Below are 65,770 nucleotides of genomic sequence, written 5' to 3' on the forward strand. Positions count from 1 at the left end.
GAAGCCCAATCACCTCTCGCCCCCCTCCCAATCCCAGCACCTAGCCAACAGCCACCAGCCCCGTAGAAGTAACACCACAATCACCCTATGCCCCATCCTATATATCCCAGCACCTTTCCCTAATAAAGCGGAACTCTCCGGTAAATTGCTGTTGTGTGTCGCTCCTTTCCTTTCAGGTGGAAAGAGAACAAGGTCAGAAAAGCCCTCTAGAAAGGACTCAGTTAACCAGTTAAAACTAGAAAGCCAGAAAAGACTGAGTTAATGAGTTAATCTGTTAAAGCTCAAAAAGTTGCAATTTGGCCTTGAATGTTTGAATATTCCCCAGATAAGGAAAAGTATCTGAGCACAGCCCATGTCTTCATTGTCCCAATTAGATCATTGTAAGAGTTATTCTAGCCTGCTAAAAGGCCCACCTACAAACAGCATAATAAAGACAGGGAGATCCCACCTTAAAGCCAAAACTGCATTTTGAAAAAACCCAGGAAGTTAAGAAGAAAAATTCTTAACATACTCTTTAGCAAACAACAAACAAATAACTCTGCTGACCTTGGAGGAAGGGCAGATAGTCTTGATTGGTATGCTCCCAAACCTGGAAGCTGCTGTCCTGGGAGGGGACCAAAGCAGTAAATTTCTTGTGTTAAGCTAATTTTGCAGAATTACCTAGAGGATTGATAAGAAACTTAATGTCTCATCAAAGATACTTGAGACCACTTAACAAGCCCACGCCCCTAGCCCTTTGCCACAGTCCTGAAAAAATCCTTAGACGGGACACCCCCAATCTTTCAGTGCGCTCCTTTCTCTGGGGTCACCTGCACTTTCTGAGTGTGAAACTTTAACTTTTCCCAACCTTTCAGGGCACTCCTCTCTCTCTGAGGTCACCTGTACTTTCTAAGTAACTTTAAATAAAACTTCTACTCTGCTTCACTACTGTGTCTTTGCCCTTCAATTCTTTGTCACGGCAGGAACAAGAACTGAGGAAAATACATAATGCCTTCCCACCAACAGAACCCTGGATAAATGGAAGGCATGTGGGAAATGCCACAGCAGGGCAGGGATGGCCTGGCACACAACTCATAGGTCCGGAGGGACAGTTCAGTGCCCTGGCCTCAGCAGCTTCTTCCTGCAGAGCTGACCTTGTGCACAGCCACAGACCACCCTCCGCAGAAGAAATGTCAACTTCCTGCCTACCTGGATCCTACCTGGGTGCAGCATGAAGAAGCCACTTGCAAGGCCGGGAGCCCTGTTGGCGCAGGCAATGGCCCCCATGGGGAATCCCTTGCACCCCCAAGTCTTATGTGTGTTTCTGCTGAGAACAAAATGTGCTGTTAGACACGTGTGTTTCAGCCGGTGTGGGACCTTGGGGGCTTGCGGAAGGGGGTGAGAGCAGGGGTCAGCGGTGGTCACGCCTTTGGTAACTCGGGTTAGGGAAGGAGGGGTCCTCAGGCAATGGGAGCAGTGACAGAGGAAGGGCCCCTGTGGGTGCAGGACCCCTCACTGTCTGTATTCTCAAGAGTTTGCTGGTGTTAGGAAGAGACGTGCAGTTGGGGAAGGGGAAGATAAGGTTCAAGGAAAAACTGCCCAAATTCTACCCAGGTAGGGGGTCCCACGTGAAGATGAAAAAGGCTTTGCTGGGAGATAACTTCCTAGCCTATTGGGATCAGACCAAACTGGTCCCAACCAGGTACCAATGCAGGAACCATAGAACAAAACTAAGATTCACCCTAACCACACCTCATGGTAATTCATTAAAATAAAATTGCAGCTTTTCTCCACCCTCGTGGCTTTTCTGTGTGCATTTTGGGAGAAGACTTGCACACCAAGAGGAATGGGTGTATAATTAGATTTGTCAATCAAATGACCTCACCCTGCCAACCAAAGAGGCACTTAACTAAAGAGGGTAGGTCATAATAACTAGACCCCCCCCCACTAAAAGTTCAGTGCCTGTGTCTACCCTGACTCTGGCGGGTCCTCCCTTGGAAGTGTATGCAAACAAAACTTTCACTCTGCTTTGCTACTGTGTCCCAGCCTTTCAATTCTTTGTTGTGGAGGGGACAAGGACAGAGAACACCCTCCACCCATAACACTATGTGTAAAGATGCTCTTGGCCATCAGGGTGTGTGTGCAAGCTGTATACTGACTGGCGCCACAGAAGAGGATCTCCCAAGGAGACCCCAGGAGTCAGGTGGGAGTTCAGCTAAAGCTTCACATGGTCATGTGGTGCTGAATTTGCAGAAGAAGCTGGCCACAATCATTGAAGGTCACAGGCTCTTTCCACATGAGTGCCTGTGGTTAGTCATATCCCCTTCGCTGGCATCTGAGGGGCTGGGGACAGCTGGGACCAGCCCAGGGGCTCCAGTCAATTTGGAGTTAGTGGGATGTGTTTATAGGTTCACATTGACTTCCTAGGTGGCTAAGCTCCCAGTGGCTGTCTGGTGTGGGACTGGCTCCACAGACACTCCTTCCCATGGAGCTGACCAATGGCCACACTGGCATGAAGGGGGCAATGGGGATACTGTGTAGGAACAGAACATGTGCTATAATCATAAACATGTGCTGTTGAGACAGGGACCATGGGCTTAGACAGAGTAGGGTGAGGGCATAGAACAATGTAAGTACATGCAAGGAAATCCCCTACTAAATTTCTGTGTTAAACATTAAGCTCTAGAGTCATTCTTCAGTGAGGTCAGATCACATGTTTTTATTATGCTAATCATTTGTAATGGTAAGATTCAATTTAGCATGCTAAAAGGCCCAGGCCTATGTGCTGTCTTTCCTCCTTCAGACCTGAGGAGGTGATTTTGCAAACTGGGCAACTAATTTAGCATGCAGACCCAGCTGTAAACAACATAGTAAAAGGCAGGAAGGATTCTACCTTAAAGAAAAGATTGCATTTTAATACCCAGGAAATTAAGAAGTAAGATTCTTAACTTACTCTTTAGCAAACAATACCTCAGCCCACCTTGGGAGCTGGGTAGGCAGCCTTGTTTGATATACTCCCAGCCCAAGACACTGGTATCTCTGGGAGAAATCATCAGAGCAGGAAGTTGCTTGTGTTAAGTTAATTCTAAATATGCAGGGACCACTTAACAAGTCCACACCCCTAAGCTTTTTTTCACATTCCCAAAAAATCCTCTACTGCCTATAAAACTCCTAGACAATGCACCACTATGGGCTCTCTTGTCCCCTCCTGGTGTGAGCCAGCAGCTCTGTCCTCTCACTGTATCTCTCAATAAAAGCTTCTCTCTGGCTCTCCTACCTTGGGTGTTTGCTAAGTTCATTCTTCAACTCTGCCAACAAGAACCCTGGCATCACTCTGACCATGGACCTATGTGATCATCACGCATATGTGAGATGACATGTTTCATGAGCACACACATATGTGAACCTGAGAGAAGAAGCACACATGATGTGGTTGCAAACATGATGAGACCACAAACGTGAACATGACCATGTCCTGAGATGCTGGTCATCAGTAGATGGGGGAGGAGGAGAAGGAAGTTTTGAACTTTATGGTGCCAGAAGCTAGCTGGTAGAATTCTGATCATGAAAAATTGTGTGAGAGGGTTAGGGGGCGGGTTTTTTTCCCCTCAGTTCTTGTCCCCACCACAACAAAGAACTGAGGGGCAGAGACACAGTAGTGAAGAAGAGTAGAAATTTTATTTAAAGTTACACACTTAAAAAAAAAGTGCAGGCTTCCTCATAGATAACGTGTCCTGAAAGGTTGAGGAAAAAGTGTGGGCATCCTCAGAGAAAAGATGCACTGAAAGGTCAAGGGTTTCTCCTTTTAAAGATTTTTCAGGAATGTGACAAAGGGCTAGGGGGTGTAGACTTGTCCAGTGGTCTCAAGATGTTTATCTTTGATAAGAGACATTATATCTCTTCTCTTTTATTATCAGTCCTCCAGGTAATTCTGCAAAATTAACATAAGAAATTTACTGATCCAGTTCCTCCCTAGTATGGCAGCTTCCCTCTGGGAACATATCAGTCAAGACCACCTTCCCTGCCCCCAAGGTGGGCTGAGTTATTGTCTGTTTGCTAAAGAATATGTTAAGAATTGTACTTCTTAACTTCCTGGGTTTTAAGATGCAACCTTAGCTTTAAGATAGAATCTTTCCTGTTTTTACTATGGTGTTTATATCTGGGCTTGTTTGGAAAATTAGTAATGATGCTTGTCTCCTACCCAGGTTGCAGATTACTTGATGAGGGGAAGGAGAAGGACAAGACAGCATGTAGGTTTGATAAGGAAAATATTCAACATAGCTGTCAAGGGCAGCAAACCACTTTTCTCCTCCAGTTGGCAAAGCCCTCCCAGCTCCTTCCTCTGGGCTCCTCTGTTGCCCTGCACATGCCGAAATGCCACATATCAAAATAAAATGAATTGCTCCCCTTGCTTGTGCTCAGGGCTCAGACCTCAGGCGATCACTACCCTCTGAGCCCACCAGTGTGAAATAAACCTCAACTCTCCAAGACCTCCGAGTGCTGCTTGGTTCTTCCGTCAGTGATCCAGTCCAGGTTTTCCAGTATTTTCTGTAACATTTGGTTCCCTGACTGGGAAACCTAACCATGCTGGCCCTTTATTGCCACCGGTTTGGGGCAAAGGCAGGGCAGTGATGGAACAGGAGATCACAATGGAGAAGGCATGCCCTGCCTGATCCCTCGGCAGTCTCCCACCCGGTCACCCTGGGGTGGCCCCACTCCGCTGTTCCCGCTGGACTCAAGGAGGCTTGGCAGGTGAGGTCCTGGTTCCGATGTCGAATCTGGTAAGGCCCCAGGGCCCCTGACCCAACCAGTTCCCACCCATTGGGGTGGAAGGGGAGCCTAATCACCTCCTGGAGACTTTTTAGAAGTTGCACAGGTGGACATTGCCAGGGGGGAATGTTTAAACTCTGGTTTGAGAGTGTGAGGGAGTGTGCAGGGTGGCTGCCATTCAGTCTGCACTGAATCTGTGATTCCACGGCCTGCACTACAGAATCTGCATGGGCCTCATCCGCATTCGTGGTCGGCTGCCATGACATAACAGTGACTCAGCTTCGGCTGACCTGGTCTGGGACTTAGTCAAGGCTGACCAAAGTCTCCACGAGGAGTGCGAACTGACAGGTATATGACTGGTCTCCTCTCTAGAGGAGGCACCCCTCCCTTGTCTGTTGTTGCGGCACCGTCCATGGACACATCATGGGGTCAGGACACAGCAAACCTACAGTTCTCAAGACTATGATCAAAACTTTCAGGAATGAACTTTTAGAAAACTACAGAGTAAAATTAACTCCTGCAGGTTGAAAACCCTGAGTGAATCTGTGTAGGCCACCTTTAGTGCAGGGTGGCCTCCAGAAGGAACCTTAGATGCCCTAACAATCCAACAATCCGCTGAGCCTGGTGGGTCATCCCTAGAGATCCAGGTCATCCTAATCAGTCCCCATACTTTAACTTCTGGTTAGAAGTTGCCCAGACCCTTCCCCCCTGGGTGTGATTCACTTGCAATAGGCAGGGACAAAGTAGGGTCTTAGTTGCCTCAACAGAGCAGCCCACAAAGAATCAGCAGAAGCCTGAGCCTCCACAAATTGCTGGTGACCCAGAGAAAGAGCCAATATTGCCCCTACTTTATGCACCCCCAAGGCTGTCAGCACCCAGCCCCCCGGTCCCAGACACCCTGCCAACATCAGCCTCCCCGCCAACTCCAGAACCAGTGGACCCATTCTCCCCTAGACCAGCAGCCAGACTGTGCCTTTGGCCAGGAGCAGGCAGCCTTTAGATGCCAATGCAAGAGACGCGGGAGTCTGAAAGGTGTAATAAAAACAGGACCATCCAGCCCAGCCAGTCCATATTTTACTATCAACCCTTCTCCACAACTAACGTCCTCAATTAAAAACACAATACCCATCATAAAAGCCACAAGCCCTGGTTGAGCTCATGAAATCCCTTTTCCAAACCCATCAGCCAACCTGGAAAGACTGCCAACAGCTTCTCTGCACCCTGTCCACAATGGAAGAGAGGAGGCAGCTGGGGTCCTTGATTGGGATGTATGGGCTGAAATCGCTGTCCCCTAGGAGTGCCCACAGTGGGACTTCACCACCCCTGAGGGACAGCACCAGATCCACCGATATCAGGATGCCCTCTCCAGGGGATGAAAGCCAGGTCCAAAAAGCCTATGAACATGACCAAAGTATCTTCAGTCACTCAACAACCAGGAGAGTCTCCTGGGGACTATTATGAAAGACTGTGTGCAGCTTATCGCATCTACACCCACTTCAGTCCTGAGTCACCAGGGAGCCCACAAATGGTCACCAGCTCAGTCGTAGCCCAAGCCACCCAGACATCAGATGAAAGCTCCAAAAACTGGAAAGTTTTGCTGGGATAAATATCACTCGACTGATTAAAATTGCCAACAAAGTATATCTAAACGGAGAAGTTCAGCCTGACAGAGAGGCTGAAAGAAAAATGAAGAAAAAGGCCAGCCTCCTGGCAGCTGCCCTAAAAGAAAGAGAGATAAGCAAAAGGCAGAGGAAAGCTGGCAGCCAAGAGGGAGAAGCCTAGGACACCCCCAGCCAGGGACCAGGGTCCTTACTGTGAGGAGAAGGGGCATTGGAAGAATGAATGCCCCACCCAAGGCAGAGCCCTGAAGCCCTGTCACTACCGGGAGGAGCCCCACAGGGACAGGCTTGCTGGCCTGGCAGGAGCGGCCCAGACTGACAAGGACAGGCTCTTACTTTCGGCCCCCGTGAGCCCATGGTCAGAATGAAAGTGGAGGGACAACACACGACTTTTATCGTTGATGCAGGGGCAGAACGCTCTGTGGACACCCTCCCTGTAACTCCCTTCAGTAAAAAGACTGCAACTATTCTCAGAGCCACTAGGACATACGCAGTCTGGCAACACTTTTGCCAAGCCCGTCAACATGAACTTGGAAACCACAAGGCCCGACATAAGTTTCTCTACCTGCCTGAGTGCCCCGTTCCCCTCCTCAGCTGATATACACTCTCAAAGCTCGGAGCCCAAGTAACTTTTGAACCAACTGGATGTACCAGCCTCAAACTAAACTGAGGGCAAGAAGAGCCAGAGTCCCTTGTACTGGCAATAACCACACCTAGGGAAGAGGAGTGGAGGCTGTTCTGTGCCCAGGCCCTCTCAGGTAGCCCACCTGAATTCAGAGATGCTTCCCCTCAGTATGGGCTGAAGACGACCCACCTGGACGTGCTCATAACTGAGCCCCTGTCACTGTAGATTGACTCCAGGGACCCCGCCACAAAGACAGCAGCAGTGCCCCCTCACAAGAGGAGAGAGCAGGCATCCAGGAACACCTGATCAGATTCAGAGAGGCAGGAATTCTAACCAAGTGTCAGTCTCTCTGGAACATTCCATTTCTACCAGTCAAAAGGCCAGAAGGAGGGCACCGGCCTGTTCAGACCTGCGAGCCATTAACAGAGTGACTGTTTCTTTACACCCCGTGGTCCCAAAGCTGTACACCCTCCTCAGCTAGATTGCGGGGTCTGCCAAATGGTTCACTTTCCTAGACTTGAAGGATGCCTTCTTCTGCCTCCGGCTGGGCCCCCAGAGCCAGTTCGTATTTGGCTTTGAATGGGCTGAACCGGATGTGGAGCGGCAGATGCAGTTAACAGGGACGCGGCTTCTGCAAGGGTTCAATAACTCACCCACTCTCTTTGGAGAGGCATTGGCCGCAGACCTTGCCAGCTTTCCGAGGGAAGTCACGTGCTGCACCCTCCTGCAGTATGTAGATGACCTCCTCCTTGCCAGTGACACTCAGGGAAATTGTGCAAAAGGCACAAAGGCCCTCCTGCAACTCCTGTCAGACTCAGGATACCGAGCCTCATAAGAAAAGAGCACAAATCTGCAACAGCAAGTCCGTTACTTGAGCTTCTTCCTCACCCAGGGAGAAAGGCCACTAAGGCAGGAGAAGAAAAAGCTCATTAGCCCCTTGCCCCAGCACCAGATGAAGAAAGGCATCTGAGAGTTCCTGGGGGCCACCGGGTTCTGCAGAATCTGGATTCCTGGATTCTCGGCAATAGCAAAATCCCTCTACAACCTCCTGGGGGGCCAAGTCCGAGAGCCATTTTCCTGGAAATAAAGCTGCTTCAGAACAGGCACCAGCCCTAGGCCTGCCAGATACAAAAAAGCTCTGCAATCTCTTTGTACATGAAAAAAAAGTAACCCTCAAAGTTCTCACATAAACTGTTAGGCCCTGGCAGCAGTCGGTTGTATACCTGTCAAAAAAAAAAACTAAACCCAACTGAGGCTGGATGGCCACCCTACCTCAGGACACTGGCAGCCACAGTTATATTCATTAAAAAAGCACATACACTTATCCTGGAACAAAAAATAAATGTCAAGTTGCCTCATACTATTGTGTCCCTCTTAAACACACAGGGACACCGATTCCTCTCCAACTCTTGGCTGGCACAATACTAAAACTCCACAAGGCTGTCTGGCTCCCAAAAAAAGTAGCAGCAATTTTGCACTGCAAAGAACACCAAAAGGAAAACAACCCTATAACACAGGGGAACCAGCTAGCAGATGAAGCAGCTGAAACAGCAGCCAATATAAAATAGATAAAGCTCCTTCCCTCACCATGGCCCTAATGCCCCCAGTAGAGGCCCCTCCACCCAAGTACACTGAAAAAGAGAAGGACTGCGCCATGGCTGAAGGAGCCACCCTAACAACAACAACAAAAATGATGGATGTTGCCTGACAGATGCATCTTTGTCCCAACTGCAACTGGAAGGCATGTAATCAGCAAATACCATCAGCTCACCCAACCAAGAAAAACTGCACTAGAAGCCCTCCTCAAAAAGCAATACTACATCAGATGAATGGATAAAGAAGAGGTGGTACATATACACAATGGAGTATTATTCATCTATAAGAAGAAAACAAATCCTACTATTTGCAACAACATGGATGGAGCTAGAGGGTATTATGCTTGGTGAAATAAGCCAGGCGGAGAAAGACAAGTATCAAATGATTTCACTCATCTGTGGAGTATAACAACAAAGCAAAAACCGAAGGAACAAAACAGCAGCAGACTCACAGACCCAAGAATGGACTAACAGTTACCAAAGGGAGAGGGACTGGGGAAGATGGGAGGGATAAGGGGAAAAAGGCATTACAATTAGCACACATAGTGTAGGGGTGGGGGGAATGGGGAAGGCAGTATAGTGCAGAGAAAAGTAGTGATTCTATAGCATCTTACTATGCTGATGGACAGTGACTGTAATGGGGTATGGGAGGTGGGACTTGATAATGGGGGGTATCTAGTAACCACAATGTTGCTCATCTAAGTATATATTAATGATACCAAAAAAATAAAAATACAGTGTTTTTGAAACAAACAAAAAAGCAATACTACATCAGCCAGTTGCCAGTATTATTAAGCTGAACAATAAGTGAGCAGTGCATGACTTGTGCCAGAAATAATGCTCAATCTGCACTGCAACCCCCACCAGATGTCCAAAGAACAAGAGTTTCCCCTTTTAAAACCTTGAGATAAGACTTCACAGATGTCCAGCCAAGCAGAGGACTCAAATACCTTCTAGTAATAGTGTGTACATACTCTGGGTGGGTTGAAGCCTTCCCTACAAGGAAAGAACAAAGCCAGGAGATAGCCAAAGTCCTTCTGAAAGAAATTGTGTCCCGGTTTGGCCTACCGTCTACAATTCACAGTGACAATGAACCTGTCTTTGTAGCAGATGCAATACAGATTTTAACTAAATCTCTCAACATTACCTGGAAACTACACATTGCATACAGGCCACAAAGTTCAGGGAAAGTGGAGCTAATTAATTGCACTCTCAAAGGAACCCTAGCTAAATTTTGGCAAGAAACTGGCTTCCCGTGGCCAGACCTACTGCCCCTGGCTCTCCTGCATGCTCGCTGCACACCTGGGACTCAAGGCTTTTCCCCTTTTGAATTAGTGTATGGACGCCCTCCCCCATGCCTAGGAAGTCTCCCAGGGAACCTACACCAGATAGAAAATAAGAGAGTAAGAGAACAGCTCCAAGCCTTAAGAGTCACCTTAAATAAGTTGCAGCAATACACCATAGAGAGAGCCCTGATCTCCTTAGGGACCCCAGTACATTCCTTTCAGGCTGGGGACTCAGTCTGGATCAAAAATTGAAAAAGGGACCCCCTCCAACCTCAGTGGTCTGGCCCCCACGTTGTTTGTTTGTTTTTGTACTAATTGGTAAGTTTTATTTACATAAATTATACATCAATAAAGTTCACAAAAAGGCAAAAGAAAGACTTTTGAAACAAAGTAGTAATATTATTAGATATTTCACACACAAATAAGTATAGAGAATAATGTAGGAATGTCCTTATAGTTACCACTCAGATGACCAAATAAGATAACACAAACACAATCAAAAGCTTCCTGTGGGTCCCTTCCTCCCCCACAGAGTTAAACCACTATCTCTGTGTTTATTATACTTATGCTTGTTTTTACTATTTTATTTCATATGTATGTATCATCTTTTTTTTTTTTGGTAACCTTAATGTACAATTACAAGAGCAACATTAAGGTCACTAGACTCACCCCATTATCAAGTCCCCACCACATACCCCATTACAGTCACTGTCCATCAGTGTAGCAAGATGCTATGTCCCGTCCAGCGGGACTTAGTTATTTGTGGGGACGAGGGGGATCCGACCTGAAAGAAAATGGGGGCGAGAGAAGAGCGAAGGCAAGACAGTATTCTGATCAAGCCTTCAAATTTTATTGTAAGACGGGGGTAGATATACACCAGTGTTCAGGGGCAGAGTGGGCCATAGGATACTTGTAGGCAGGGGATTGGCTGCATAGCAGGGGTGGCGCAGCGAGTTACATTCTAATTGGTATATGATAATGGGGAAGGAGGGGGAGAAGAGTATCTCTTGGCGCGCGCGGGCTTTCTTGTTGGCGCGCGCGGGCTCGTAGCTGATCTCCAGGAAGTGAAGCAGGAACCTCATGAACTGTGGCCATCTTGTTGTCTTTGTGTGGCTCCCAACATCTCCTCTCTTTCTATTTATTTTAGAAAGGTGGGCCTTAATCGAGTGAGGGAATAGAGGCCTGGCTCCTCCAGCAGGGTAACATCCTGCAAATGCTCTCGGTATCTTTTAGGGAGGAGAGGCAGAGCTGAAAGCCAAATTGACCTTAATATATCAAGGCTTTATGTACATATGGATACCAACCTCTATGCAAGCCAGGCGTATTCTCAGGGAGGACCAGAGAGGTTCTAGGAAGAACCCTCCCTTGCGGTACTTTGTCTCGCACTCATCTCGATGCCCATACCCTCATAGTTAGGGGTATGTCTGGCTCTGGCTGACCAGCATATAGGCCACATTAAGTACGGTGCCAGAATCGATGGTACCATGGTTGAGGCGCCTGTAAAGTTGAAAACCGGAGACCGGGAGCATCGGTTGGCTCGGTGTAAGACTCTTCATCACAGGCTGTAAGTCTGTGATAATGAACAGCAACCGCTGGCTTGACGAGCTGGTCAACTTGCTCTCGAATAAAAACTGTCAGTTTTCTTAAGGCCCAAGGGCCAAGAGACACTAAAAGGAAGAATCCTGCCAAGGGTCCAAGGATGGTGGGGATCAGAGTAGTTAACCAAGGGGTGGCAGAGGTCCAGTTTTTATACCAGGCCTCATCCTTTTCTCTTTGTTTTTGCCTGGCTTCTAGGTTTTTCTTAACTTTATCAATGCTATCCTGCACTAACCCTGTTTTGTCTTTATAGAAGCAACATTCTTCTTTAAGAGCAGCGCAGAGACCTCCTTCTTTCAGGAAAAGGAGGTCTAACCCTCGGCGATTTTGGAGCACTACCTCAGAGAGAGAGACAACAGATTCTTTCAGGCTGTCTAAACCCTCTTGCAGATTTTGTATGTCTTTATCAATAGCCTGACTAAGAGCATAATATTGTTGTTTAGAAGTAATTATGGAGGCAATGCCTGTTCCAGCCCCAGCTGCTCCTAATCCTAATAATACAGATAAGGTAATGGCGGTTACTGGCTCACGCTTAGTGCGAGTAGAGCCTGAGTAATATGGAAGGAGGTCTTCGGTGGGATGTATGGAAATCTTGGGCATGAGCATGACTAAAACACAATATTCATTGTTAGATATTAATAAGCGCGGGTTAACGGAGGGCGTTATGCCAAAGGAGCAAGCAAAATAAGTACCGTTGGGCGCGACAAGGAATTCATAGGACAGCGGGGGTGAGAAGGAGCTGTTACAGATGGGTACTAGCTGAGGGGGTAGACGCAAGAGGGGGCTATGTATACAGAGGCCTATTCCCGAAAGCTGCGTCAATGTGAGACCCGGAGAGGTTTCTGAAAAACGGGAGGGGTCTGACCAGCGAGTCTTGCTGGAGTCATTGGTAAGTATGAGGTCTGCTGAGGTGTTTACTAAAACTGCTATCCCTTCGTAAAACGGGGGAACGGGGGAGAAACATAACCAGCACTCGCTATATCCAGTGGAGTTAAGGGATTTTGCAGTCACATTAGCCAGGCCTTTAAGGATTTCGCCTGTGGAGGGTAAAACCGGGGGGAGCAAGGCCTGGAAAACAGTACTAGTAGACAGGGGAGAAGGGTTAGAAGGTCTTGGGTCTCTTGCCTTAGGGGCAATAGGGCCAAGGACAACGTGCTTGTTGGCGTTTGGAATGGATCGAATTAATTTGATTTTAAAAGTGAGCCCAGGGTCCTTTCCTGAAACATAAAGCCTTAGCCCCCATTCATGTCCCCTGAGCCATCCATCAATAGGGGCCCTTTTTCCCTTGTCAGTAAAGGTAATGGAGAGCGGTGTACATCGCCCCCTTGTAGATTGGGTGCTTTGACATTCTGGGGTAACAGTTGAGTTAGGCTTGGGATTCCAAGCCTTACTTACAGTTATATAATCCCAGGTGGAGCTAGGCTTCCAACTAGCATCTCCCGTAGTCTCACACCCCCAGGAGTCACAGAAATAGGAGTCTCTATATCCACATTTATAGTTAAGGGCTCGATCTCTATGAGCTCCCGGGCAGACATAAAATTCTGTTTCCCTGAGGTAGGTTCTCCTAGGGGTGTTGTTACACCCAGGAGAGGTGGTAGATTGTCCCTCAGGGTAGGTCTCAGGGGAGGTGGAAAAAGGAAAGTAAATGTCTGGGGTCCCCCAGGCCGCAGAAGCTCCAGCGGCCAAGTCACAGAGATCAGGGGCAAGAACAGGCCATGGGGGGGTACTTGCTAAGGTGGAAGAACTGAAAACGACGTCTCCTGCTTCATTGGTGACTGTCCAGGTGAAATTGGAAATCTGATGGGTCCAAACGGGGCGAAAGGTCATGACGAGGGTCAATAGTGTACATATCTTCATTTTTGCCTCCTGAAAATAAACAGAAAGGGAAGGCTTCTCAGGGGTTAATATGCCCTGGACTGGAATTATTATTGTTTCTGCCTCTATTTGTGTCTAGGAGTTTAATGAGCCTATCTGGGAGCCATCGGGCATTTTGTGCCTTAGCATCATATATACAAGCATGTCCTTTCCCCCATATGAGCACAGGGTCAGGCCCGTGCCATGTATTGGTCATCGGATCTCTCCACATAGCTTGTGCATAATTATCTGCCGTGGAGGGATGCCAAAGGCGATCAGCAGCGGTTTTACCCGCGGAGTCATAAGTAAGGAAATTGAGAACAAACAGTGCATGATTTAGGAGTGTCTTTGCACTACCTGTTCTCGGATAGAGTACTTCTCCCCCCGACTGAAGTTTGAATAACATGTTTTTAAGGGTTAAGTGGGCTCTTTCAACAATGCCTTGGCCTTGGGGATTATAGGGAATTCCTGTTACGTGCTTAATATCTAACTGCGCACAGAACTGTTTAAAGCTAGAGCTGGCGTATCCAGGCCCATTGTCAGTTTTTAAGATTTTAGGTTGTGGTAGATATGCCAGGCATGAGAGAACATGGGTAATAACATTTTTAGTTGCCTCTCCCGTTTGCAAGGATGCACATAGGAAACCACTACATGTGTCAATAGACACATGGATATATTTTAATTTACCAAAGGGAGGGTAATGAGTGACATCCATTTGCCATATCTCTCCTGGAACTAACCCCCGGGGGTTGATTCCGTTATGAGGCTCTGGGAGGAGAGTTAGACATCCTTGACATTGTCGAACTATTTGGCGGGCCTGTTCTCGGGTGATTGAAAATTTGAGTCTAAGAGTGTGAGCATTGAGATGATGTAGTTCATGAGCCCGTTGGGCTGCAGCCAAGGGTGAGTCTGGCGTGACAGAGGCTACTAATTGAGTCGCCAGATCAACCCTGTCATTGCCTTTGGCAAGCGGCCCTGGAAGGCCAGTGTGAGCGCGTATGTGCCCGATGAAAAAAGGGGCATCGCGGCTTAAAATTAATTTTTGCAATTTTGCGAATAGGGGGGAAGCATTTGTAGAGGGACGTATGTAAGGCACTGTCTCTAATAGGGGAACAGAGGTTGCTACATAGGCACTATCAGTGTAAAGGTTAAAGGGGGCATCTATTAAAAGCTCAAAAACCTTGATTATTGCAGTTAGTTCAACAAGTTGTGCAGAAGAGAGGTCTGTCTGTATTCGAGTAACTTGCCCATTAATACTGAAAGCGGCTATACCGGAGGAGGACCCATCAGAGAACACCATTACAGCCCCAGCAATTGGCGTGGTTTTAGTCCTTTTGGGAAAGACAACCGGGGTCTTTTGAAGGAACTGGACTAATCTGTCTGCAGGGTAATGATTGTCTATTGTCCCCTGGAAGGAGGTGCAGCTAATTGCCCAATCATCATCATGTTGAATAAGCCATTGTAATTGAGATGTATTGTATGGGAGGGTTATAACTTCAGGGTCTCTCCCAAACAACTTGAGAGCTGCCTCTCGGCCTAAACGTAAGAGGGCAGCAACTAATTGAGGATAGGTAGCTAAGACTCTAGGGGGGGAGGCTGGCAAATGAACCCAAAATAGTGGATGGTTCTGCCAAAGGACTCCTGTAGGGGAGAAGGGGGTAGGGAAAATGAGCAGCCACAAACTTAGATGTGGAGAGAAGTAGCTAATGGTCTGTTCAGAAATAGCCCGCTCTACAATGGTTAATGCCCTTTGTGCTTCTGATGAAAGCGAGCGGGGGGAGGAAGGATCAGGGTCTCCACGTAGGACATCAAACAAAGGCTTTAACTCTCCGGTGGTCAGCTTTAAATAAGGCCTGAGCCAGTTGATGTCTCCTAGCAGACGCTGAAAATCATTAAGAGTGTTTAAGGAGCTTCTCTTTAACTGAATTTTTTGAGTGAGGATTTTATTAGAAAATAATTCAAAGCCTAAAAATAGTTGGGGGGGGTGGACCTGGACCTTTTCTGGGGAAATTTGTAGTCCTCGATCTCGGAGGGCAGTGACTAGCTGTTGACTGGCCGCATAGAGCTGTTGCTGGTCAGGACCGGCAAGAAGAATATCGTCCATATAATGGATAATATACAAAGTGGGGAAGAGCAACCTAAAGGGGTCTATAGTCTGGGCTACAAACTTTTGGCAGAGAGTGGGGCTGTTGGCCATTCCTTGTGGGAGAACTCTCCACTGAAACCGGGGAGAAGGCCCTACACAATTGGTAATGGGTATACTAAAGGCAAAACGTTTGCAATCATCAGGATGCAAAGGTATGGAGAAAAAGCAATCTTTTAGATCAATTACTAATTTGACATACCCTTTAGGAATGGCTATTGGAGAGGGAATTCCCGGTTGTAATGCGCCCATAGGGACCATGGTCTTATTAACCGCCCTGAGGTCTTGTAGGAGCCTCCACTTGCCTGATTTCTTTTGGATTACAAAGATTGGGGTGTTCCAAGGGGATGTAGAAGGTTCAATATGTCCAGCAGCCAGCTGTTCCTGCACTAACTCTATGGCTGCATTTAATTTTGTAGTGGTAAGGGGCCATTGATCGATCCAGACAGGAACATCACTTTTCCAAGTAATCTTGTCTGCCTGGAGTGCAGGAGGAGCAACGGCCCTTACGAAAAATGTTTTTCAAACCCTAAACCTGAGCGGTCTATCTTAGGCGTGGCCAGTATCGGGTTGGGATCTCCCTGTTTTAGTTTGCCCAACCCCTGACCAGGGAGGTAACCCTGTGAAAGCATCTGCTGTGTTACAACTTCATTAGGGCTACACATGATGACTTTCATTTGAGAAAGGATATCTCTTCCCCAAAGATTTACTGGCAACCCAGGAACTACGAAGGGTTGAATGAATCCGGTATTTCCTTCTTCGTCTTCCCAGTTTAGTAACTGTGAGCTCTGTAAGGTGTTTCTTGACTGTCCAATTCCTTGTAGATGGGTCAAGGAAGCGTGTAAGGGCCAGCTGGAGGGCCATGAAGCCTGAGATATGACCGTAGAGTCGGCCCCCGAATCTAAAATTCCTTCAAATACTTTTCCTTGGATCTTAAGCTTAAGAGTGGGGCGTTCTTTAGTAATGGCTTGGATCCAATATAAGTCTGAAGAACCTGGGGTAGAGGAGCCTCGCTTCTTATGAATAGCAGGGTGAGATGTACTTAAAGGGAGGGGGAGTGCCTGCGCAAGGCGCTGACCTTTCATAATGCTGACAGGGCACCGGGGAGCACTAGCAAGAATTTTTATTTCTCCAGTATAGTCATTGTCAACTAAGGAAGGGTGGACAATAAGGCCGTTTATTGTGGTGGAAGCTCGCCCTAAAATTAGAAAATAAGTATCTTTGGGAGGTGGGCCATAAATTCCTGTGGAAATAATTGTAACTCCCTCTTCAGGCGTTAATATTGTTGAGGAGGAGGCACAGAGGTCAAGTCCTGCACTCCCGGGTGTGGCCCGATAGAGGGCGGGAGTGCTACAGCTAGGCTGTTCCCCGAGGCCGGCTGAAATGGAATTGGCTGGGGGGCCCGGGGCTGGCCCCTCAGCCCGTTTCCCTGAAAAGGGGGGGTGAAAGGATTTGTGGTACTGTAAAAGGGATTTGTTGGATTGTTACGGCACTCTTTGGCCCAGTGCCGCCCCTTATGGCAGCGAGGGCAAATACCGGGGACTGACCCGACTCTAGGAGGAGGAGCTGTGGTAGAGCATTGGCGAGCGAAATGGCCTGGCTGTCCACATTTAAAGCAGTTACGCATAGGCGGTGCGCCCCTGGGGAAGGAAGGAGGATAAGAAGCCGGGGGAGTCTGAACAGCGGCACCCACAGCTAAAAGGGCTTGGACTTTGGATGTAAAAGGATCGACATCTCTACACATTCTCAGCATTTCATCAAGAGTTTTGTCTCGAGTCTTACCGCGGAGGACGGCTCGACATGCCGAATTGGCGTTTTCATAGGCTAGCTGTTTTACAATCTTATCATTGGCAGCCGCGGAACCAAGGGTCCTTTCGGCGGCCTCTAACAGTCTGCTAACAAATTCGCTATAGTCTTCTTGCGAGCTTTGAGTGATCTTAGTTAGAGGAGTGTTAGCAGTCCCGGAAGCAGGGAGTGATATCCAAGCGCCCAAAGCGGCATCTTTCACTTGAGATAAAAGACCAAGGGGAAGGCGCTGCTGCCTGGTTTCAGAGATATATCTGCCCTGTCCCGTAAGCTTATCAAACGTCCAGGACGCTGTTGGGGAATGAGGGTCTTTTACATTGGCAGCAGCGATGGTCTGACAGCGGTCAGCAAAATCTGCCTTCCAAGTTAGAAACTGACCACGGGTAAGCACAGCCTGGACTATACGCAGCCATTCACCTGGGAGTAAATGTCCTCCTCGAGACAGCGAATCAAGAACAGAAAGGGTAAAAGGGGCATTGGGGCCATAAGCTTTAACGGCCGCGTTCAGCTCTTTTAAGCTTTTGAAATGGATTTTGTGAAATTCTCTAGGGCCATCGGCAGGCTCGGCCGGCTCTGGCTCAGCCTGCTCTTCCTCCTCACTTTCTAATTCCTGAGCAGCAGGGGCGTCTTCACCATCGCTTTCAAGATCGCCCTCTTCCGGACTACGTGTTGTGGAGGTGGGGCCAGAGCGGGCGGAGGCCCGGGTAAGAACAGGAAAGAGCAGTTTTTTAGGTTTTGTGGCTGTAAGCGGTTTCTTAGAGAGGCTCCTTTGCGAAGGTAATGAGGGACGAACTGGTTGGGAGACAACCAATTTTTGGAGATGGCAAGTTATTCTTTGTTCTACTATCTGTGCTATTAGGTCTTCAGTGCTGGTAGGGGGGCTAACAGGACTGGGAGCCGGAGGGGGTAGCGGAGGGGCCGACGGGGGCAAAAAGGCCGAGGCGCAAACATTGGGAGGCCGAATAGGGGGAGTGTAAGAAGGGGGGTTAAGCGACGGGGCGGCAAGGGGCCAATCTGGGTTGTGATACCTGGCCGCCTCGTCTTCTAGTTCGGCCGCGTCTCCCGGATCTAAAGGTTCGCTATTTTGGCTCTTAGTCACGACCGGAAAAACCTTTTGTGTATCGACAAAGTCCGAATCTCGAGGGAGAGGCGGATAAATGCAACATTTGGGAGGGGTATCATGGAGGGCACCGAGCAAAGATGGTGTTAGGCTAGGGGAGGGGGATTTAGCTGATTTTGGAGCAGGGGGATCACTCGAAAGAGACGATTTTGAGGCCGCCCGAGATAGGGGGCGGAGGCAATATTCTGCCACTGACAAGAGTTGACGTTTATCAGGGTCAGTATTTTCAACAATATCTCTGATAAGACTCCAATAGGAAAATACTGAAACAGGAACAGAGTCAGGGCCGTTTTTGATAAGATAATCATTTAAATCTCTACCTACTTTCTGCCATTTTTTAGGATGAATTTCAGGGCCATTAACAATAAACCACGGACAGACTTCATCAACAAAAATAAAAAACTTTACCAAGTCTTTCTTTTTAACTCGAACTCCTCTCTCCCTAAGCGAACTTTTTAGGTCTCTTATGAAGACCGCTTCTTTACTTAATCTAGTTCCCATTTTCTTATAAGGCGGCCGGTACTCACCAGGGACGACGACCTCCGTGAGCGGCGAAAGGCGTCTCCTATTGTTTCATCAAGAAGGGGTCTGGCCAGACGATATCTTACTCGGGGGTCCGCCTGCGAAGGATCCGCGCCTCTGGCCCCACGTTGGGCGCCACTTGTCCCGTCCAGCGGGACTTAGTTATTTGTGGGGACGAGGGGGATCCGACCTGAAAGAAAATGGGGGCGAGAGAAGAGCGAAGGCAAGACAGTATTCTGATCAAGCCTTCAAATTTTATTGTAAGACGGGGGTAGATATACACCAGTGTTCAGGGGCAGAGTGGGCCATAGGATACTTGTAGGCAGGGGATTGGCTGCATAGCAGGGGTGGCGCAGCGAGTTACATTCTAATTGGTATATGATAATGGGGAAGGAGGGGGAGAAGAGTATCTCTTGGCGCGCGCGGGCTTTCTTGTTGGCGCGCGCGGGCTCGTAGCTGATCTCCAGGAAGTGAAGCAGGAACCTCATGAACTGTGGCCATCTTGTTGTCTTTGTGTGGCTCCCAACAATGCTATAGATGCACTACTTGTCTTCTCTGTGTTGTACAACCCTCCCCGTGCCGGCCCACCACACATTATGTGTGCTAATCTTGATGTCCCTTTCTCCCCTTTCTCCCTCCCTTCCCACGCTTCCTCCCCAGCCCCTTTCCCTTTGGTAACTGTTAGTCCGTTCCTGGGTTCTGTGATTCTGGTTCTATTTTGTTCCTTCAATTTTTTTCTTTATTCTTATACTCCACAGATGAGTGAAATCATTTGATACTTGTCTTTCTCTGCCTGGCTTATTTCACTGAGCATAATGCCCTCTAGCTCCATCCATGTTGTTGCAAATGGTAGGATTTGTTCTCTTCTTATGGCCAAATAATATTCCATTGTGTATATGTACCACATCTTCTTTATCCATTAATCTACTGATGGACACTTAGGTTGCTTCCATTTCTTGGCTATTGTAAATAGTGCTGCAATAAACATAAGAGTGCATATGTCTTTTTCAAACTGGGCTGCTGCATTCTTAGGGTAAATTCCTAGGAGTGGAATTCCTGGGTCAAGTGGTATTTGTAATTTGAGTTTTTTGAGGAATCTCCATACTACTTTCCACAATGGTTCAACTAGTTTACATTCCCACCAGCAGTGTAGGAGGGTTCCCCTTTCTCCACATCCTCGCCAACATTTGTTCTTCTTTGTCTTCTGGATGGTGGCTATCCTAAGTGGTGTGAGGTGATACCTCATTGTGGTTTTAATTTTCATTTCTCTGATGATTAGCAATGTGGAGCATCTTTACATGTGCCTGCTGGCCATTTGAATTTCTTCTTTGGAGAAGTGTCTGTTCAGATCCTCTGCCATTTTTTAATTGGATTATTTGCTTTTTGTTTTTTGAGGTGTGTGAGCTCTTTATGTATTTTGGATGTCAACCCCTTATCGGATATGTCATTTATGAATATATTCTCCCATACTGTAGGATGTCTTTTTGTTCTATTGATGGTGTCCTTTGCTGTACAGAAGCTTCTCAGCTTAATATGGTCTTACTTGTTCACTTTTGCTTTTGTTTCCCTTGCCCAGGGAGATGTGTCCATGAAGAAATTGCTCATGTTTATGTCCAAGAGATTTTTGCCTATGTTTTCTTCTAAGAGTTTATGGTTTCATGACTTACATTCAGATCTTTGATCCATTTCGAATTTACTTTTGTGTATGGGGTTAGACAATGATCCAGTTTCATTCTCTTACATGTAGCTGTCCAGTTTTGCCAACACCAGCTGTTGAAGAGACTGTAATTTCCCCATTGTATATTGATGGCTCCTTTATCGTATATTAATTGATCATATATGTTTGGGTTAATATCTGGACTCTCTATTCTGTTCCACTGGTCTGTGGGTCTGTTCTTGTGCCAGTACCAAATTATCTTGATTACTGTGGCTTTGTAGTAGAGCTTGAAGTTGGGGAGCAAGATCCCCCCTGCTTTATTCTTCCTTCCCAGGATTGCTTTGGCTATTTGGGGTCTTTTGTGGTTCCGTGTGAATTTTAGAACTATTTGTTCCAGTTTGTTGAAGAATGCTGTTGGTATTTTGATAGGGATTGCATTGAATCTTTAGATTGCTTTAGGCAGGATGGCCATTATGACAACATTAATTCTTCCTACCCAAGAGAATGTGATGAGGGTCCATTTGCTAGTGTCCTCTTTAATTTCTCTTTAGAGTGTCTTGTAGATCTTAGGGTATAAGTATTTCACTTCCTGAGTTAGGTTTGTTCCTAGGAATTTTATTCTTTTTGATGCAATTGTGAATGGAATTGTTTCCCTGATTTCTCTTTCTGCTAGTTCATCATTAGTATATAGGAATGCAACAGATTTCTGTGTATTAATTTTGTATCCAGCAACATTGCTGAATTCAAGTATTAGTTCTAGTAGTTTTGGAGTGGAGTCTTTAGGGTTTTTTATGTACAATATCATGTCATCTGCAAACAGTGACAGTTTAACTTCTTATTTACCTATTTGGATTGCTTGTATTTCTTTGTTTTGTCTAATTGCCGTGACTAGGACCTCCAGTACTACGTTGAATAAAAGTGGGGAGTGTGGGCATCCCTGTCTTGTTCCCGATCTTAGATAAAAAGGTTTCAGCTTCTTGCTTTTAAGTATGATGTTGGCTGTGGGTTTGTCATATATGGCCTTTATTATGTTGAGGTACTTGCCCTCTATACCCATTTTGTTGAGGGTTTTTATCATGAATGGATGTTGAATTTTATCAAATGCTTTTTCAGCATCTATGGAGATGATCATGTGGTTTTTGTCCTTATTTTGTTGATGCGGTGGATGATGTTGATGGATTTTTGAATGTTGTACCATCCTTGCATCCCTGAGATGAATCCCATTTGATCATGGTGTATGATCCTCTTGATGTATTTCTGAATTCAGTTTGCTAATATGTTGTTGAGTATTTTTGCATCTATGTTCATCAGGGATATTGGTCTGTAATTTTCTTTTTTTGTGGTGTCTTTGCCTAGTTTTGGTATTAGAGTGATTCTGGCTTCATAGATGAGGTTGGTAGTATTCCCCCTCTTCAATTTTTTTGGAAAACTTTAAGGAGAATGGGTATTAGGTCTTCTCTATTTGTCTAATAAAATTCAGCAGTGAATCCATCTGGTCCAGGGATTTTGTTCTTGGGTAGGTTTTTGATTACCACTTCAATTTTGTTGCTGGTAATTGGTCTGTTTAGATTTTCTGTTTCTTCCTTGGTCAGTCTTGGAAGGTTGTATTTTTCTAGAAAGTTGTCCATTTCTTCTAGGTTTTCCATCCAGCTTGTTAGCATATAGATTTTCATAGTATTCTGTAATAATTGTTTGTATTTCTGTGGTGTCCATTGTGGTTTTTTGTTTCTCATTTCTAATTCTGTTTACATGTGTAGATTCTCTTTTTCTCTTAATAAGTCTGGCTAGGGGCTTATCTATTTTGTTTATTTTCCCAAAGAATCAGCTCTGGGTTTCATTGATTTTTTTTCCTATTGTTTTATTCTTCTCAATTTTATTTATTTCTTCTCTGATCTTTATTATATACCTCCTTCTGCTGACTCTGGGCCTCATTTGTTCTTCTTTTTCCAGTTTAAATAATTGTGACTTTAGACTATTCATTTGGGATTATTCTTCCTTCTTTAAATAGGCCTGGATTGCTATTTTCCTCTTAGAACTGCCTTCACTGCGTCCCACAGAAGTTGAGGCATTGTGCTGTTGTCATTTGTCCCCATATATTACTTGATCTCTGTTTTAATTTGGTCGTTGATCTATTGATTATTTAGGAGCATGTTGTTAAGCCTCCATGTGTTTGTGAACCTTTTTGTTTTCTTTGTACAGTTTATTTCTAGTTCTATACCTTTGTGATCTGAGAAGTTGGTTGGTAGAATTTCAATCTTTTTGAATTTATTGAAGCTCTTTTTGTGGCCTAGTATGTGGTCTATTCTGGAAAATTTCCATATGCACTTGAGAAAAATGTGTATCCTGCTGCTTTTGGGTGTAGAGTTCTGCAGATGTCTGTTAGGTCCATCTGTTGTAGTGTGTTGTTCAGTGCGTCTGTGTCCTTACTTATTTTCTGTCAGGTTGATCTGCCCTTTGGAGTGAGTGGTGTGTTGAACTGTCCTAAAATAAATGCATTGCATTCTGTTTCCTCTTTTTATTCTGTTAGTATTTGTTTCACATATGTTGGTGCTCCTGTGTTGGGTGCATATATATTTACAATGGTTATATCCTCCTGTTGGACTGACATTGTTATCATTATGTAATGTCCTTCTTTATCTCTTGTTACTTTCTTTGTTTTGAAGTCTATTTTGTCTGATACAAGTACTGCAACACCTGCTTTTTTCTCCCTATTGTTTGCATGAAATATCTTTTTCCATCCCTTCACCTTTAGTCTGTGTATGTCTTTGGGTTTGAGAGGAGTCTCTCGTAAGCAACATATAGATGGGTCTTGCTTTTTTATCCATTCTATTATTCTGTGTCTTTTGTTTGGTGCATTCAGTCCATTTATGTTTAGGGTGATTATCGATAGATATATACTTATTGCCATTGCAGGTATTGTATTCTTGGTTACCAAAGGTTCAAGGGTAACTTCTTTACTATCTAACCATCTAACTTTAACTCACCTATTACAGTATTATAAACACAGTGTGATGATTTTTTATTTCTCTCCCTTAGTATTCTTCCTCCTCCACTTTTCATATGTTAGATGTTTTATTCTATACTCTTTTATGTTTCCCTTGACTGCTTTTGTGGATAGGTGATTTTATTTTTTGCCTTTAGTATTTGGTTGGTCTGCTTTCTTTGCTATGATTTTATTTTCTCTGGTGACATCTATTTAGCCTTAGGAGTACTTCCATCTAGAGCATTCCCTTTAACATACTTCATAGATGTGGTTTGTGGGGGGCAACTTTCCTCAACTTTTGCCTATCTGGAAATTGTTTAATGCCTCCTTCAAATTTAAATGATAATCTTGGTGGATACAGTATTCTTGTTTCAAAGCCTTTCTTTTTCATTGCATTAGATACATCATGCTATTCTCTTCTGCCCTGTAAGGTTTCTGTTGAGAAGTCTGATGATAGCCTGATCAGTTTTCCTTTGTAGGTGATCTTTTTTCTCTCTCTCTGGCTGCCTTTAACTCCCTGTCTTTGTGTTTGGTCTTTGCCATTTTAATTATTATCTGTCTTGGCATTGTCCTCCTTGGGTCCCTTGTATTAGGAGATCTGTGGACTTCCATGGTCTGGAGTCCATGGTCTGGGAGACTATTTCCTTCTCCAGCTTGGTGACATTTTCGGCAGTTGTTTCCAGAAAGATACTTTCTATCCCTTTTTCTCTCTCTTCTTCTTCTGGTACCCCTATAATGTGAATATTGTTCCATTTGGATTAGTCACACAGTTCTTTTAATATTCTTTCATTCCTGGAGATTCTTTTATCTCTCTCTCCCTCGGCTACTATGTATTCCTGTTCTCTGATTTCTATCCCATTAAGAATCTCTTGCACCTCAGCCAGTCTGCTCTTAAGTCCTTCTATCAATTCTTTCATTTCTGTTTTCTCCCTCCGGACTTCATCTGTTAGCTCTTGCATATTTCTCTGCAGCTCCATCAGCATGGTTATGACTTTTATTTTGAATTCTTTTTCAGGAAGATTGGTTATATCTATCTCACCAGGCCCTCTCTCAGCATTGTTTGAGTGATTTTTGACTGGACCAGGTTCTTCTGCCTTTTCATGGCAATAGAAGTGATCACTGGCAAGTGGTACATGTCAGCTGGGAGAACAAAGTTCCTTCCTGCTTGCTGTTCACCTTGTCCTTCTCTGCTGCCTGTGCTGATTGCCTGTACACAGGAAGCAGTCTCTGCATTAATCCCCTGAGCTGCCCTGGGCAGTGCAGCCCTTGAGATGGCCTAGGGCACTGGCAGGCATCACAGAGTAATGGCATGTGTTCTCCTGTGAGAATGGCATCCCATTGTGCCTTCTGGACCTTGCGCCGGCTTTCTCTGTCTGGTCTGGGCAGCTGCACGCCGGTCGCAGCCTTTGGGTCTGTCCCGGGTAGCTGTGCCCTGGGAGAAGATTCTGTGTGGTTGCTGTGGGTGGGGCTGTTCCCCAGCTGGTCTGCAGCAGTGGCAGGTCAGCCAGTTTGCTTGCAGTTCCTGTGGGGGGAGATGAACGGTAGGCTGCTTATTGCCGTTAGGGGCTTCAGAGCTGCGTTGCCACCCAGGGGGTTAGAGCACTTGACGTTCCTTAAAATTCCCAGCCTGCTGGGCTGAGTGTGCCAGGAAGATTCTATCCACCTGTTAAACCCTTGTCCCTTTAAGACTTTTAAGGTACCCGCTTTTCTTTTGTCCCAGGGCAGCTGGCTGTGGGGACCCATTCACAGTCTCTGTCTTGGATTTTATTTTTCCATTTCTCTAATATCCCATACACCATGCAATGTGTGTCTGTTCTCCTGGTGCAGATTACTAGGGCTGGTTATTCAGCAGTCCTGGGCTCCCTCTCCCTCCCTGCTCCAACTCCTCTCCTTCTACCCAGTGAGCTGGGGTATGGGGAGTGCTTGGGTCCCGCCAGGTCACGGCTTTGTATCTTACCCTTTTCATAAGATGCTGAGTTCTTGCAGATGTAGATGTAGCCTGGCTATTGTACTTTATCTTCTGGTCTCTCTTTTAGGAATAGTTGTTTTTGCTGTATTTTCAAAATATATATGGTTTTGGGAGTAGATTTCCTCCTCCTTCTTCACACCACCATCTTGAGCACCCCCTTCCTCCACATTGTTGTTCTAACCACTCCTACTGCCCTCAAAGTTACAGGTATCACTACGTGCATCCATCAGTCCAGAGTGAAATGGGCTCATAATCGGGACAAAGAAATACATCAGTGGAAGGCCCAGCCAGACCTCCAGATCCTCTCCGCCTCCGCATCTGACACTTTCTGTCTGACTAATGAGCATGTGCACACTGTGGATCCTGACCCTCGCTGGAATGGAATCTCTCATCCTGGGCATTAACCTCTCTGCTGCTGCCCCCTGACTAAACTGTTCCTCAAAAAGTTGCCCTTTCTTTTGTCTATTGGGTAATTGTAAGTTGTTTTGCTGTGCTTACCTGTCTCTCCTAGCTGAACTCAAGTCTCAGCCTGCATTTCCAAAGTACCTCTCTGTAATGTTACCTCTATCAAGCTAACTGTAGAAAAGTTATAAAATGCATGGTCATCACCCAAGGGAGCCGCCTTCAGTGGCCCTCCACCCTTAGCACCTGTCCTCTCACACTCAAATAAGCCAGCCTGAGTGTAATGCTCAGCTGCATAAAAATAAACTAAGACTGAGAAAAACTGGGTATTTTTTGTTAAGCACAAGCTTATCAAGAGTCTGAAGGACTCATTTCAACTTGTACACACAAGGCCCATACTGACAAATGCATAAAAACATAATTATTTCTGTTCTTCACAAAGTACTCAGGACTTTAACAAAAAGTCACAAGGAAAAAAATCCTAGCTCAAAGCAATTAAAAGTATAAATACAAGCCATTATAACCCTATCACAAACCAAAAGATGATGTCCGCTAAAACAAAGTGTTTAAACGGGCATCAGAGAGGGGAGTAACAAGGAAAATATTCAACACAGCCATCAAGGTCAGCAAACTGCTTTTTTCCTCCTATTGGCCAAGCCCTCCCAGCTCCCTCCTCCCCTCCTCCAGGTTCCTCTGTTGCCCTGCACGTGCCGAAATGCCACATACCAAAGTAATATAAATCGCTCCCTTTGCTTGTGTTCAGGGCTCAGACCTTGGGAGATCACTCCCCTCTGAGCCTGCCAGTGTAAAAATAAATCCTCAACACTCCAAGACCTCTGAGTGCCACTTGGTTCTTCCGTCAGCGATCCAGTCCAGGTTTTCCAGTATTTTCCGTAACAGGTTAAGTTAAAGAATAAGCTGGGCGTTTTTAGCAGGCTAAAGTAAATCTTACAATGGCATATCTAATTGGCACAATGAAGACGTGGGCTTAGCTCAGATACTTTTATCTGGGGAATATTTGGATTTTCCAGGTTCCTCCTGGCCTTTGGAGCCTCAACTGATTAATTCATTAACTCTGTGAGTCTTTTCTTTCTCTCTAGTTATATCTGGTTAAGTCTTTAGAGTCCTTTCTAGTGGGGTTTACTGGCTTTTCTCTCTACCCCACTCATACCTATTTTTCTGCTTAACAAGAGGATTTGATGCCCATTGATATCCAGGCAGATGATTTCCCTCCTGTCAGGGACTCCAAAGTGCAGCATATGTAGTTAGACACAGGGCTTTTTCTTCTCTGATGCAAATTACATGAAGTAAAATTGATCAGAATTCCTGTTTGAAGCAGCACTACAAACAGCAAGGACAAATGTGTGTGGTCACATGTTCTGTCTACTCAAATGACCAAACAACAAATTTTGATCAACGACACAGGAGGAAAGGCAGGTATCTTTATATTTTTGCAAAATAGTACTATGAAATTGTCATGTGAAGAAGCAATCAAAAAGTATGCAGCCAATAATTAAATTTTTATTAACTGTCTGACATGGAGAGTATGTCATGCAGTTAATGAAAATACCATGTTTCTGATTTTGTGAAGTTTATGGTATCTACCAGCTTTTAAAATCTGTAAGCCATTTTTTCTCATTCTAAATAATATTCACTTTCACACTTCATTTTTGATCCATAGTTCTGCATTATTTTTATTAGAAGCTGTCCAAATTCTATAGCTTCAGGCCTCACAAACCCTGAATCCATCCTTGCTAGTAGTCTGTATGTTCTCCTCTTTTTTGCTGATAATTTTCATTGAATTCCTTCTAACTGTAAGTTACGGTCATCCATAGATATAAGAAATACTTGAAAAAAATACTTTCAATATATCTCACCAAGAAATGCATGTCCAATAAAATGTGCTTTTTAAGTTTAAAAGTGTTTGTTAAAATGGGACTTTATAAATAGATTAGTAAGATTTGCAAACAAAAGCTCTAAGAAAAATTAGGATTCATTATGATTTGAAGTTCATTTTTTAAAAAAGCTTTAACTTTCTCAAAAATTGAACAATTTGTTTAAAGTTTAAAACAAAATTTTAAATATTAATTTTAAGAATATATCTTCGGTACAAGAATCTATCAGACACAAAGGAACTCATTTGACACTTTTTAAAATAAAAAGCATTAAACTATTAAATTTTGCAGATAAAAAGAAACTGAAGTAAAAATAATGACATGTTTTTCAAGAGGTACTGGTTCCTAAAAACCTCCCCAAATCAAGAAACAGACTGTGAGAAAGGAGGCAGGGCTTCCGGGGTTCTGGTTTCTATTTTAGGCAGCCCCATTCACCTGCCCGAAAGATGGGCAGAGGGGCCCTCAGGTTACCTCCCCATACCCCTTCTGCCTCCTCCTTCTTTGGCCTGTAGGATTTTCTCAGGGTTTGCAAGTTTCATTCTGTCTTGCAATCACATCCCTGTTGTTTCTACCGTCAAGCCTCTGCCATAACTTTTCATGGTAAATGTCCCAAGTTTTAATGTTTCTTCATCTCTGCTTGGCTGGGCCTCACTGTCTAGCTTCCCGCAGGTGATACATATTCTGAGGAAAGGCAGTGAGAAGATGGTATAAAAGGAGGACAGACAAAAATGGTTTCACCAGTTAGATGTCCAAACAGATGGAAAAGAAAATGTGTTGAGAAATATATATGGGAAAATTTACTCAAAATGAAGAATTGGGTCAAGTAATGGAAAGAGCAAGTAGGACGGAGAAACAGACACATGGTTTTAATCAAAGTAACTTGCTTCTTATGTCCAAGTGTAACTCTGGGGAGATGAAATCTGGAGGCAAAATACCAGAATCAGTCAAAGGGAGAAATAATGTTTAAAACCCATTTATTGCTTACAAACTGCGGTCTGGGGCCATTTCTCTCTCCTGCTCTGGCAGAAGCAACCAAGGCCTCCGCCCAACCTCTCAGGTTCTGATAAGCCTTAGGTGCCCAGGTAATTACCCAATGATATGGAGATGAATTACCTCTCTCCACAGCTGAGGAACACCTGTTGATGTGCAGATGCACTAAAGTCAGGCAAGATATTCTGGAAATGTTACAATACCCACACCAAGCCTGAAGAAAACACATAACCACATTCAGTGAGATAAAGTTACTGATTAGATTAGCACAAATCAGAGGTGACAATACGTGTTGTCAAGGGGCATGGGGGACAGGTGCATTCATAAACTGTTAGAAAATTGCAAACAGACTGACCTTTCAGGATGGCAGCTTGCTGTGCCTAGCAGTCTCTGGTTTCCCCAGCCACTCAGCCAAGGGGTGCACTACACAGTGACCTGTTCCCTCTCGGCCCTGCTCTCCTCCCTTCCAACTGTGTTGTGCATATTACTGTAGGGCCTTAGCCCTGTTTCCATGATGAACCTTCCCAAGGACTTAAAAGAGAGAACAGAATCGTGAGCTTCCTAGTGCCCATCACCCAGTGCCAACAATTACCCACATTTTGCCACCTTCTGTCTTCTCTGCTGCCCACTCCTCCCCCATTTTTTGTAACTGTGTGGTTTTTTTTATTAATCAGAAGGCTAAATTCTTTTTCTACAGGATAGAGCCTGTTATGGGCTGAATGTTTGTCTCCCCCAGTTCACGTACTGAAGCCCTCCCCCACGGTGTGCTGGTCTCTGGAGGGCAGTAGGGCTCGATGACATCGTGAGGGTGGGGCCTCCCTGAAATCCGCATCCCTGAGAGACACAGGGCTGCTTGGGCCCCATCCCCGTCCCTCTTCCTCCACCTGCAGTGAGGACAAAGCTAGTGGGTGGCCTCTGCACCAGGAAGGGCTCTCACCCAACGCTGACCCTGCACACTGCGGTCTGGGACTCCAGCCTGTGGAGCTGAGAATACATGTCTGTGGTTTCGGCCCCTGCATCCGTGGTGTTTTGTTAGCCCGCAGAGCTAACCCAGCCCAGGCGAGCTTCAAGATTCAGGCCCGTGCTCCCACGTGCCCCACTCAGCAACACCTGAGGACTTTGGCTTCCTGATTCTGCAGGACGTCCTCGAGATCCCTCCTCCAGGCCACGTGCACCTGGTGATGCTCGGCTTGGGCATCGTGTCCCACACCCCTCTCCCCAGACAGCTCCCTCCTGTCACTGACTGGGCCCCCCACCTCGAGACGGCTTTCCACAGCCTCCTTGCGGGGCTATAAATGAGGGAGAGGTCAACGGTCTTTCATCATCTTTGAACTGTGGTCCAGGCTCAGGCCTAGCAGATAGAAGGTGTTTACACTGATGCTGATACTCTAGGAGGACCACGACTGTAGCTGTTAATTTTTAAAATCCTGGTCTGTTTCAGATCCCCTCCAGAAGAAAGGCAGGAGGAGGAGAAGGGTGGAAGGTCAGGGAGAGGTGGCGGCACAGCCAGGGTGCTGAGTGTAGCTGGTCTTCTCTGGCTGCCCCATTATGCTCCATGAGCTGTGGAGACCATTCAATACTGGTGTTGCCAAACGACAGCTCACACAAACCTGGCTGCCTCTGTGTAAGGCCTACAACTAAGAATGGTTTTAACATTTTTAACAGGTTGTTAAAAAAAAGACCATGCAGCACTGTATGGTGCAAAGCCTAAAACATTTCCTATGTGACCCTTTCCCGGTAAGTGTGCCACCTCTGCTTTAACAGATCAGTTGTGGTATAGCTGGTGCGTCACGCATCATCCCTGTATGGGAGAGTAAGTCCTGGGGTGTTGTTGAGCCCATTTCACAAACCTGCCTGCCTGCTGTGTGCAAGGTATGGGGCTGTTGTCTGACAGCACTGGGTGCATAGGGGAGCCAGGGGGCACCTCCTTGGGTCTTGAATCTAATTGAGAGACAGGCAAGGGGACATAAACCATTGATCACATAGCACCTGCTTGGAAGCAGAATCAGAAAATCCACACACTAACCAGCTGATTTTATTAACTGGCTGCCAGTAAACACTAGGGCAAGAATCTGTAATAAGCATGACTGCACTTCTGATTAATGTACGGTCTCCTCCAGCCCGGGGCTATTTATGTGTAACAGGTCTAAGAGAACACATCTAGAAAGATGCCAGAGTTCAGGTGACAGGAAAGACATAAGAGGAGGTAAAAATAATTACCTTATTTAACTCAAACATATTAAAGCACTTTAAGAATCTCACAGAAATGAAAGCAATACAAATGTCCATGAATCACATGTGATTTATCATATCAGTTTCTGGAAATCCACCTTAAGAAAACAACACAGAATACAAAAGGAACTACAGGCACACAGATGTTCCCAGCAGCACTTCTTAGAAGAGCGCCTGGGGTGTGACAGACCCAGACCACGGCGCGGGGCGTAGTCACAGCACTGCCCCCGGACGGAGCCCTCAGGATCCGCGAGTCTGAGACATGGAGCTGCACCCGGTGTTGTTCATTGCTGCTTTCCAGCCTTTGCAGTGGCCGGAGAACGAGACAGGCCAACGGGACTGCTTCCAAGGGAAAACCTTCATGCACTCTAAAATATATTCCTATTCATTTTTATAGAAACAGAATTTTCAACTCTCTGGCATTAGCAGCCCAGGAAAATGCATCTTGTGGCTTCACAATCTATCCCGTCCCACGTCACAGGGGTTCCGTGGGCCACGGTTTGAGAAGCAGCTATTAAATAAAAAAAAAAACCCCAGCAGGATAGAAACTGTATGTACATGCATGGTTACATATAAGTCCACCCCCTCTGGGGAAACATGTAAAATATTACTAACAGCTGGGTTAGCACAGTGGATCTTAGGTGTTCTTATTATTCTCTACTTTGTTTTTGGTAATGTGGTTTCAGTACTTTAATAATAAGATGATTAGAAGCATCTTGCTGAGTCACTAAGCCTTTTGGATGGGGAAAAAATCTGACGCAGATGATCACAATACTACTTTTCAGTACTACGCTTTCAATTTAGCTGTCCTTACTTGTACTCATTTTGAGAAATGCAGCATTATAAAAATATGAATCATAAGTTACAAATACACCATATGCTGCAGACTGACTAGAGGCCAAGGGCCAGAATTCAAATGAAATTAAATAAAGCCCGTGAGTTTGGACACAGGAACAAAGGGAAGTGTGAGAACAAAACATGGAAACTTCTGTGCAGACAGACAGACACTCTGCTTTAGGCCATGACATGTTGCCCCAACAAACTAAGGTCTTTTATCTCAGCTCTGGGAACCAGCAATAATCCCAGGCAGATTCACTTCCTATGGGCACTTTGCCTCGGGGTGCCGACGCCCTGGAGCACTCTCAAGCCTGCTCACACAGCTTCCCCTGGTCCCAAGGCATGTGCTACCTTAGCACAACTGCTGGAAGGTTCTCTGGCCACCCCAGGAACCCTGCGTAGTAGTCTGCTCCCCACCTGCTGTGCCATCTGGGACAAAGCAGCTGCTGGACCTGACGGAATGCCCGCCCCTCTGCACCCCATCACTGAAAGCTTCCTGGGTCGAACAGGATTCCTTTCCTTCTCTGAGAACACCGTAATTCCGTAATTTCTTCACAATGCAGGAGTTAAAATTAGTAAAACTCCCATTTTGAACTGATCAAGAACTAAGTCTGTGAAATTTGAAGTCACTATTAATCAACATCTAGCTGGTAAACCACATGAACCCTGAATGGACCTGGGCCTCAAAACAGTAGAATCACGCTGACAGCACCTACAACTCTGATTTTATGGATTTTGAGGACCTGGGCCTCAAAACAGAATCACGCTGATAGCACCTATAACTCTGATTTTATGGATTTGTCCAGAGAGCCACTACTTTATAATGAAAGAAAAATCCTTACACATGAGTGTTTCTAAATACACACTGAAAATCAGCAGAGCGCTGCTAATTCACCACTTGCTCTTAAAAGGAAGCAGTTACACACCTCAGGCCTCATGACTGTGGAGTGGATTTTATTTTTGCAGGCAAGAACACAGCAAAGCCAGCGTTGAGTTAATTTTTAAACTGAGCTCTCAGTGGCGAGGTGACTCTCGTCCTGAGGAGGGCTGAGGCATCCTGAACTTGGTGAGGTCCAGGTTGAGGTCTAGGAAGGTGTACGTGCTGTAATCATGGTGCTGGAGGTTCCGGTAGGTGGTGTTGTTGAAGGTCCCCATGGGCGTGGAGGCCTGGGTGGGCTCTGTGGAGGAAACGCAGGCCTGTGAGGACAGCTGGTGAGGAAGTGCCTTTTGTGAGTCCACTCCTATGCACACACTTCCACACCAGGCATTCTCCATAACCCTATCTGTAGGGGACAAATCGTCTACTTAGAAAAGAAAAGCAAACAAAAGCAATGGTATCTTTGAAAGCAAAATAAAGGAATTAGCTGAAAACTTATTCTAAATCACAGTCTTAACAATGTAAGAAATGGAACAGTTACTACGATGTGTCTTAACATCCTATTCTGTATACTTTTAGGGCCTGGGCTTCTCAGGATTTTCAAAATGCCTAGAACAATTATGGAAGGACTTTCAGGTCACTTTAAGATGTGGGGAAGAAAAAAGATCTATTAGGAATCTGTCTATAATAGAAATAATCATTTACAGAAGAAAAGTTTCAAAAGTAAAAAGTGAGCCTAAGTCTCTGAATACAAGAGAATTAAATAAACCCAACTGTTTTATAACACAGTGAATTGAAGGGAACCAGACATGAGATGTAGTTTTTGATTTAACTGTTTTTGAAAAAGGTGTTGGTACACTTCAGATTCAAGGACTAAAAAAAAAAAAAAAGAATTCAGCTTTATTTCTTTAAGAGGAAAAAGGAGTAATTAAAAGCCATACACCCACATTTGGTGACCTTAAAGCCAACAGTGTGAAGCAGTGAAGGTAATACTCTCTCCGGCAACACGAGCAATGCAGGACAAGCAAGGGGGCATGTTAAAAACTTACTGATCCCAAGCTTCTGCCATTCACTCTCAACTTCTACTCAGGCTGCACAAAAAATAACCTAAGTAGTTTTCCACTATATTAATTCATAGTAAAGTTTGTTTTCCTTTTTATTGTATTAAACAAAAATGGCACCTTATTTAAAGCACTGACACCTCCCCAACCTCAATGAGTAGTGTCTCCCATGTGGTGCAGGGACAGCTTCAAACTGGCATGAAATACCAGTCATACAGGGAAGATGGCAACGGAAAAGTGGGTTTAGAAAACCCTTATCAAAACCCAATCCACCTGGAAGGTAGAAGGCAGGTGGCTGGGGCGGGAGGGCTACCCAGAGGCACTCAGTCCACCTGGCACAGACATGAGCCTGCAAGTGGGGTGTAGCCCTGGCTAGCGACTCTATTTCATCTCCAAAGGGCAAAGAATACTGAAAAAAAAAAAAACCACATCCATGAAAAACTAGAAGCAAACTGTCAAAAGGTTTGCAATATGAAATCTCCAAATTCTCTGTTCTCATCCTGAAGGTCTGGGCATTCTCCTATCTATGCAGAATGACTGAAAAGGTAGCAGCAGGAAATGTAGTTCTTGGCATCTTGAGGTCTGAGAAGTGCTGGCACTTTGCACAGAAATGGAAGAGGGAAAACATGGAGAAAACACATAAATTCTGTCAACGTGATACAACTAAGAACAGTAATAATGACTAGGTCATGTCCATCAGGCGAGGAGGAGGCTTTGAAAACAACAGGGAACCAACAGCAAGGAGCTGATTTGTTAATAATGCACTTAAAAGATATCTTGAAGAGCCAGAGTCTAAAACTGGAGGACTCCTGGACTGTTTGCCATGACCTACCTAAAGCATGTATTTTATAAAGTTTAGTGTGCAAGAAACTGCTAATGTAACAGGAATAGTTTCCCTTTAAAAATTAATGGTAGCCAAAAAAGCCCTTCATAAAAAAATCAATTTAGGAAAATAAAGCTTCTTTCAGGAAAACCAAGAAAGGAAACTTTCCCATGAAAAGATTTACGCAGGTCATAGCTGCCTCCACGTACTTAATGGTTTTAATTCCTACAAGGCTATTCCTAAAGTTGGACTGTCCCTGAGGCATCAGAATGCCAAAATGAGCACCTGTCTAGCCCACTTGAAGGCCTAACACCGTGCAGCCCTGGGAGTCCAACCAGACCCCTTCACTGAGTGAGAGGCTCTGTGCACTCAGGAAGTGACCGCTTGGACACTTCAGACCTGAAGGGCAATCATGCCAGACCACCAGCGTTCAACTGGATTTGTTAAAGAGCGGCAGGAGCGCCAAGGGCAGACTCACTGGGAAGTCCCCTGAAAAAACTTTAGGGTCTGTCCCTGGGTGTGTGCTATTCAAACTTAGGATAGACTCCTCTGCTGACAGGAGACAGTGTTACAGGCTGTATTTCTACTGCAGAATCGGATTAACTCAACACTTGCTTAGATTGTATAGGTCTTCAGAGTCTAGCCACCCTCAAAGGACAGGAGAGGCCCCAAGCCCAAGTCAAGATGTACCCTGCGCGGTGTCCTGGCCCTCCGCCTGCGCGGCTGCATCTTCAATGGTTCCGCCCTGGCCCTCAGGTGCCGGTGCCGTTAGTCTGTCATCAGGAAAGGCTTTAGTATGAACAGGAACTGGCTTCAAGTTTTCTATGCGTATATGATCCTCTGAAATCTCTTCTTTAGCCTTCAGAATTTCTTCCGTTACCTGCTTCCCCGAATTTTCTTTTCTGGGCAGGGAAAAAGCCACCTCTGTGCCAGGTACTAGCTCTTGTTTTTCCCGAAGTCTCTCTCTGGTCTCAGAAGGAGCTGCCTGTTTGGTTTCTTCTGGCAGCTGAGAGGGCCTTGGGCCACCAGTGGGTTGTGTAGATAATCCTGGTTTTGCATGGCTAGGGAGGGTCTTTTTAAATGGCTTCTGGCTTTCTTTATCTACATCATGTGCTCTAAATAGTTTCTGCAGCTGTTTTCCCTTCACATTCTGCCTCATAAGCTCTTGACCCACTTGCGACTTGGGTGTTGGAGTTTTTGGTTTAGCACCTGTTCCGTCCTCTGATGGCTTAATGGTGGTTCCTTTCTTCTTTGCCTGGCGGGGCCTCTCTGAAGAGCTGAGGTCTGGCTGTGGCTGCTGTGACCAGGTCTTCCCTTTTCCTGATGCTGCATTTTTAAAGGACTGGGAGGCCTCTGGTTTTGGAGGCCCTCCTTTGCCTCTGACTCCTGAGCCACCACCCTCCTCATCAGACTCTGAATCGGAGGAGCCTGACGAAGATGATGAAGATGAGTTGCCCGGCCCGCTCCTGCTCTGTGGAGGGGCTTCTGAATCGGAACCCTGTTTTCTGAATGGAGATGGAAATTTTTGAGGAAACTCTACCAAAGTCTTTCTTGACATAAACTTCGGAACCCCTTCATCTGCAAACAGCACGCTGCCATCAGGGTCAGGGCCAGCTACCTTCCCACCTGGATTCACAACTGATAGGTTAGAACTGGGTGAAGGTAAGTTTTTAGACAATTCAGCTGCTGTTGGGGTGGCTAGTAGCTTGCCCCTCTCCTTTGGTTCCACTACATCTAGGAAATGGCATAAAGAGGAATATTATTTTTAATATTTAGTAAAACAACCTAAATTCATCAAAGTCAAAGACATTTCATTACATATCAACTTGTTATTTATGATACTGTCAATGTAATCATTCTAGGAAACAGTTCCATGGAAACCCACTCTTAAGTGAAAGTCAAGCCATATGAGAACAGTAAGAAATGGCAGGTGTTTCTTTGTAGCAGAAAATTTTTTAAATGCGTATTTTTACCAATGGAAGTAACAAATTTGTCTCCATTTTTCATGAGAGCTTTGTGCTGATAGTTTTTAAAACTATTTCATCCAAACTTAAATTATGAAGATATTTTCAGATGACTACTGAAGTTTTAAAATTATAACTTCTTAAATTCCTAAAATACTGGTGCTTCTCAAATACTAAAAAAAGTTACTCATATTCTATGAACTTGAACATTTTGAACAAAGCAGCAAAAGAAAATTAGAGACATGAGCCTGGTTTGGGTTTGCGGTAAGCACAGACATGTGTTTAGGAGCTGGGGGCTGGACGGAGGGGATATAGGTCCAATGATGTGGTCGTGGAAGAAAGGAGTCCTTCAAACTGTTAGGCAGGAAAATATTAGTCTATTAAAGCTCAGAAGGCCAAGAGCAACTTGGCCTAGAAGTCTGAATACTCTCCAAAGAAAAGTTATCTCAGCATAGCCTATGCTTTCACTGTGTCAGTCAGCACATACCATTGTAAGATTTACTTTAACACCTGCTAAGAGGCACAGGTTATTCAGGAAAAATTCTATCTTAGAGCTAAGACTGCATTTTAATCAAACAGATAGTGGCTCAGCCCATCTTGGAGGCAGGGCAGACAGTCTTGATTGATATGCTTCCAGACAGAAACTGATATCCTGGAAAGGAATCAAAGCAGAAAATTTCTTGGGTTAAGTTAAAAGAAGAAACTTATGTCTTACCAAAGATGAACATTCTGGGACCATTTGGTAGGTCTGCACCTGGCCCTTTGTCGCTTTCCTGAAAATCCTCATCTGCCTATAAAACCCTAGGCCCTAAATCCTTAGGTGCACTCCTCTGTCTGAGGTCACCTGCATTTTCTAAGTGCGTAACTTTAATAAAACTTTCCCAACCTTTCAGCGCCTCCTCTGTGAGGTAGCTCACACTCCCCTTTCTCCGAGCGTGCACTTGTTCTCTTTAAATAAAACTTAAACCTCTCAGGGTGCCTCTCCTCCCTGAGGTTGCCCACACTTTCTAAGTGTGTATCTTTAAATAAAACTTTAACTCTGCTTCACTAAGAGTGAAGGCCTGTGTCAGCCCTTCAATCCTTTGCTGTGGCAGGAACAAGAACTGGGGAAAGCACACAACAGCCCCCTAACAAAAACACCCAGCGTTTGGGGATTTCTTCAGCTGGGGAACACGGAAGTACTACAAGACCAAAAAGTAAAATAAGTTAACATTATATGTATCATTGGAAACAACAGGCTTTAAACAGTTAAAAAACAACAGAATAGGCGCTAATTTAAGCCTTATATCTCGTAGTCAATTATGAAAAGAGTGAGACCACACAGGCTCCTGATCAGAGCTATCATTCAGTTTCCTTTAGTGGTATGTCTTTTCTAACCACACAGATAAGAAGAAAAATACAGGACAAATTTTTATAAATTGAAGTTATTTTTAAAATTTTGCTTAAATTTTAAAAGCAAAAATTTAGAAGTATATACTACTACAGATGAGCAAACTTTATACCCAGAGTATTTTTCAAGTCTAGAAGCCTATTTTATAAATAATAAAAATATTTCAATCCCACTTTTCTCATGTGGAAAGAGCATATTCCTAACTTTACTAATCTTACCAGTATCCAGAAAGGTTCTTAATTGATTTCTGAGCTGAGGGACCTATGATAGGATGACAGAAAATGGTCAAAGACAACTGAGGCACACCAAAAATAAAAAATGGGCCAGAGAGGTTAGCTGGCAGTGTAAAAGGATAGGACTGAACAGCAAGAGCACAGGGTGACTGCTTAAACCCCTACCTCTACGGCCACCACCATCAACACCACCGCCACCACGATCACACCCTCCATGACCACCATCACCACCTCCTCCAACACTCCCATCCATTGCCAGCAGCGCGCCCTCCTCAGGGCCATGTGCACAGCCCAGAATCTGCATCCTGACTGCCCAGAGCAGGTGGTGATGCAGGGAACTCTCATAACTCGCACAGAGCTCCAGGATCATGTAAAGTATAAAAATGAGGCAAGGGAGTATGCATGCACTTGAACTGTCTCCCTCCAAACCACACTTGACACAGTTCAGAAATCCCTAACGGCAGGTTTGCAAACCCTATTAGCCTGCCTACCTATACTATTCATCCACCTTTACGTTGAGCATGAATTTCCCAAGTATGAAAATTAACTTACAATAAGGCTTATTTAGATAGGCTGCTTTAAACAGAAAAATTTTAATGCCTGAATCTTCCAAAATTTGTCGTGGATGTTTTTGAAATTGTAAATAAGTTATAAAAACTTCATTATAAATGGAGAGAAAATTTCAAATGGGATTAACAATACTATCATTTAGAAATTTTGTACAGAAAAGAAACTTCTATCATATGAAACAAGAATGCTTTAAGGTTTCTTTTATTCATGCTAAGTTACTGGGAGAATTCCATGGAAAGGTAAACAGACTAACCTTCTGCTTTTTACTGATGGCCCACTTCAGACCTGCTGGAGCACAGGGACCCAGCATCCTCAGGTGACCAGAGGGAAGCTGGCCCTGATGGCCTGTGGCTGCCGCTAGTAACCACCCCCCGTGTCCAGTGTGCACACCGGGCCCACATTCCCCAGTGCAGAATGTCACCCGGAGGACAGCACGCATCTCCAGGGGTGATGGCTCTCACTTGGAATGCATGACTTTACCTGCTTGTTTTCTTGAAATCTCTTATATTTGTCTAGAGGCAGGGCACCCACAGGCTCTGACGATGTTTTAGTGTGACAGTGACTTTCCTCAAAAGACAAATATCCAAAATGCAAAGCTCCTGCCTAAGACTAGTTGTGGAGGCATATCTCACGGCACAAGACGGGACTTTCAAGGGGACTGCTGCCAATCTCTCAGAGACCATAACAGGCCATGTAAAATACAGATCCACAAACTCTAGTAATAGTGCACAGAGTTCTCCAAATGTTTCTCTATCTCCTCTCAAAATAGAATTTAGATTACCTGAATGTCTTTTCTGCTTGTTTGAAAAGGGCATGACCTTCAAGTTTTTAATGGTTCCTCCGATCAAAAGCAAGAGTGACGGTGGTGTTTGAAATGGATTAGCAACCTTAAAATACTTACATAGCTTGTCAATGGGTTACAGACCAACATCAGAAACAAAGACGCATTTCACCATGACATGGAAAAATACTCAAATTTTATATAGTAATTCAAACTTTTTATTACGTTTTGATTTTTACAAAAATATTTTTTTTTAAAATAAGTACATGAGAATTGAGTTTTTTTTCCCCAGAGGCAAGACAGCACAGATTATAAATATGGCCTGTGTGGCTCTACTGCATGGGTCCAAATTCGAGGTCCACCACTGACTTCTGTGTGACCTCGGGCAGCTCCCTTGTCTCATCCCTCCTCCACTTTCTCACCTATCACAGGGACACCACAGTACCTATTTGTGTGGTTTTGGGACCAGACCAGATAATGTGTGCAGGATCAGAACAGCACCCAGCACTATTGGGCAGAATCAGGCACATCAACCCCTATTTCCAGAGACGCCTTATTTTCAAACTGAAATAAGGACTTGAAATGGATAATTAACTTTGGTTTCTTGACAGTCTTTTAAAAAGTGACATGGGAGTTTTTCAGTCCATAGTATATTACTGACTGTTGCAAAACTCAACCTGTGACTGAATATCAATGCTGGAGAGCCATGTGGTCCTGCAGGTGGAAACCTCAGTGGAGACTCCAGATTCTGACAGCTGGGCTGCTGGCCCTTCTCAGGAAGGAGGTGTGTGCTACGAAGAGCCAGAGCCTCAGAAAGAATTTGGCAGAACGTGGTCCCTGACCCAGGGTCCTGCTTCTGATACAGGCCCTTTGACTAGAGATGTGACCCCAAGATGTGCTTTGGGTCCTGCTGGCATGCAGGAGACTTTCATTAGCGCTAGAAAGCCACCCATTTGACAGGGGTTTATAACCTGGCAATGTACGACTGGCAGGGGAAGGCATTTTTGTGTCTGACACTGAGCCAATCGCTGACCATGCAGAGGAATCAGGGAGGCCTGCATGTGTTGATTTAGAAGTGTTCTTTTTCTTCACACAGGGATTATAATTATTCTTAAAATTACGATACAAACGTGATGCACATTAAAGACAGTGTAGTTCTGAAAACCATTTTCCAACTGTGACTCACAGAGCATACACGTTTCTCACAGGACGCTGACCCAGCAAGGCTGGCACACTGGCTGCACTCAAGCAGTGAGGAACCAGAGGCAGCAGAAGCTACACAGGCCCAAAGCCCATTCCTAGGTCCATGCTCCTTCTTGACCTGCACCCAGATCCATCACAGGATGAAGCACTGCACTCTACTCATGCATAAGCACATTTCCAAAAGGGGGCTCTTTGGCTCTGCCACAATATTTTAAAATACATTCATCCAATTTCATAAACCTATAAAGTAGGATTGCAGATAGAAGACTAAAATTCACGAAGGGCAAGGATATTAGTAATGAAATTCAACTAATCATTCTTCAGTAAACATTAAAATAAAGTCAAAATCATGCCAGGCATAATATAGAATTTCACTGAAATTCTGGTCATAAAAATGTTTTAGGTGTGATAATGGTATTGTGGTTATGTTGAAAAAAAAGTTCTTATGTTTAAGTTACCTACTAAGAAATTCATAGATTAAGAGGAAAAAAAATTGGATTTAAAAACAAGGCAGGTACAAGACAGATTTAACTGATGTTTCTGTTGAATTCAGGCCTCCAGTAGATGGGGCATGCAGACACCACCAGGAAGGTGTGCTTCCTTAGCTGAGATCCACAGAGTGGGAAAGGTAGGTAGATGGCTGGCACTCGACAATGTGCCAGCATTTTATAACCTACCATTGTTTCTGTGTACAGAACAAGGAGGAACAAAACAAAAAATTCTAAATACTTTCAAACATTCAAACTGAGGAAATGGTATTTTGATGGAAATAAGACAAACTCAACTTTTTAAAAAAAGTTGACCAAAGTTTCATCAATTAAGACTAAATGCAATGGACTTGGATTATAATAAATTATTAACAATGAGCAGGGTGCAGAAAATTAAATTCTCAGAAGTATTTAAAATATACTGTTGTACTTTCTATTTTTCTTCCATGAGGATACAGTACATTGGATTCAGGAAGAAAAAATAAAAATTGCTGGTAAAAGTCAAAGGGACTATGGAAGAGCTGGAAATGGACCAGAAGTCATGCTCCATCAGAGTCATAATGGAAGATGGTGCCTGCTCTAAACTTGCTCTTCACAGTCATGAATGGACACCTGCATCCTGGTCTGTGGTCAAGCAAAGCCTGGGAAACCACAGATGAATCTCAGAGACACTGAAGAAAGTCAGTCACAGAAAGAAAAGCAAGTTGGGGTTCATAGCCTACCTCACCACATACAGGATGTGTACTAGGGCCACTTAAAGGCCAGACAGCCTTTATACTCTGTCTCGCTTCTATGTTGGAGTTGGCATTTAGAAAATACAGATGGAACCACTTCAGGGCTAAATGTTAAGTCAAAGGCTGTATCGTTATTGAAGTTTCATCTAAAACCTGTGACAGATGTGAACACTGCTAGAAAGAAATGAAGACTCAAATTACCCAGCTAGTAATTTCATTTTTTCATGCTCGGGAAGCTGACTGATGCATTTACTTTGTGTTCCCTTTCCCTATGATTAAAATTAAAATCTTACTTTTTGATGAATTTTGATTCTTGGGCTTCAGTGGCAGTCCTTTTCCACTCTTTCCTGATTCTGCAGAGAAAGAAACTGCAGGGGCAAGTCCTCGAAACACTCGTGCTTCTAGGACCAGGGTCTGAGAAAAGAATTAACAAATATGGACATTTTAGAGCAATGCCATTTATAAAAGCTATTACATCAGATGAGCACTATGTACTACTGCCATGCATGAGAGTTTTGCTTTACATTCCTATGGGATAGTTCTACGGTCATCACAATGCTCATAACATAAAGGTATTATAGAAATTTTGGAAAATACAAAAAAGCTATCAGAAAAAACACCGGAGCTCAAGGACAGTACTATTAACATTTGGGTACCTCTCCAAAACTCTCTCCTGTGCATGCTTTTTGGTATTCTCCCACTACCGGTTAACCTGCAGAATAAGTTGATTCTTTTTGTAAAATGTTTTCCTATCCTTAGAACCTCAAGTATAAGAAATATTATCTGGCTATTAAAAATTACACAGATGCATAATTACTGCTTCAAAAGTGTTTACAATATTAAAATAGCAAACATTTTCACCAGGACTGCAGGGGGCGGCCGTTGGGCCGCGCCCCTGGCCTGGGCCCCTTTACCTTCAGCGCCCCGACTCGTCCTTGCCGCAGCAGAACTGCGGCAGCCATTGCAGCAGATGCGAGAATGGACCGCGGAGTCGCATCCGGAAGTACGCGCTGCTGCGAGCGCACCGCCGCCGAGGGCCCGCCCCCTGGGACCAGAGAGCCAATGACAGGCGGGGGCGGGGCGGGCAGAGGCCGGGTCCTGCGCGCGCATCCCGGCCTCCTCCTGGCCTTTTCCCGGGCTGCGGCGCGCGGACACCGTGATCGCGCGCCTCTCGCTGTGCAGATTTCAGACCGTGCCGGGGCATTCCGGTCCTGACCTCCAGTCCTGTCGCGACGCCCCTTGGCACATTGCATCCGCCCTCCCACCGCAACTCGGCCCAGCCTCGGATGGCTTGGTCCCTGTGGTCCCCTCCTTGTTGACTGCCATCCTGTAGGCGACCGTGGGCGGGCCGGACTTAAGCCAGCCCGCGCTAGGCCGATCAGAAACGCAGGCTTTGTTTTCTGTGAGTGTTTAAGCTGCAGTGCAGATTTCCTCCCAAGGGAGGCACAATTGTGAGTAGGGGCAGCCGTCGGCTGATACCTCCCTGCCCCACTCTTGCCTTGCCTGGGGCCTAACTCCTGACCTCCACTCGGAAGAGGACCCCAACCTTGACCAGCAGCTGCAGTCCTTCAGCCAGCAAGCTACTTGGGCAGGAACAGGTGCCCCCAAGGCGCTTGTCAAAGGGGACTGGGATCAAGCGGATGCAGCGAAGTTGGCTACCATGCACACAGGAAGGCAAAGACAACGACTTTCGATCTCGGTAATAATGAGAAAGGAGCCCTTTGTCCCTACACGGAGAAAAGAAAATAGGCTAGCAAGAATTATCCTTTGCCGAGACCAATTTAACTCTGTTGTCTCCAGGGGAAAGTTCTCCCTTGTCTTTGTAAAGTGTGCACACTTTATAGGTGATTAAGAGAACTGAAGGTGATGAGCCAACGCTGCCTCTTGGGGAACCTGTCTGGAATTGGCAAGTCCACATCACGCTCAGGGGGTTGGGAGCCCCCAGTTCCTTCCCAGCAGGAGCAGGGTACAATCAGCTAGAGGAGGCTTAAGTTGTACGACAAGAACAAAATGACCCCACCCTGCAGTGGGATGGGGTGTGGTCACCAGCCAGAGAGGTTTTGGAGGGAGGGCACATATGCCTGAGGGGAGCTCTGGGGAGGCAGAGGTACAGTGAGCAAGGGGGAGCCATCTCCATGGTTTCAAAGACGCTGGGTGAGTTGCAGGGAGGTAACTATGGCAGCAGAAAGATGAGGCCGAAGCCTGGAGAGAGGGACCATCAGGAGGCCACTGCTCTCAGGTGGGGAGGTTAGTGCAGAACTGCTGTAACCAAAGGGAAAAGAAATGACATATAAAGTGCAAGAAGCAAATAGAAGGTGCTGCAGAAGAATCAAAGGAGCAGAGGATGGCGAGAGGGCGGTGCTTCAGTAAGAATTTGTGGAGAGGGGATGATACCCAATCAGCTGGAAAACTGGACAACAGAGGTTGTTTCTCCAATGGTTAATTCTCTGCCCAGAGTCTTCCTGCAGACACCCATTACCTCTGCCTGGAGCTCCAGCAAGTAGTGACCCAACATTTATAGACAAAACATCAAAACTTATGTTTGTCCATAATCTTTTATTAGTCACATAAAGTTCTGTCCAAACTATTAGAAATCCCTTTTTATGTCTCTTAAGGGTGAATTAAATTTAAGATGAGTAGATCATGGAGCATCATTTGGACATAAATCTTGACTTGATGGTGTTTAGCCCAAAAAGGAAAATAAAAATACTCAGACATTACAGCATCTGTGTGATGCTCTGGCTCAGCATTCTTGTCTAATACATACATTGTTTTTAAGCTCCAATGGAAATGTATTATGCCATTATTCTCTGTAAATTAGTACAATTTAGTCATATGTTTTAAAGTAAGATTTGTTTATAAAACTTTCAATAATATGACTTTAAAGTTTTGTTTAGGATGACCATAGGTACTATGGTTCACTAAGTAAGATACTTCTTAAAAAATTGAAGTATAGTGGATGTACAATATCATATTAGTTTCAGCCAATTTCAGTGGCCCTCGCTGATACTCAAAAGTTTACTGCCTATGTTTTATGTTAGGATTCTATGATTTCAGGTCTTACATTTAGGTCTTTAATCCATTTTGAGTTTATTTTTGTGTGTGGTGTTAGACAGTGATCCAGTTTCATTCTCTTGCATGTAGCTGTCCAGTTTTCCCAATACCATCTATTGAAGAGACTGTCTTTTCTCCACTGTATACTCTTGCCTCCTTTGCCATATACTAATTGATAACATAAGCAAGGGTTTACTTCTGGGCTGTCTATTCGGTACTATTGATCCGTGTCTGTTTTTGTGCCAGTGCTAAATTGTTTTGATTGGTGTTGCTTTGTAGTATAGTTTGAAATCAGGGAGTGTGAGCTTCTTTGTTCTTTGTGCTCCACCTTTGCTCTTCTTTCTCAAGATTGCTTTGGGTGTTTGGGTTCTTTTATGGCTCCATACAAATTTTAGGATTATTTGCTCTAGTTCTTTGAAAAATACCATTGGTATTTTGGTAGGGATTGCATTGCTTTGGGTAATATGGCCATTTTAACAATATTAGTTCTTCCTATCCATGAGCATGGGATAGAGTTCCATTTATTTGTCAACTTCAATTTTTTTATCAATGTCTTATAATTTTCATAGTACAGATCTTTCACCTCCTTGGTTAGATTAATTCCTAGGTGTTTTATTCTTGGTACAATTGTAAATGGTATTGTTTTCTTAATTTCTCTTTCTCTATTTTGCTATTTGTGTATAGAAACAAAACAGACTTCTGTATATTGGTTTTGTATCCTGTTACTTTGCTGAATTCATTTATTAATTCAAATAGTTTTTTGGTAGAGTCTTTACAGAGTTGTCTATATGTAGTACCATGTCATGTGCAAATTATGACAATTTTACTTCCTTATCAGTTTGATGCTGTGGGTAAAATTGTAACTTTTCCAGAATATCTTGCCTGGTCTTGGTACATCTGTATATCAACAGGCGTTCAGAGGTGGAAAGAAGTATGGCTTTAGTGCATTTGCATCTTTCCTCAGGGGTGGACAAGTTCATCTCCATATCAATGGGTAATTACCTGGGCAACGGAGGGCTGTTCAGTACTTGAGAGGTGAGGGGAGGGCCAGTTTTGCTGCTGCTTGAGCAGGAGAGAGAGATGGGCTGGACTGCAGTTTTGTAAGCAATAAATGGATTTTAAACTTTATTTCTCCCTTTGACTGATTTCTGTTTTTAGAGGTATTTTGCCCTGGGATTTCCTTTCCCCAGACTTACAGATTCCTTTTCTTTCTTTTTCATCTTATTGCTGTGGCTAAGGCTTCCAGTACTATGTTGAATCAAAGTGTTGGGGGTGAACGTCCTTCTTTTGTTCTTAATCTTAGAGGAGAAGCTTTCACCTTTCACCACAGAGTTTGATATTACCTGTCAGTTTGTCATATGTGACCTTTATTATGTTGAGATATGTTCTCTCTATACCCACTTTGTTGAGAGAGTTTATCATGAATGGAGGTTTAAGAATAAAAACAGGTAGCTTAGCAAACAGGAAAAGTAAAGTAAAAGTGTTTTTTTTTTTTTTGTCAAAACAAGGAAATAAGGAAAGTTAAAAAGAAATTTGATGTACCTAAAACTATTTTAAAACACAGGTGATAACTTATTTTTCTGGAAATATTTGGCCACTGGATATATGAAAAACCCATGGGCTACAGAATATTTAGCAGTGCTGCATAAAATATTACAAGCACAGTTTCAAATGACCACTTGTGTTCACATATCCAGTTCTGTTTGCTCTTGTCTGTGACGGCTCATGTTCATGATTGCTGTGCAGCAGTGTGCTTGAAGCCCACATATTTCTGGGCTCTTATCTGTGGGGATTCCCAAGCCCTGGGTTGAGTACATATTCCTCCTGAGTGGATTTGGTTTTTGTATCCACCAAGCTCTTGTGAATGCTACCTATCTTGGTTTAATGTGATCATTTTCTTCATAGTTGGGACTGTCCTCCACAGGAACTGTGTGTCCTCCAAGGCCAAAAACAACGAAACAGGACATCTCAAGTATCCACCACTGTACTGGGAGCATTTACCAATCTCTGAAGCCAAAGTCTGGTTTACCTGACATCTGGAGAAGAGACAGGACTTTGGGCCCGTGAACACTTGGGAATGGGCTGGGAAGGACCAGAGGAAGCCCTATCAGAGCTGCTACTCAGTGACAGGGTGAACTTGTGCAAAGCCACCTGTTAGCAAAGAAAAGCCACAGGAGATATGTCTATATCAGCCTGGGCACTAGGTGGGGAAAAAAATCTCAAAGCCTACTCTCTTGAGTGTAGTGTTAAAACACACACACACTTCCCGTGGTCCAGGACATTCCAAGCTATTTAACTACATTAAAATTGAAATTTCTGTTTAGTAAAAGGCACTATAAAAAGTAAAAAGCAAGGAGGCGGAGCCAAGATGGCAACTTGAGTAGAGCAGTGGAAATCTCCTCCCAAAACCATATATATTTTTGAAAATACAACAAATAAAACTCTTCCTAAAAGAGAGACCAGAAGACACAGGACAACAGCCAGACTACATCCACACCTGCGAGAACCCAGCACCTCGCGAACAGGGTAAGATACAAGCTGCGGCCCAGTGGGACCCGAGAGACCCACACCCCAGCTCCCAGTGGGAGGAGAGGAGTCGGAGTGGGGAGGGAGAGGGAGCCCAGAAGTGCTAAATACCCAGCCCCAGCCATCCACACTGGGAGCACAGACACAGTGCGTGGGGTGCTGGACACTAGGGAAATGGGACAGTAAGACCTGTGAGCGGGTTCCCACAGCCCGTGCCCCTGGGACAAAGAAGAGTGAGTGCTTTTTGAAAGTCTTAAAGGGAAAGGGACTCCACAGCTGGATGGAAGCATCCCAGGACACTTAGCCCAAAGGCTGGGAATCCCGAGGAATTCCAGGCACCCTAACTCCCTGGGAGGTAGCACAGCTTGGAGGCCCCTCACAGAGATAAACAGCCTCCCGGCCGTTTCCCCTCCAACGCAGCTCCCCTGTATCAGACCAGCAGCCTGAGGCAGGTCACACCCATAGCAACAGCAGAGCTTAACTCCACAGCAACCGTGGAGCTTAACTCCATAGCTGCCAGGCAAGAATCAGAAGCCCCATCTGCGTGCAGCTGCCCAGCAAAAGCTGCTAAAGGTCACTGTTCTCCCAGGAGAGGAAGGCCACAAACCAGCAAGAAGGGACGTTCTCCCAGTCATCACATATGCCTGTTTCACAAACTATCTTTATTGCCATGAAAGGCAAAAGAATGTGATACAGACCAAGATCACAGAGTCAACACCCAAGAAGGAGATAGACCTAACCAGTCTTCCTGAAAAAGAATTCAAAATAAAGGTCATAACCATGCTGACAGAGCTGCAGAGAAATATACAAGAGCTAAGGGATGATGTCCAGAGGGAGATTACAGAAATGAGACAATCTCTGGAAGGATTTGTAAGCAGAATGGATAAGATGCAAGAGGCCATTGATGGAATAGAAACCAGAGAACAGGAACGCATAGAAGCTGATGCAGAGAGAGATAAAAGGATCTCCAGGAATGAGACAATATTAAGAGAACTGTGTGATCAATCCAAAAGGAATAATATCTGCATTATAGGGGTACCAGAAGAAGAAGAGAGAGAAAAAGGGATAGAAAGTGTCTTTGAAGAAATAATTGCTGAAAACTCCCCCAAATTGGGGGAGGAAATCATCAATCAGACCATGGAGGTACACAGAACTCCCAACAGAAGGGACCCAAGGAGGACAACACCAAAACACATAATGATTAAAATGGCAAAGATCAAGGACAAGGACAGAGTTTTAAAGGCAGCTAGAGAGAGGAAAAAGGTCACCTACAAAGGAAAACCCATCAGACTTCTCAACAGAAACCTTACAGGCCAGAAGAGAATGGCATGATATATTTAGTGCAATGAAACAGATGGACCTTCAACCAAGAATACTGTATCCAGCACGATTATCATTTAAATATGAAGGAGGGATTAAACAATTCCCAGACAAGCAAAAGCTGAGGGAATTTGCCTCCCACAAACCACCTCTAAAGGGTATTTTAGAGGGACTGTTCTAGATGGGAGCACTCCTAAGACTAAATAGATGTCACCAGAGAAAACAAAATCACAGCAAAGAAAGGAGACCAACCAAATACTAATGAAAGGCAAAAAATAAAATCAACTACCCACAAAAGCAGTTAAAGGAAACACAAAAGAGCACAGAATAAAACAACCAACATATAAAGAATGGAGGAGGAGGAATAAGAAGGGAGAGAAAGAAAGAATCACGAGACAGTGTTTATAACAGCTCAATAAGCAAGTTGTTAGACAGTAAGATACTAAAGAAGCTAACCTCGAACCTTTGGTACCATGAATCTAAAGCCTGCAATGGCAATAAGTACATATCTTTCAATAGTCACCCTAAATGTAAATGGACTGAATGCACCAATGAAAAGACACAGAGTAATAGAATGGATAAAAAAGCAAGACCCATCTATATGCTGCTTACAAGAAACTCACCTCAAACCCAAAGACATGCACAGATTAAACGAACGGGGTAAGATACAAGCTGCGGCCCAGTCAAGGGATGGAAAAAGATATTTCATGCAAACAACAGGGAAAAAAAAGCAGCTGTTGCAATACTAGTATCAGACAAAATAGACTTCAAAACAAAGAAAGTAACAAGAGATAAAGAAGGACACTACATAATGATAAAGAGCTCAGTTCAACAAGAGGAGATAACTATTATAAATATATATGCACCCAACACAGGAGCACCAGCATATGTGAAACAAATACTAACAGAATTAAAGGAGGAAATAGAATGCAATGCATTCATTTTAGGAAACTTCAACATGCCACTCACTCCAGAGGACAGATATACCAGACAGAAAATAAGTAAGGACACAGAGGCACTGAACAACACAATAGAACAGATGGACCTAATAGACATCTATAGAACTCTACATCCAAAAGCAACCGGATACACATTCTTCTCAAGTGCACATGGAACATTCTCCAGAATAGACCACATACTAGCCCACAAAAAGAGCCTCAGTAAATTCCAAAAGATTGAAATTCTACCAACCAATTTTTCAGACCACAAAGGTATAAAACTAGAAATAAATTGTACAAAGAAAGCAAAAAGGCTCACAAACACATGGAGGCTTAACAACATGCTCCTAAATAATCAATGGATCAACGAACAAATTAAAATAGAGATCAAGGAATATATAGAAACAAATAACAACAACACGAAGCCCCAACTTCTGTGGGATGCAGCAAAAGCAGTCTTAAGAGGAAAGTATATAGCAATCCAGGCATACTTAAAGAAGGAAGAACAATCCCAAATGTCTAACATCACTATTATCGAAACTGGAAAAAGAAGAACAAATGAGGCCTAAAGTCAGCAGAAGGAGGGACATAATAAAGATCAGAGAAGAAATAAACAAAATGGAGAAGAATAAAACAATAGCAAAAATCAATGAAACCAAGAGCTGGTTCTTTGAGAAAATAAACAAAATAGATAAGCCTCTAGCCAAACTTATTAAGAGAAAAAGAGAATCAACACACATCAACAGAATCATAAATGAGAATGGAAAAATCACGACAGACTCCACAGAAATACAAAGAATTATTAAAGACTACTATGAAAACCTATATGCCAAAAAGCTGGAAAACCCAGAAGAAATGGACAACTTCCTAGAAAAATACAACCTCCCAAGACTGACCAAGGAAGAAACACAAAAGTTAAACCAATTATGAGCAAAGAAATTGAAGTGGTAATAAAAAATCTACACAACAACAAAATCCCTGGGCCAGATGGATTTACCTCGGAATTTTATCAGACATACAGAGAAGACATAATACTCATTCTCCTTAAAGTTTTCCAAAAAATAGAAAAGGAGGGAATACTCCCAAATTCATTCAATGAAGCCAACATCACCCTAATATCAAAACCAGGCAAAGACCCCACCAAAAAAGAAAATTACAGACCAATATCCCTGATGAACATAGATGCAAAAATACTCAGCAACATATTAGCAAACCGAATTCAAAAATATATCAAAAGGATCATACACCATGACCAAGTGGGATTCATCACAGGGATGCAAGGATGGTACAACATTCGAAAATCCATCAACATCATCCACCACATCACCAAAAAGAAGGACAAAAACCACATGATCATCTCCATAGATGTTGAAAAAGCACTTGGCAAAATTCAACATCCATTCATGATAAAAACTCTCAGCAAAATGGGAATAGAGGGCAAGTACCTCAACATAATAAAGGCCATATATGATAACCCCACAGCCAACATCATACTGAACAGTGAGAAGCTGAAAGCTTTTCCTCTGAGATCGGGAACTAGACAGGGATGCCCACTCTCCCCATTGTTATTTAACATAGTACTGGAGGTCCTAGCCACGGCAATCAGACAAAACAAAGAAATACAAGGAATCCAGATTGGTAAAGAAGAAGTTAAACTGTCACTATTTGCAGATGATATGATACTGTACATAAAAAAACCCTAAGAAATCCACTCCAAAACTACTAGAACTGATATCGGAATACAGCAAAGTTGCAGGATACAAAATTAACACACAGAAATCTGTAGCTTTCCTATACACTAACAATGAATCAATGGAAAGAGAAATCAGGAAAACAACTCCATTCACAATTGCATCAAAAAGAATAAAATATCTAGGAATAAACCTAACCAAGGAAGTGAAACACCTATACCCTGAACACTATAAGACATGCTTAAGAGAAATTAAATAGGATGCTAACAAATGGAAACTTGTCCCATGCTCCTGGCTAGGAAGAATTAATATCATCAAAATTTCCATCCTGCCCAAAGCAATGTACAGATTTGATGCAAACCCTATGAAATTACCAACAACATTCTTCAACGAACTGGAACAAATAGTTCAAAAATTCATATGGAAACACCAAAGACCCTGAATAGCCAAAGCAATCCTGAGAAAAAAGAATAAAGGGGGGGATCTCACTCCCCAACTTCAAGCTCTACTACAAAGCCATAGTAATCAAGACAATTTGGTACTGGCACAAGAACAGAGCGACAGACCAGTGGAACAGATTAGAGACTCCAGACATTAACCGAAACATATATAGTCAATTAATATATGATAAAGGAGCCATGGACATACAATGGGGAAATGACAGTCTCTTCAACAGATGGTACTGGCAAAATTGGACAGCCACATGGAAGAGAATGAAACTGGATCACTGTCTAACCCCATACACAAAAGTAAATTCGAATGGATCAAAGACCAGAATGTAAGTCATGAAACCATAAAACTCTTAGAAAAATACATAGGCAAAAATCTCTTGGACATAAGCATTAGTGACTTCTTCATGAACATACCTCCCTGGGCAAGGAAAACAAAAGCAAAAATGAACAAGTGGGACTGCATCAAGCTGAAAAGCTTCTGTACAGCAAAGGGCACAACCAATAGAACAAAAAGGTGTGCTACAGTATGGGAGAATATATTCATAAGTGACAGATCCAATAAAGGGTTTACATCCAAAGTATATAAAGAGCTCATGCACCTCAACAAACAAAAAGCAAATAATCCAATTAAAAAATGGGCAGAGGAGCTGAATAGAAAGTTCTCCAAAGAAGAAATTCAGATGGCCAACAGACACATGACAAGATGCTCCACATCGCTTGTCAGCAGAGAAATGCAAATTAAAACCACAATGTGATTTCACTTCATACCAGTAAGTATGGCTACCATCCAAAGGACAAACAACAACAAGTGTTGGTGAGGTTGTGGAGAAAGGGGAACCCTCCTACACTGCTGGTGGGAATGCAAATTTGTTCAACCATTGTGGAAAGCAGTACGGAGTTTCCTCAAAATGCTCAAAATAGAAATACCACTTGACCCAGGGATTCCACTTCTGGAAATTTACCCTAAGAATGCAGCAGCGCAGTTTGAAAAAGACAGGTGCACCCCTATGTTTATCGCAGCACTATTTACAATAGCCAAGAAATGGAAGCAACCTAAGTGTCCATCAGTAGGTGAATGGAGAGAGAAGATGTGGTACATATACACAATGGAATATTTTTCAGCCATAAGAGGAAAACAAATCCTACAATTTGCAACTACATGGATGGAGGTAGAGGGTATTATGCTCAGTGAAATAAGCCAAGCAGAGAAAGACAAATACCAAATGATTTCCCTCATCTGTGGAGTATAAGAACAAAGAAAAACCGAAGGAACAAAACAGCAGCAGACTCACAGAACCCAAGAATGGACTAATAGTTACCAAAGGGAAAGGGACTGGGGAGAAGGGGAGTGTAGGGAGGGATAAGGGCGGGGAAGAAGAAAGGGGGTATTATGATTAGCATGTATAATGTGGGGGGTGGGGGAAAGGGGAGGGCTGTGCAACACAGAGAAAACAGGTTGTGATTCTACAACATCTTACTACACTGATGGACAGGGACTGTAATGGGGTTTGTGGGGGGGACTTGGTGAAGGGAAGAGCCAAGCCTAGTAAACATAATATTCTTCATGTAATTGTAGATAACAAAATAAAAATAAAATAAAAAATAAAATTAAATAAAAAGCCAAGCCACAAACTGGGAAATCATTTAACTCATAAAGAGTTAGTATATACAACACTAAAAATAAAGAATTAGTGTACAGAATACATTGTTTCCTTCTCATTAACAGGAGGGACAAGCCACTCAGAAGAACTGGAGAGTGGTGGACTCCAGAGGTGATGGGGACAGGAGCTGGGGTCCACATGGAAGGGGGTCTTGGGACTTCAGTTCTATTCCTAATGCTTATTTCTTAAGATGTGTTGTGGGTGCATGAATTGTTGGCTATCTTGTATATTTTTGATGTGTAGGAAATATTTCCTAATGCATTATTATGGTTAAAAATCCACAAAGGTGTTGCTTTATTTTGTGCCTGAGAGTTATATGATAGATTTAGATGCCCACATATCCTCTGAGACTCTAGAATCTCCCTTGCATCTTTCTGGCTCCTGGTGGTGGCCAGCAGTCCTTGGTGTTCCTGGGCTTATAGCTTCAGCTGTCCAGCCTTTGCGACTGCCTTCACAAGCCATTCTCCTTGGGTGTCTTTGAAAAGTCTTTCTTCTGTGTGCACTCTGTGTCTAAATTTCTCTTTCTTATAAGGACACCAGTCATATTGGATTAGGGCACATCTTAATGATGTAATTTTTACTTGTTTAAGTCTATAAAAACCCTATCTCCAAATAAGGTCGCATTTTGATGTAGTAGGGGTTAGGATTGTAATTTATCTTATTTGGGGAACACAACTCAACTCATACCATGTCAAAACCGCACTATAATTATCAGGGAAATTCAAATTGAAACCACACTGAGATATCACCTCATGCCAGTTAGGATGGCCAACATAGAAAAGACTAGGAACAACGAATGCTGGTGAGGATGCGGAGAAAGGGGAACCTTCCTACACTGTTGGTGGGAATGTAAGCTAGTTCAACCATTGTGGAAAGCAGTACGGAGGTTCCTCAAAAAGCTCAAAATAGAAACACCATTTGACCCAGGAATTCCACTCCTAGGAATTTACCCTAAGAATGCAGGAGCTCAGTTGGAAAAAGATCTATGCACCCCTTTGTTTATCGCAGCACTATTTACAATAGCCAAGAAATGGAAGCAATCTAAGTGTCCATCAGTAGATGAATGGAAAAAGAAGAGGTGGTACATATACATAATGGAATATTATTCATCCATAAAAAGAAAACAAATTGTACCATTTGCAACAACATGGATGGAGCTAGAGGGTATTATGCTCAGTGAAGTAAGCCAGGCAGAGAATGACAAGCACCAAATGATTTCACTCATCTGTGGAATATAAAAACAAAGAAAAACCGAAGGAACAAAACAGCAGCAGACTCACAGACCCAAGAATGGACTAATAGTTACCAAAGGGAAAGGGACTTGGGGTTGTAAGGGAAGGGAGGGAGAAGGAGAATAAGGGGCATTACAATTAGCAGACATAATGTAGCGGGAGGCACGGGGAAGGCAGCATAGCACAGAGAAGACAAGTAGTGATTCTATAGCATCTTACTTCGCTGATGGACAGTGACTGTAATGGGGTATGTGGTGGGGACTTGATAATGGGGGGAATCTAGTAACCATAATGTTGTTCATGTAATTGTATATTAATGATACCAAAATAAAAAAAACATTAAGAAAACCCCACACTATATAAGACAACACAAGTAGCTTTACTACTATTTTTTAGGAACTGATCCATTCAGCTTTGATATATTACAGCTTTGATATATAATTGACATATGACAATATGTCAGTTTAAGGTATACAATGTAACAATTTGATGTATGCATATATTGTGAAATGATTACCAAATAAGGTTAGCTAAGACATCATCACCTCACATAGGTGCAATATTTTTGTGTGTGAGGTGAGATCTGTTCATTAAACTCTACTTTTGTAGCAACTTTCAAACTTAACAATGCTTACAACTTACAACTGTGGTCACCATAATGCACTTTATAGTAGAACTTATACCTGGAAGTTTGTGCCTTTTGACCAACTTCACCCATTTCCATCCCCACCCCTTCCCCTAACAACCACCAGTCTAATCTGGTCCTTTCTCTTTTCTTTTCTATTTTTATTAAGGTATCATTGATATACACTCTTATGAAGGTTTCACATGATCAACATTCTAGTTACTACATCACCCATATTATCAAGTTCCCCCCACACCCCATTTCAGTCACTGTCCATCAGCATAGTAACATGCCATAGAGTTACTACTTGTCTTCTCTGTGCTATAGTGCTTTCCCCATGACCCCCACAAAACACACACCATGTGTGCCAATCATAATACACCTCAATCCCTTTCTCCCTCCTCACCTGCCCTCACCAACCCCTCCCCATGGTAACTGTTAGTCCCTTCTTGGAGTCTACTGCTGTTTTGTTCCTTCAATTTTGCTTTGTTCTTATACTCCACAGATGAGGGAAATCATTTGGTACTTGTCTTTCTCCACATGGCTTATTTCACTGAGCATAATACCCTCTAGCTCCATCCATGTTGTTGCAAATGGTAGGATTTGTTTTCTTCCTATGGCTGAATAATCTTCCATTGTGTATATGTGCCACCTCTTCTTTATGCATTCATCTACTAATGGACACTTAGGTTGCTTCCATATCGTGACTATTGTAAACTGTGCTATGATAAAATAAGGATGCATATGTCTTTTTGAATCTAGGATTTTATTTTCTTTGGGTAAATTCCTAGGACTGGAACTCTTGAGTCAAATGGTATTTCTGTTTTTAGTTTTTTGAGGAACCTCCATATTGCTTCCCACAATGGTTGAACTAATTTACATTCTGACCAACAGTGTAGGAGGGTTCCCTTTTCTCTGCCAGCATTTATTGTTCCTTGTCTTTTTGATGTTGGTCCCTTAACTGGTATGAGGTGATATCTCATTGTGGTTTTAAACTGCATTGCCCTGATAATTAGCGATGTGGAGCATCTTTCCATGTGCCTGTTGGTCATCTGAACTTTGTCCTTGGAGTAGTATCAGTTCATATTGTCTGCCCATTTTCTAATTGGGTTATTTGCTTTTTGAGTGTTGAGGCATGTGAGTTCTTTATATATTTTGGATGTTAACCCCTTCTTGGATATGTCATTTATGAATATATTCTCCCATACTATAGGATGCCTTTTTGTTCTACTGACAGTGTCCTTTGCTGTACAGAAGCTTTTTTTTCATACATACATATATATATATGTATATATATATATATATAGGTCTCATTAATCTACAATTACATGAGGAACATTATGTCTACTAGGTTCCCCCATTCACCAAGTCCCCCCAAACCCCATTAGAGTCACTGCCCATCAGCGTAGTAAGATGCTGTAGAGTCACTACTTGTCTTCTCCGTCTTGCACAACCCTCCCTGCACCTCCCCCCACATTTTACATGCTAGTCATAATGCCCTCTGTCTTTTTCACCCCCCTTATCCCTCCCTTCCCAGCCACCCTCCCTGGTTCCTTTCCCTTTGGTAACTGTTAGTCCATTCTTGGGTTCTGTGATTCTGCTGCTGTTTTGTTCCTTCAGTTTTTGCTTTGTTCTTATACTGCACATATGAGTGAAATCATTTTGTACTTGTCTTTCTCCACCTAGCTTGTTTTACTGAGCATAATATCCTCTGGCTCCATCCATATTGTTGCAAATGGCAGGATTTGTTTTCCTGTTATGGCTGAATAATATTCCATTGTGTATATGTACCACATCTTGTTTATCCATTCATCTACTGATGGACACTTAGATTACTTCCATTTCTTGTCTATTGTAAATAGTGGTGTGATAAGCATAGGGGAGCATAGGTCTTTTTCAAATTGTGCTGCTGTATTCTTAGGGTAAATTCCTAGAAGTAGAATTCCTGGGTCAAATGGTATATCTATTTTGAGCTTTTTGAGGAACGTCCATACTGCTTTCCACAATGGTTGAACTAATTTACATTCCCACCAGCAGTGTAGGAGGGTTCCCCTTTCTCCACAACCTCACCAACATTTGTTGTTTGTCTTTTGGATGGTGGCGATCCTTACTGGTGTGAGGTGATATCTCATTGTGGTTTTGATTTGCATTTCTCTGATGACTAGCGATGTGGAGCATCTTTTCATGTGTCTGTTGGCCATCTGAATTTCTTCTTTGGAGAACTGTCTATTCAGCTCCTCTGCCCAATTTTTAATTGGATTATTTGCTTTTTGTTTGTTGAAGTGTGTGAGTCTTTATATATTTTGGATGTCAACCCTTTATCAGATCTGTCATTTATGAATACATTCTCCCATATTGTAGGATGCCTTTTTGTTCTATTGGTGGTGTCCTTTGCTGTACAGAAGCTTTTCAACTTGGTATAGTCCCACTTGTTCATTTTCGCTTTTTTTCCCTTGCCCGGAGAGATATGTTCATGAAGAAGTTGCTCATGTTTATGTCCAAGAGATTTTTGCCTGTTTTTTTCTAAAAGTTTTATGGTTTCATGACTTACATTCAGGTCTTTGATCCATTTCTAGTTTACTTTTGTGTATGGGATTAGACAATGATCCATTTCATTCTCTTCCATGTGGCTGTCCAGTTTTGCCAACACCAACTGTTGAAGAGGCTGTCATTTCCCCATTGTATGTCCATGGCTCCTTTATTGTATGTTTATTGACCATATATGTTTGGGTTAATGTCTGGAGTCTCCAATCTGTTCCACTGGTCTGTGGCTCTGTTCTTGTGCCAGTACCAAATTGTCTTGATTACTATGGCTTTTTAGTAGAGCTTGAAGTTGGGAAGCGAGATCCCCCTCCACTTTATTCTTCCTTCTCAGGATTGCTTTGGCTGTTCTGGGTCTTAGGTGGTTCCATATGAATTTTTGAACTATTTTTTACAGTTCATTGAAGAATGCTGTTGGTAATTTAATAGGGATTGCATTGAATCTGTAGATTGCTTTGGGCAGGATGGTCATTTTGACAATATTAATTCTTCCTAGCCAAGAGCATGGGATGAGTTTCCATTTGTTAATGTTGTACAGAAGCTTTTTAGTTTGATATAGTCCCATTTGTTCCCTTTTGCTTTTGTTTCCCTTGCCCAAGGAGGTGTGTTCAGAAAAAAGTTGCTCATGTTTATATTCAAGAGATTTTACCTGTTTTCTTCTAAGAGTTTTATGGTTTCATGACTTAGACTCAGGTCTTTGATCCATTTTGAGTTTACTTTTGTGTATGAAGTTAGACAGTAATCCAGTTTCATTCTCTTACATGTAGCTGTCCAGTTTTGCCAACACCAGCTGTTGAAGAGGCTGTCATTTCCTGGGTGTTAAAGTGCAATCTTATCTTTGAGGTGGAATCCTTCCTACTTTTTACTATGTTGTTTACGGCTGTGGGTCTGCATGCTAAGTTGGTTGCCCAATTTGCAGTCACCTCATCAGATCTGAAATAGGAAAGACCGCACATCCACCTGGGCCTTTTAGCATGCTAAAGTGAATCTTACACATGATTACAAATAATGAGCATAATAAAAACATGTGCTACTCTTCTTTATCTGGGGAATATTAATTTATCTCACTGATGGATGACTCTAGAACTTAATGGTTTAAAAAAATTTATTTTATTAAGGTATGATTGATATATACTCTTGTGAAGGTTTCACATGAAAAAACAATGTGGTTACTACATTTACCCGTATTATCAAGTCCCCACCCATACCCCAATGCAGTCACTGTCCGTCAGTGCAGCAAGATGCCACAGATTCACTTTGTGCCTTCTCTGTGCTACACTGTTCTCCCCGTGATCCCCCACACCACGTATACTAAACATAATATCCCTCAATCCCCTTCTTCCTTCCTCCCCACCCTCCCTCCCACATCCCTCCCCTTTGGTAACCACTAGTTCATTCTTGGAGTTTGTGATTCTCCTGCCATTTTGTTCCTTCAGTTTTGCTTCATTGTTTTACTCCACAAATGAGGGAAATCATTTGGCATTTTTCTTTGTCCACCTGGCTTATTTCACTGAGCATAATGTCCTCCAGCTCCATCCATGTTGTTGGAAATGGTAGGATTTGTTTCTTTATTATGGCTGAATAGTATTCCATTGTGTATATGTACCACATCTTCTTTATACATTCATCTACTGATGGACACTTTGGTTGCTTCCATATCATGGCTACTGTTAAAAGTGCTGCAGTAAACATAGGGGAGCATATGTCTTTTTGAGACTGAGAAGTTGTATTCTTTGTGTAAATTCCAAGGAGTGGGATTCCCGGGTCAAATGGTATTTCTATTTCTAGTTTTTTGAGGAACGTCCATATTGCTTTCTACAATGGTTGAACTAGCTTACATTCCCATGAGCTGTGTAGGAGGATCCCCCTTTCTCTGCATCCTCGCCAGCATTTGTTGTTCTTAGTCTTTTCGATGCTGGCCATTCTTACTGGTGTGTGGTGATATCTCATTGTGGTTTTAATTTGCATTCCCTGATGATTAGTGATATGCAGCATCTTTTCATGTGCCTGTTGGCCATCTGAATTTCTTCTTTGGAGAACTGTCTCTTCACATCCTCTGCCCATTTGTTAATAGGGTTATTTGCTTTCTGGGTGTTGAGGCATGTAAGTTCTTTATATACTTTGGATGTTAATCCCTTGTTGGATATATCACTTACAAATATATTCTCCCATACTGTAGGATGCCTTTTTGTTCTGTTGGTGGTGTCTTTTGCCATACAGAAACTTTTTAGTTTGATGTAGTCCCATGAGTTCATTTTTGCTTTTGTTTCCCTGGCTCGAGGAGATGCATTCAGGAAGAATTTGCTCATGTTTATATTCAGGAGATGTTTGCCTATGTTGTCTTCTAAGGGTTTTATGGTTTCATGACTTACATTCAAGTATTTAATCCATTTTCAGTTTACTTTTGTGTATGGGGTTAAACAATAATCCAGTTTCATTCTCTTGCATGTAGCTGTCCAGTTTTGCCAACACCAGCTGTTGAAGAGGCTGTCATTTTCCCATTGTAAGTCCATGGCTCCTTTATCTTATATTAATTGACCATATATGGTTGGGTTTGTATCAGGGCTCTCTAGTCTGTTCCATTTGTCTATGGGTATGTTCTTGTGCCAGTACCAAATTGTCTTGATTACTGTGGCTTTGTAGTAGAGCTTGAAGTCAGCGAGCGTAATTCCCCCTGCTTTATTTTCCTTCCCAGGATTGCTTTGGCTATTTGAGGTCTTTTGTGGTTCTATATGAATTTTAGGAGATTTTTCTCTTGTTCATTGAAGACTGCTGTTGGTATTTTGATAGAAATTTCATTGAATCTATAGATTACTTTAGGCAGGATGGCCATTTTGACAATATTAATTCTTCCTATCCATGAGCATGGGATGCATTTCCATTTATTGGTATCTTCTTTAATTTCTCTCATAAGTGTCTTGTAGTTTTCAGAGTATAGGCCTTTCATTTCCTTGGTTAGGTTTATTCCTAGGTATTTTATTATTTTTGATGCAATTGTGAATGGAATTGTTTTCCTGATTTCTCTTTCTGCTAGTTCATTGTTAGTGTATAGGAATGCAACAGATTTCTGTGAATTAATTTTGTATCCTGCAACTTTGCTGAATTCAGATATTAGTTCTAATAGTTTTGGGGTGGATTCCTTAGGGGTTTTATGTACAATATCATGTCATTTGCAGGGAGGTACAGTTTAATTTCTTCCTTGCCAATCTGTATGCTTTTTATTTCTTTGTGTTGTTTGATTGCTGTGGCTAGGACCTACAGTATTATGTTGAATAGAAGTGGGGAAAGTGGGCATCCTTGTCTTGTTCCCAATCTTAAAGGAAAAGCTTTCAGCTTCTTGCTGTTAAGTATAATGTTGGCTGGGGTCTGTCATACATGGCCTTTATTATGTTTAGGTACTTGCCCTCTATACCCATTTTGTTGAGAGTTTTTATAATGAATGGATGTTGAATTTTGTCAAATGCTTTTTCAGCATCCATGGAAATGATCATGTGGTTTTTCTCCTTCTTTTTTTGATGTGGTGGATGATGTTGATGGATTTTCGAATGTTGTACCATCCTTGCATCCTTGGAATAAATCCTACTTGATCATGATGGATGATCTTTTTGACATATTCTTGAATTTGGTTTGCTAATATTTTGTTGGGTTTTTTTGCATCTATGTTTATCAGGGATATTTGTTTGTAATTTTCTTTTTTTGTGGTGTCTTTGCCTGGTTTTGGTAGTAGAGTGATGCTGGCCTCATAGAATGGCTTTGGAAGTATTCCCTCCTCTTCTCCTTTTTGGAAAACTTTAATAAGAATGAGTATCATGTCTTCACTAAATGTTTGATAAAATTCAACAGTGAAGCCATCTGGTCCAGAGGTTTTGTGCTTAGGTAGATTTTTATTACCAGTTCAATTTCATTGCTGGTAATTGGTTTGTTCAGATTTTCTGTTTCTTCCTTGGTCAGCCTTGGAAGGTTGTATTATTCTAGAAAGTTGTCCATTTCTTCTAGTTTATCCAGTTTGTTAGCATATAATTTTTTATAGTATCCTCTAAAAATTCTTTGTATTTCTATTGTGTACTTAGTGATTTTTCCTTTCTCATTTCTGATTCTGTTTATGTGTGTAGACACATTTTTTTTAAAAGTTTGTCTAGGGGTTTATCTATTTTGTTTATTTTCTTGAAGAAGCAGCTCTTTCTCTCATTGATTCTTTCTATTGTTTTATTCTTCTCAATTTTATTTATTTCTGCTCTAATCTTTATTATGTCCCTCCTTGTACTGACTTTAAGCCTCATTTGTTCTTCTTTTACTAGTTTCATTAATTGTGAGTTTAGACTGCTCATATGAGATTGTTCTTCTTTCCTGAGGTAGGCCTGTATTGCAATGTACTTTCCTCTTAGCTCATCCTTCGCTGTGTCCCACAGATTTTGCAGTGTTGAATTATTTTTGCCATTTATCTCCATATATTGCTTGATCTCTGTTTTTATTTGGTCATTGATCCATTGGTTCTTTAGGAGCATTTTGTGAAGCCTCCATGTGTTTGTGGGATTTCTCATTTTCTTTGTGTAATTTATTTCTAGTTTCATACCTTTGTGGTCTGAGCAACTGGTTGGTAGAATCTCAATGTTTTTGAATTTACTTATGCTCTTTTTGTGGCCTAGTATATGATCTATTCTTGAAAATATTCTATGTGCACTTGAGAAGAATGTGTATTCTGTTGAGTTTGGGTGTAGAGTTCTGTAGATATCCATTAGGTCCATCTGTTCTAATATATTGTTCAGTGCCTCTGTGTCCTTATTTATTTTCTGTGTGGTCGATCTGTCCTTCAGAGTGAGTGGAGTGTTGAAGTCTCCTAGAATAAATGCATTGCATTCTATTTCACCTTTAAATTCTGTTAATATTTGTTTCACATATGTAGGTTCTCCTGTGTTGGAGTACAGATATTTATAATGGTTATACCTTCCTGTTGGATTCACCCCTTTATCATTATGTAATGTCCTTATTTGTCTCTTGTGACTTTCTTTGTTTTGAAGTTTATTTTGTCTGATACAAGTACTGCAACTCCTGCTTTTCTCTCTCTATTAGTGTGCGGGCCCGGCCTATGGCCGAGGCTGAGCCCTACTCTAGCTGGACAACACCCTAAAGATGGCGCCTGCTTCCTGCTCACCACCCTTTCCCCTCTTCCCTGTTGGGGATTGGCCCAGCAGACTTCCGTACCTGTGCACAGCTCGTGCTGCCCGCTTAGAGTGGCGCGTGACACCTATCCGCTTAAAGGTCACGCATGATACTGTCCCGGATTGGTTGGGTGACTGAATATAAGGGAGCCCGCCGGGAGGGAGAGGAGTTCCCCGACAACTGCTGTAACTGCCGCCGTGAGAGAGTTCCCCGACAACTGCTGTAACTGCCGCGAGAGAGCTGCCCGACAACTGCTGTAACCACCGTGAGAGATTAGACAATAAAGCCTAGAGAAGAATCAAGACCTTGGGCGTGTTGCCTCGGCCCCTGAAGGGTCGCAACAAGTGGTGCCAAAACCCGGGAATCGCTAAACCTCGTCGCGACCTGATCCACTGACCCTGGTGCCTGCCGATGAACGTCGCTGGACACCGTTCGGTCGGTTGGCCAGACCGGGAGAGGGAACCGAGGAGGGTGAGTGGATCGGCGAGCAAACTGAAAGTATACGTGGCAGGGCAGACGGCAGGCAGTTGCGGTGGGTGTTTATGTGTAGTGTGTGTGTCCTGTTAGTGTTTGTGACATTGTTTATTATAATATATGGAATGAGGAGGCACCAGTGAAGGTTCGCAGAGCAGCGACGAAATCAAAAGGTTCGCAGAGTGGCGACGAAATCAAAAGGTTCGCGGAATTAGCGACGTAGTCCATCTAAATTATAACTAGGATACTTGCCCCTTTAGAGAGAGGATGGGGACGGAGGCCTCTAGGGTTTAGGGCCGAGGACAGAAGCCAAGCTGCCGAGAGGCCATCCAAGAGGGGGAGGAAATATTAGAGGAAGTACGAGAAGAGCGTGCCTTCGCAAAGGCATCAGAAGGGGGATCTGAACAGGGACTGCTATCTGATGAGGATGAAGATGGGGAACTTTCGGGGGACGAGCTAGAGAACAGGTTTAATAGCAGAGTTAAACTAACCACAGAGACTCTTTACAGTGAGCAGTCTAATGCCATAATGAAAAAACAGGGGTACGCGGGCACTAGAGGACTAGGGAAGGATCTCCAAGGGAAAGAACAACCAATCCTTTTAGCAGGGAGACCGCCCAAAGGGCCCAGAGGACCAGGATTGGGTTTTTCTTCGGGGCCACTGAGGGAAAACAGCCTATAGAAATAACATGGCAGTCAAAAAGGCCCGTGTGGGTACCTCAGTGGCCCCTCACCAAAGAAAAGAAGGAAGCAGCCCACACTTTAGTACAAGAACAGATAGCAGCTGGTCACCTCCAGCCCTCTACCTCGCCATGGAACACACCTATTTTTGTAATTAGGAAAAAGTCTGGCAAGTGGAGATTATCAAAGACTGTTTCTTCTCCATCCCGCTTCACCCGAGACTGTCAAAGGTTTATTGCCACAGGGCATGATAGCCCCACCATGTGTATGTAAAGAAGGCCTTACAAACTGTCAGGAAACAGTTTCCCCTGATAATCATCTATCATTATATAGATGACATCCTTTTGTGTCATGAGAGCAGCAGGGAGCTAGAGACAACCCTCAGGGTCAGGGTATGGTGGAACGTACCCACCTCACCCTCAAGAATGCCTTATATAAACAAAAAGGGGGAATAGAAGATTTTAGAACATTGGACAAAAATGGCCGCAGTGCAGCAGAGTGGCACGGCCAACAATCCAATCCAAAACACATGCCTGAAGTTTTGTGGAAGGATGTGTTGGAAGGAACATGGAAAGGCCCGGACCCAGTGATAATCTGGACCCGAGGCTCGGTTTGTGTTTTTCCACAGGACCAGCAGAACCCTGTTTGGGTGCCTGAACGTCTGAGACGCAGAGTGGAAAACCCCGGAGTGGAGGCACAAGATGATCGCACTGCTTCTGCTCCTGCCGTGGATCCTACAGCAGGCGACGGCGGAGCTGAGCTGCAGCTGCAGCCACTGCCGCGCTGACTATCACCATTCCTACGGCAGAGACGCTGAATGGTCTGTCCCAGGCCACTGCCTTGGCAATGACAACGCAGAACGTCATCAACGGCCATTATAAGAATGGGATGGCCTTGGTCAACCAATGCATGAACCTTCTTCAAGAACAACTGGACCTCTTGGGGGAGGTTTTGTCTGTGGGCTGCGTCCATTCTTATACGGGGGTGTATTACTGGTATTCCTTTTCATAATTATTCTAAAGCTGCCAACTTGTCCAGACAGTTAGGCAAGATGGTAAACGCCACCAAAGCCTGGTCAGGTGTAGGTTTCATAGGAATATTGCTAATTGTGGGCCTCTCCTGCTTGGGAGGAAAGTCTGTTACAAAAACAGCAATGGGGAGAACGGAAGGTCCTGTTGCAGGCCATGGCAGTGCTAGAGGAAGGCATCTCCCCTAGAGTATGGCTTAATATGCTGGATCAGTAGTCAAGGATGGGTAAGATTGGGAGCTGCGCATATCAACCTAAGACAGGGCGCAGACCTAAGCTGTCTGTTGCCTGAGGACGGGTAAGAATGCCGCAGACTCCAGACGACCTAAGACAGGCATGATCCCGACAGCCCTTTGGTTATAAAACAATAAAGGGGGAGATGTGC

At 43.6% G+C, this 65,770-nt stretch overlaps 1 protein-coding gene and 1 long non-coding RNA gene across 4 annotated transcripts; one reads left to right on the forward strand and one right to left on the reverse strand.

Annotated features, from left to right (window-relative positions):
• The first annotated feature begins 4,148 nt into the window (after positions 1–4,148).
• Positions 4,149–42,121, forward strand: LOC118971742 (uncharacterized). Its single transcript, XR_012129104.1, has 3 exons — positions 4,149–4,731; positions 41,336–41,410; positions 41,722–42,121. It is a non-coding gene; the product is annotated as an uncharacterized lncRNA (long non-coding RNA).
• NDUFV3 (NADH:ubiquinone oxidoreductase subunit V3) lies at positions 32,818–43,073 on the reverse strand. 3 transcript variants are annotated; one of them, XM_017652646.3, is made up of 4 exons: positions 42,919–43,073; positions 42,298–42,418; positions 35,332–36,267; positions 32,818–33,058 (listed from the first exon to the last, which is right to left on the reverse strand). In XM_017652646.3, exons 1-4 carry the CDS (start codon positions 42,964–42,966, stop codon positions 32,895–32,897), a joined length of 1,269 nt encoding a protein of 422 aa, XP_017508135.2. In that variant the 5' UTR covers positions 42,967–43,073; the 3' UTR covers positions 32,818–32,894. The 3 variants fall into 3 exon arrangements, with proteins under 3 accessions (XP_017508135.2, XP_017508134.2, XP_017508136.2); XM_017652645.3 differs by having other exon boundaries at positions 35,332–36,375; XM_017652647.2 differs by lacking the exon at positions 35,332–36,267 and having other exon boundaries at positions 42,919–43,072.
• Positions 43,074–65,770: the final 22,697 nt, after the last annotated feature.

Source organism: Manis javanica, chromosome 3, assembly GCF_040802235.1.
Source record: "Manis javanica isolate MJ-LG chromosome 3, MJ_LKY, whole genome shotgun sequence".
Classification (NCBI taxonomy): domain Eukaryota; kingdom Metazoa; phylum Chordata; class Mammalia; order Pholidota; family Manidae; genus Manis; species Manis javanica.

Bases quoted from the DNA above. Each gene is read 5' to 3' on its own strand.
- NDUFV3 (XM_017652645.3), bottom strand. From the start codon at position 42,966: ATGGCTGCCGCAGTTCTGCTGCGGCAAGGACGAGTCGGGGCGCTGAAG. The intron at 42,419-42,918 runs GTAAAGGGGCCC...TTCTTTTCTCAG, and splicing joins GACGAGTCGGGGCGCTGAAG to ACCCTGGTCCTAGAAGCACG. The intron at 33,059-35,331 runs GTACATCTTGAC...TTTCCTCCACAG, and splicing joins GGGCCAGGACACCGCGCAGG to AGCCCACCCAGGCCTCCACG.